General features: G+C 46.8%; 1 protein-coding gene and 1 long non-coding RNA gene across 3 annotated transcripts in view; both read left to right on the top strand.

The window, feature by feature from the left end:
* The first annotated feature begins 14,366 nt into the window (after window positions 1-14,366).
* Window positions 14,367-52,504, top strand: LOC144169747 (putative sodium-dependent multivitamin transporter). 2 transcript variants are annotated; one of them, XM_077699073.1, is made up of 13 exons: window positions 14,367-14,663; window positions 19,366-19,817; window positions 22,110-22,175; window positions 23,573-23,692; window positions 26,218-26,372; window positions 28,807-28,947; window positions 30,148-30,277; window positions 35,784-35,991; window positions 36,495-36,649; window positions 42,227-42,492; window positions 42,945-43,164; window positions 44,898-44,945; window positions 50,273-52,504. In XM_077699073.1, exons 2-13 carry the CDS (start codon window positions 19,464-19,466, stop codon window positions 50,297-50,299), a joined length of 1,890 nt encoding a protein of 629 aa, XP_077555199.1. In that variant the 5' UTR covers window positions 14,367-14,663; window positions 19,366-19,463; the 3' UTR covers window positions 50,300-52,504. The 2 variants fall into 2 exon arrangements, with proteins under 2 accessions (XP_077555199.1, XP_077555200.1); XM_077699074.1 differs by lacking the exon at window positions 44,898-44,945 and having other exon boundaries at window positions 14,369-14,663.
* An 18,000-nt stretch (window positions 52,505-70,504) lies between these two features.
* Window positions 70,505-71,665, top strand: part of LOC144167591 (uncharacterized) — a 7,720-nt gene continuing 6,559 nt past the window's right edge. The window contains exon 1 of the long non-coding RNA XR_013322045.1: window positions 70,505-70,721. This is a non-coding gene — a long non-coding RNA (uncharacterized LOC144167591). The remainder of the gene's footprint in view (window positions 70,722-71,665) is intronic.

Consider the following 71,665-nt stretch of genomic DNA (forward strand, 5'->3'; position numbering starts at 1 on the left):
GAGTCACCGACTCCACAACAGCCTCCCGAAACTTTGCTATGGGTAGAATTTCTTCAGAAGCTCAACGCGCACTTTGCCCATACGAAGGTTCCCACTTACGTCATGTCCAACTTATCTGGACGCCAGCCCATTCGTCTCTGCCGGGAAACGAGCACGCTCATGAGGTTTAGCTGCCGGGACCACCTCGACTCTTCCGAGCATGTGCTTAACACGGGGGGCAGGGACAGGCTAGTCGCATATAAGGAAACAAATCACTACCATTTAGGCCACCTCAAATACCCGGTGCCACATCACTCCCTGACTATAAGGCAATCTGTGGCATGGAGGCTTTTACTGTCTAACAGATTCCCCAACCCCGCCGCCTACAACCGCCTGTATCCCGACTTCTATAAAGACTCCTGTTAGTGGTGCGTCGCAAAAGCTAACCTTCATCATATCATTCGGGCCTTCCCACAGAACCCCATTCGTATAGCACCCACATCACCGAGATTTATCATAAAAAACCTAGAGAAGTGGGAGGAAATGCTGCTCATCTCCGACGCGGAGTCCCCACTACGAGCCGTCCGACTGGCTGAGGATGCCGCTAGGGCTCACGGGCTCTTGGCCGCCATCGGTTGGGAAAGGACCCGCGCGGAACACCCCATTCCGCTCCTTCGCTCCTACCCCCCCCCCCCCTCCCGCCTGCAGTTTTGGACACAATAAAGTTTATTCACTCACTCACTCACTCACTATACCTATTGCATGTGGACGTATGTACATCGGGCAGCTACCTGGCGGTATCCGAATATAATAATGAGCGGACAACAATATAACATGAAAGGAGCCGCTGTTTGCCCACAATTAGCGGTGCACCGCAAGGACTGCGCGGATAGTTCATGTCATCCTCTTTGTCAAAACTATCCTATTTTTAGACAGAAAATTACGTTGCATAGGGAAATATTCGAAGCATATTGCATAAACAAGAACCAAGGCGCGTGCAAGTAGGCCATCAGTAGATTTCCCTCCTCGACGGTTAGATAGCTCTTCTCCACTTTGGGTGAGTGGTAATAATATCGTTTATTTAAGCATATCAGATATTTTCTGCCCGCTTTATTGTTTCGCTATTCAGTGCCTTTTATTTGTGCACGACGTGTTCATTCTGCACAAGGGCAAATTATTGGGCTTTTTAGGATCCAGATGCTTTGTCAATAAAATAAAAATCAGGAGACCAGTACAGCTTTTGTACTCCATGGAGGGATGCTACAATTGAATCTCGCGGGCGGGAAGATGTAGAAACCCAGGGAGAAGAAGCGAAGAAGGGAAGAAGAAGAAAAAAGTCACCACATGTACGTTCCAGTTTTAGATATCGTCATCATGCTTTTCTAGAATAAAAATATATTCGTCGCAACGTCACCACGGCCTCCGAGATTCCTTCGTCCCACATGCATAACAAAAGGGAGAAACTTCAAGCTGCAATAAAACACTATCTCTAAGTGCGTACAGGTCAACCGAGCTTCTCAACTCCGTCTAACTCTCGTATTCTCCGAGTGTGCACAAACAGCTGTAGCCCTTTCGGCCCTGATATTTTTATTTCAAGCAAAGCAGTGTTTTCTGTGTTTTCCTAAATTTTAGGGTCCCATAAGCCCACAAACAAAAAATGTAGCTGGAAGTAAGAGTAATAACCAATTTATTAATAAGGCAATTAATTAAGACATCTAGCAATTAAAAATTTTATGTAGAGAAACGACGTCACTTTTGCACATTTTCCTAAACCTTACGACTACATGAACCAACAAACAAAAAATCAGCTTCGTAGTGCTCGTATTTATAGATTTACAAGCTTGGGAAAAAACTGAGCCCGCCATTTTTTTCAGCCTCAGTTTCGTAATTTCGACTTCACTGGAGTTTTTTCTTTTTTTTTTCTAGCGAGTAGCTCCACTACAATGAAACAACAGTGATATATATCGCAATAGGCATCACTGAAGGACAATTCCCCGAAAAACTAGCAGTTTTGGTTGCGTTCTCTATGCGCTAGAGGAACTTTAAGTGATGGCGTCAATTGACACTTGCACCAGGGCCGAAAGGGCTAGCGACGACAGCCGGGACTCTGTTCTGCCGCAGGACCCGTCTAGTTGCCCGGTACGCAACTGTACCCTTGAATTCCGACAGTGAAGTTGCCATGGTGGCAAAACGTCAGTGAATGATGATGCGTACAACTGTAAAAAGGAAATGGTGAACCCCGACGTCTCCTCTCTCACTATAAGCGGAAAAGGCAGAGAAACAGATGGGAGATTTACAGAGTTCCGACAGGGATGTATCATTAGGAACAGGTCTAAACGGTGACTATTTATTAATGGCATCTTAAAAGCACATTGTAAATTCATGTACATTCGTTAAAGTTCCAGCCTCCAGGCACCATTTCTTGCATTCAACGTACAGGCTCTGCGCCGGGATAGTGCGGGAAGGCCCCGATGGAAGGCGCAGCCCCGAGTGTATCTTCATAGAATCTCCATAGCTTGTTTTCTAGCCGACCCGTACACAACACTACCGTAGTCCAGCCGAGATCCCACGAAGGCGGAATAGATACGCAGGAGGAGTTCTTTGTCCGCACCATAGGACTGGCTTGAGAGGACCTCCAGGATGTTATATGTTTTCAAGCATTTGTGTTTAAGTTGTCTGATGTGTGGAATAAATGTGCGTTTTTCATCGAAGAGTACACCTAAAAACTTGTGCTTCTGTTTTACAGGAATCCAGTCACCATTCAAGAGTTCAGAACTGGGCAGATCCGGCGCCTCTTGAGAATACTACACGGCCACTTTTAAGGGGATCAACTTTAAAACCGTTTTTATCTGTTCAGCGAGCCAGTCTGTTGACCCCAAGCTGTACTTGTGTTTAACATGTGGACGTATGACCTGATTTAAAAGAAACTTGCGCATCCTCCACACACACTGAACAGGAGCTGGTGGCAATGCCTTCCGAAGAGAATTCGCTAACTATAAGCAACGTGCAGTTCGAGACAACACCTTGAGGTACGCCATTCTACCCAACTACGACGCGGAATGTTCTTTCCGACATGTAACTGGCAAGAGTGTTCAGCATGTTGCCAGAAAAACCGAATGACTTCAGGTCTCTGAGGATCTCGTAACTCCAAGCGGTGTCATACGCCTTCTCGGGGTCAAAAAACACTGTGACGCAAAACTTCTTACGGACGAAGGCATCCTTAATGTACGCTTCAAAGGCCACGAGTTGATCGTTCATGGATTGCTTCACCCTGAAGCCTGCCTGGCAACTCTCCAGAAGACCGTTGCACTCAAGAATGTACATAAGTCTCCTGTGAATCATCTTCTCGAGAAGCTTGCACAAACAGCTTGTCAGGGCGATGGGACGATTGCTGCAGGAGAGAAAGAGTTCTTCTCATCCTTCGGGAAAGCCACTACACTGTCCTCCCTCCAAGACCTTCGAATGTGCCCCAAAAGCCACTTATTTTTGTATAGGTAAAGGAGTATTAAAAGGGTGTCTGCCAATAGGTGGCGTAATCGTTGTATATGTGATGTTGTCTTGGCCTGAAGTAGGGCTTACACGTGCTCAGGGCAGCGCTCAGCTCATGTAGTAAAAACAGAGTGTTGTAAGAAGTCTGTGATTTATTTTTGTCGCGTGGGGACTTCTTTTCACAAGATGTTTTATGTTTCAGGAAAGTGTTTGTGTAGTGTGCCGAACTGGACCCGTTTTGAAAGTGTTGTGCAAGTGCGTTAGTCTGGGCTTCGAGTGCGTTCCCTGTTGCGCTGACCAGGGACAGGCTATGTGTACGATGTTCTTTAGATTTACGTATTCTTGTCCATACCTGGTGTGTGTCTGTGTATGAGTTTATGGATGTTATGAAGGAGCACCAACTTTGTTGTTTTGCCTCACGGCGCACACGCCTTCCAAAAGCCTTTGCTGTTTTGGAAGAAATTAGGGTATTCAACGTGGATTACCGGCGAAGGACACCCCACGCCTTGTTCTGGGCCTCTCGCGCCAGCCTAAAGTCCTCGTTCCACCATGGCCTCCTTGGGTTGCGCGGAGCACCGGAGACCTGGGCAACGGGCTTTTCGGCGGCGTCGAGGATGTGCGCCGGGAGTAGTTGGGTAGCTTCTTCAATGTGTAGGTGTTTAATGAATGTGTGGTGTAGTTTGATACTTCATTGAACCTATTATGGGAAGGTGAACCATTAAGGCCTTTGCTTATATATGTTAATGTGGCACGGAAGTTGTCACTACCGAGTGGGTTCGTGTCCACGTCCCACCCAAGAGATATAAAAAGAGCACTGCAGATTCAAAAGACCAGTCAAGGTTTGAGTAAGTGTTTTGTCCTATGTTATGGTGTGTAGGCTTATTTTTGATGAATAGGCATGCTCCCGAATATGTTAAGAATTTTCCATAAGTCGACCTCGGGCATCCGCGCAGGAAGCGCCCCAAAGAGAGTTATGCGCATACAGGTCGCCTATAAGGATGAAGGGTTCGGGTAGCTGATCTATGAGGCCCTCGCCATCGGAGCTCGAAAGATGGAAGTCAGGAGGGACGTACAGGGAGCATACCGTTATTAAAGGAGCCATGAAGAGAAAATGCAAGTTGGTTTTATTCGAAAGATTTCGTGTTTTATAGTGCCCCCAGCACTTGTCCGGATACAAACGGTGCTTTATTCACTGAGAAATTAAACAATTTAGGTTAAAATTTTGATTTTCCCGCTCAATCGTGCGTTTTCGTGGTCCCAAATGACATCACAGGGTACCTTTATTCACGCATCCGCCGTACAGGGTAGAGACACGTATACGCTGGCGCCGCCATTTTCGGTTGCTCGCTCGCCGCCGAAGCAAGTCATTGTGTCAAAACCGCGCTAAAATTATCGCCGAAACGCGGTTTAGTGAAGAATTTTGAATCATATTGTCTGTTTCGCGTTGCTAGGTCTCGTGGGAAACGAAAAGAATAACGCGTTGAGCCCGTTGGCCCAATTGCGGCGGCACGGGACCGTTCAAAGGTTGTCTCCACCCTGTACAGCGGTGTTGGTTTGTTCCCGCGTTTCTTTACGTTCCGTAACCTAGATGGCGCCACCATACCGTGGCAAGCGTTTGGTTTGTTTTTGCCCGCATTTAAACCTGGCTTGTTTTTGTTCTGGGAGAAAATATTCGTTCCCTGAAACAGTGCTCGCTCGACAAATGGGGTCACGTAAGACACCGTTGCTTGCGTCAATCGGCCAGTGTCGTCTGAGACAACCCCAAGCCCCGTAGTGCTGTGCAGCTAAACCAAGCATGCTGTGCGCAGTACGAACAGCAGAACGCATCAGTAGAACGCAAAGCAGAACAGCAGAACGCAAAGCAGAACGCATGCTTTGGCAGGCGGCTCCGTAACAGGTCGGGCTTCCGGCGGCAACCCATCGGGAGGGGGGGACCATGCCAGTCTCGCTGACCTCGGTCGCCGCCGAACCCAGATGTCGTTCCGCCCCCCGGCGAGCTGCGTCGGCGTACCACCCAGGAGGAAAGAGGCGAACCTCTTTCACACCTCTTGGAAGGTAACGTTCTCCTTACCATTGATGACCTGCTTCTCCTGTTTAAACTTTTAGCATGTTCGAGAGTAGGCCGCGAGGGGTCCCTGGTAGTTGGCGCAGGTGACGGTTTCTGATTCATAGTTTTGAAATGGCTGGTTGCGCCGGCCATACTTTGCCTAGACAATTCGACCACGGCAGGAGTTAGTACCATGCCCGAAATACTGGCTTTTGAAGCAGCCCCGTGGGTTTGGGATGTATGGGCTGACATAACAATGTATAAACTGTATGCATCCTGTGAGGGTGGATCGGCAGAAAGTCACGATAATGTGTTTAGTTGCTATTTGTTTGCCAGGCACCGTGGCGTATGGATATGCGCCTAACAGCCGTGACACCCTGATCCCTAAGGCCTTCCTGAAGATCGGCATCTATTTGTTAATCAGATCTGCCTCACAGATCAAACCTTGAGAGCTGTTCAGACTGCGGCGGGGTGTGATGCTGGTGTCGATATCTCCAATGCGCGTTTGTTCCACGAGGGTCATTGCTTGTTGGTGGGAGTTCACTTCAACCAGGACTTCCCCTGTTCTGAGTTTTTTAGCGTCATATTGTTTAATTGCCAAGGACTCCTTCAAGGAATTTAGAAATGAGGAATACTAACTGGGAAGCAACCGGGTTTGATTTGTCGACAGATTCAACTATAAAAAACAGGGATAGTTATCTGGCTTTGGGAAAGAAAGCGACGGCAGGGGCGAAAATAAACCTTCGGTGCGGACCCTTTTCAGGGTCCGATCATGCTTGAGAAGGGGGTGGGGTCTTCTCGTCACAAGATTTTTTTACGTGTATCGCCGATAGGGGACTTCGGCGTACGCAATAACTTCTCCAAGAAGGGGATGGGGACGACCGAGCTATTGCTATTTAGTTATTAGCAAATAAAAAAACCGAAGAAACCGTTTGATTTTAGGCTATTTCGTCACAACATGACCACTCAGTTAAGATAGTTAACGCTTCGACAGGATGATCTAGTGATGCAAGCGGAACACGCACCCTATTAGGTATTAGACGTCTTATCGATGTCCAAGCCATGAAATATTTACAGGGTCGCCGAGCTGAGAGCTCTCGCCTGAGTTCAACCTACCTGATCGCCGAAAAAGGCCTCTAATCTGTAGGTATGATCAGATTAGCGGGTATACGAACTAGTGTTGAGTCGTACGTACCGTACGTAACTCACAAATGGATGCGCGCGATCTTTCCACTACAGCAGCCAACAACAACAACAACGATGTTCCGTTGACGCGCCAAATGCGTCACCGGTTAAGTAAGCGCGCCACGACGAAACAAAGAAGATCCGCACGCATCTCGGCTGTCTTTCTCCGGTTCCGGTGGCACCACATCCGTTCCCCGGGCTACTGAACGGATTGGAACGAGCGGCGGGCAGCCGAGCGTGCCCTGTGTGTTCATCGCCAGCCTACGTTCATTCAAACGCGACATGCACTTCGGGACCTTTAAAGGCTGAATAAAAGGTTTGTCCTTTTCCTCGACCCCACGATTACGCGCCGAGGATTGACGTGGCCGCGCTACAATTAAACGTCATTGTCTCTATCCACCAATCGTGTGTGTCCTTAGTCTGTGACGCAGAGATCGCGCCACTGTTCTTATAATACTATATGGCAATCCTCCCATATAGCTTAACTTCAACATTGCAAATCCCACCAGAGCGCCAGGTTGCCAACTATGCTGGGCTATATGCTTGACTGGGTGGAAGGGCAGATTTTTCGCGGGAAAGGTAACCGGTACGGCTTGTTCTCAGCGTTCACGGGTGAACGGGGAGTGCTTTAGAGCCCCGATGTGGTGAGGCAGTTGTCCAGATTGTCTTGACTCCTGCCGCACATGTCATCCGCATCTTCAGGGCTGCTAGTAGCTTGCCGCTAACAGCAAGACTAAAATATCACGCGTTGTTAGTAATGTCAATGGATCAAGACCTACGGTAAGACGGCGCATATGAAATCACTCCAATGCGAGGGTGATGTTTATATCAATCAATCAATCAATCAATCAATCTATCAATCAATCAATCAATCAATCAATCAATCAATCAATCAATCAATCAATCAATCAATCGGCCTACCAACTACCCCGCCCAAAAACATTTCTGGCACTGTCTGCACGCTGCCTGGAGGGAAGCCGAAACCAAAGCAAAACTTTCGCTCGGAGACGACAATCAGGCCGATGCCAGACGAAATTACCTTGCCGGACGTTTGTCGAAGCTACTGGAAAGTAGACGTAGAGGGTAAAAAAACGCGCCATGGGACAGAAGTTTACTACGGTCAATTAAATCTGCGCATTGACGAAGTCCTCTGGACAGGAAACTGACTTCGCTATGAGCGATACTTTGTTAAAAGCGGGGATGCATTTCTATGCACTGCAGTGGGGACCATGAAGGGAAACCCCTCGAATAAAGTGAATTCTTTGTTGCATCGAGAGTTTTATGTTAGTAACAAGCGATGCCCGGGTGGGCCACTATAGTAATTACACGAATGGGTGGACTGCTAAGTATTATGAGGTCGGTGTAAAGAATGCCCATCAGTTACAGTTTTATGATAAATAACATGGGCTCGTACGGGAGGCATGTGGTTGCAGAAATTCCCCACACATGGCGACCGCTATGCTACGCGGGAAAATTGAACTGAATTTCACTTCGAGAGGAGCGTAATTTTAAAAAAATCCAGCTTGCCTGTTTTTACGATTCATCAGACAAAATCTTCAGATTGGCATGTATAAGCAAGAACAAAATGAATATACCAGCGTGTTTTAAAGTTGATGAGACATCCGTAAAAACAGGTCATTTAAAGAAAATCCCTTATACCAGCGAAAAAAGGATATGAGCGTTATGTACCGCATGCATGCTGCAGCCCCGTTCCTGCTATACTAACACTCCGTTCGCGTCAGCTCCACAGTCGCACCGACGCGGCGACGCCATGTCTCGTGTTACAGCCGCCTACGCCACTGGCACATTCGCATCTTTGTGCGCTTTCGAGACAACCTATTTTGCCTGCTTCGCTCCAACAAACAGTTTTGCCTTGGACTCCTACTCGCAAACACCTCAATGAGATGGGAGTATTTCAGCTCATTTTTCAATAGAGCAACCTTATGTCCACAGTTCCGGATATAAGGAACTTTATGGGCACAATCAAAGGGATTTGTCATTCTTCCGCAGCTCTATAAATCAGAACCACAATATCAGTGAATAGGACTGGACTCTTTTGTCAAGAATCATGGAAGAAGTGACCTGTATCCCTTTGTGAGTCCATGCAGATGGGTGAAGAGGCATAATAGTGTCATGACGATTATCGAGCTGCTGCTGCCGATTGCTGCTGCTCTTCAGCAGTAGATTGAGACTGGAAATTCAGAGACCGCCCCTTGGGCGCCTATTCTTTTGCTCTGAATATCACCTGGTGGTTTTCTGACCAGCCTGCACACAGCGGCAACAGCCCTGGCGCTGACCCTTATTGAAAGCACTGCAGGCTGTTTCACTACATTTGCCATCGGCTCTTTCTTTCGTGAAATGTGTGAACCGAGTGTTAGCGAAAAAGTGGCGGAATGTGGAACATGAGTTAAAAATAAAATTTGGCAAAGCCACGAAAGCAGCGGATATCTTCCATACCGAAGTACGGTTGCCACGGCGCCGGAGGAGCATGAGGGCCGTGAGCGACCCAGCGACATTCTATTGCATTCAGGTATGCGTGTCTTTCTTGGGCTGTTTATGCAACCAGCTGAGAGAGAGATTTGCAAAATGGGAGTCAATCCTGATTTCCTTTGGCTATGTTCTTCCGTCGCAAATAGCGTCCAACCGTCCAGACGATGTCGTTAAAGACACTTCTAGACTTCTACGCGGAAGGCGTTGACAGGAACCAGGCGAAGAGATGCGGCACAAGTGGAAAACTAACAAAAATGTTCGTGCGAGCGCCCTCGAAGCGCTCGACGCCTGCGACCGACTGTTCTACCCAACCAAACGGATGATTTTTCAAATCTTGGTCACGCTTCCAGTAACAACGGCTACCACTGGGCGCTCATTCTTAACCACATCTGAGACGACTGAAGACTTGCCTGCGCGTCACAACGTCTCAAGCAAGGCTTGTGGCTCATGTCCACCTCTACTCACACCCAGAAGTAGCAGTTGAGGTTGAGCAAGGTATTCACGTTTCGCGCTATCTTCACATTGACGCCTTGAATTTCTTGTGTGAGTCAACCTCGAAATATGGAAAAAATCAACTGATGAACCTTATGCCCAACTTCATGCTTTGTTTCGTTTCACATTGGGTTATACTGACATTTGGAACACACATCGCTTTCGTGCTAACTACAAACTATAATATTTTCAGCACAACCTCAGCAAAATTCAGGGCTGTCATCACCAGGTTGAAGAGGAAGGGGCTGACGACGGAGCCCTGAGGGGTGCCCATCTCCACCGGCCGAAGTGCCGACAGGGAGGAACAAAAATTTTAGTCATTTCAAGGAGACGTTAGTCTCCCTGTGGGAGCTCTCAAAATAATCAGGCGCAGCCTGAAAAATTAAGCCCTAGATAGCCCTGCGCCCCCTTCCAAACAACCCCCTCCTTTCTTAGGCCACTGGCCACCCCTTTTCGCAATAAAGATTTATACATACATAAATTTTACGAAACCCAGCGATATTTTATAGATTTGATACTAACTCATAAAACTTGACTTATTTGTGGTTTTTCCCTGCTTCAGTTTTTTTTTCGCAGTGTCTGCGTTTATATCAGTTAGTTTGTAACCTGTTATACTGAATGGTGTTTATGTTATTTTGGAGTCAAATGCCTCAATCTGTTTTGTATTTTCCTCGCTTCCGCTTTTGCTTATACAGCCAGTTATCCATATACTGCATTGTAATTTGCTACGCGCATTTACTTGATCTCTTGTCTTGTGTTTCCAAACAGTATTGTTCGCTATCATGTTATGATTCACTACTTTTGTTGTTATATCTTGTTTTCTTATGTATTCTGAATTGAAATTTTCGGAAACATTGTATTGTTCATGTTCCCAATGTTTTTTACCAGATATGCACCTGCCATGTAAGCCAAGCCTTGTATTGGTTACTGGGCCTTAGTCAAGTGGCCTTTAACGACGTGTAAACCATAAAATCATCTAGATTATCTTCTTGTAAACAATTCGAATTGAATTATATAGCTCATGTGGACAAAATGCTGAAGCATTCATTTTAACGTTGTGACCAATTTTTCTTCAAATAAATGCTTCGTTACTTGTTTTATTCTTCGAATCGTGTCCTCCCTTCTGTTGCGCGACGCGTTATTTTGCATTTTACTATGTGTCGCTAAATTATTACGCCTACTGTCCGCTCCTATTTTGTAACAACTGGTGCTTTATTGGCCTCAAAGTGAGTGGCAGTATTTATTAGTGCAAAACAAATTCGGTCAAATTTCTTATCCTACCATCGTGTCCGATTAAGACTGGTAGTAAATACTCCCAGACGATATGAAGCCTTACAGGCTGTTTATCACCGCTCGCCAAAGGAAGGCGTCAAGACGCAGAGGGCCGCCACCCAAGATTTTGGGGGACTGTAGGAGGGGAGAGGGGTATTGATGATGATATTGACTCTGTGTGTCATCAACTAAAGACTGCCCATCATCAATCTTCCGTCACAAGCGATGCGTTGAAACTACGCGACTTCGACGTCTACTTCTATCCCGACCCTGCCGAAACGCAAAAATAAAGAGAACCACCGGAGGGTCATGCAGAGGGCGGCTACTGTACCCTGGAAATTAATTGCTTTCAATTTTCACATTTCCAAATATTGGTTATTATTGTTTTCATTTTTTTATGTGGGTGCGGATGGTCCGGTACGGACTGTGGGTCCAGTCAGGACGGTCTTTTCGAATTCGGTCTTTCGGCCTCTGCAACGCCTCAGCGACAGTTGAACGATTCATGGACACGATTCTGCGAGGCTTAAAGTGGGAAATGTGTCTTTGTTATCTGGACGACGTCGTGATATTCGGACGAAAATTTGATGAGCGTAATACACGCCTAGCGACCGTTCCCCAATGCCTGCAAAGCGCTGGCCTAGTGCTTAACTCATAGAAATGCCGTTTTGGTGAACGTCAGATTCTGGTTCCTTGTCTACAACGATGACAACAGACCGGACGCAGCTGTCCAAAGCTTTAGCAACCCCAATCAGTGCGAGAGCTTCTTGGGTCTTCCCTCGCACTTCCGTCGCTTTGTTCCTCACCCCGCTGACCTGGCGTCTCCTCTGACTGGCCTGCTGCACAACAACGTCCCCTGTCCATGAACACCCGAATGCGAAGCCGCGGTCACGGCCGCTCGATGTCCATAGAGTGGCCGTGCCGCGGTCCATCAGTTAAAATTTCTTTTGACATCGGGAGTGACCCATCCTTCGCCACTACGATCCCTGCGCTCCAACTGAAATACATGCAGACGCTAGCGGCATTGGACTTGGTGCAGTAATAATACAGAGTCCCGACAATGCAGAGCATGCGATCGCTTACACCAGCCGCTGCCTAAGCAAGGCTGGACGGAACCACACAGTAACCAAGCAAGAATGTTTGACTGTGGTCTTTGCAATAATCAAATTTCGTTCCTACATATAAGGCCACCGTTTTCGAATCGTCACCGATCACCACGCGCTCTGCTGGCTGGTCGGCCTCTTTGACCTGATTAGTCGACTCTCAAGATGGCTCTAAGACTTCAAGAGACAAGAGTACGATTTCGTCGTAACGTACAAAAGTGGCCGTCGGCACGCGGGGGCTGATTGCCTTTCCCGACTTCCTAATGCGTAAAGTGACTGTGAAGAAGACAATTTTGACGGCTGTTTAGCAGCTGTCGACCCGACGTATCCAGACCATACGACTTTCCCAAGCAGCGGAAGGACCCGAGCCTTCAGTCCCTTTTCGCTGCTGCTAGTCACTCTGGGGCGGCTCCTCACGGCTACTTCTTTCATGACGGGCTGCTTTATACAAAAAATTACAAGCCTTGGGGCGCACGATACCTTCTGATCGTACCAACGTCACCATTTACATATCAGTTTTACGCATTAGTTTAACAGAAATGTACAGATGAAATAAAAAAGATGGCCGCGTATCTGCTCGTTTTGTTGCAAATGTCGTCAAAAGACAATAGTCTTTGAAAACATTTGCCAAGGAAATGCCCCCCTTTGCTTTCCCGCTCACCTCTCATGCTGTTCCTGTTCCGTCGCGCTCATCCCAAGGTAAGGTTTGCTCAAGGCGATTTGAATTTACCGCGTTCCACTGCTACAGGCCGGGTTCTTCGATGCCAGCGCTGCAGTACGGCGGAGACGCGCGTGAATCGATGGTGCCGACCACCGTGCTGCTGACTTCAAGATTTATAGAACCGCGTTGCCGGGCTCCACGTGCGTTCCAAGCAGAAAGTGGAACCAAGCTAGTGGAACCTCTCGCCGCAGTTGCCGCGTGATTTCTCATTTGCCGCCAGGAGTTGGCGCGGGCAAAACAGCAGGCGGCGGTTTTCTGCAGTAGATGTAGAATATCATTTGCTATCGAAAAACCAAGCATCCGTAAATTTTTTTATAGAGGAACACTGTAAATATCCCTTGTGTACTAATTTCCTGTCTCATATTTGCGTAATGTCTTGTTCTTGTTCAACAAAGTTGACAAGTATGAACATATAAACCGGGCTTAGACGTTTATGAGTATATAAGACTATTTCGCAGTGTCCATTTTAGCCGAGTGGCTGAATAGAGTCACAGACAGACACACAGACAGACAGACATACATACACAGGCCAAAATTTCTGGGTTTAAGTGGCCCAAGAAAGACTATAGTCTTTAAAATATGCATCTTATGCATGTCTTCCCACAAAGCCTGCACTAAAACAGCTCGGCAAATAACGCTTCGGATACGATAAAAATGACCGAAAACGAGCCAACACCGCAACGCCTTGATTTTCCACAAAAACGCATAATTGGCAGTAGTAACATATAAAACCGTTATACTGGTACAAATAATTGTACAGATAAAATCCCTGAAGATCAAAAATACAAAAAATGAAAAAATCACCAACAAAACTTTTTTCTGCGACCTTGGAGGTCGTCTTCCTGGGGGTGTAAGTTCAAATATAAAGGGGGGGGGGAGGTAGCAGGACAACCGGACCCCCCCTCCGGATCCGCCAATGTATATAATAACACAACTAACAATGCTTGAATTAAGCCATCGACCGTACTAAGCAGTTCAATCACAGCAGCTGCAAATACGTCAACCTTCAATACATCACCCCCGCTCCCGTCCTTCACCTCCAAGAGGAAAAACCGAACATTTCTGGCACGCGCGCTTGCGTCAAGGGCCACTTCCTTTTTCGTCTGTAGCAGACGGCGTCCAGCCAGTGAATGGCTGCTGCGGTGTTTATTTTCGCCGTTTTTTTTTTTTTTCTCGTCACACGTAGAAAGTGCGGCACGAGCACAACGTCTACCGCTAATTGTCGCTCGCGAGGCCACTCGCTTTCACAAAAGGGGAGGCGTAGTAGTGGCAAAATGCTTCGCCAGGATACACGTTGTGCGCAAGCGGAAGAGCCGTGCGCGCAGCGCACCTGCCAGCGCCTTTGACGAGTTGCGATTCACCGATCTGGCCAAAAAGGCCTCTCCAATTGTGCTACGTTAGTCTCCACGTTTCACGGTCACGCCTTAACTCATGTCTCTTTTTAATTGACTTGTACCTTGCTTCAGATCAAGAAGTGTTCGGTCATGCTCGCATCATCGTGCGTCGAATTGAGGCGCCCAGTAGCAGACGACGCCCCGCTCAATCACTAGTGGCGACATCTGTCGTCTTGCGGTTCGGACAGAGCGGAGAACTACCGAAGCAGCGCTAGCAGCGGTTGCGTTATTTCACGGTTATTTTCGTTCTTGCAATCGTGGTGGGGGCAGGTCGGAGGCTCGAAGCCTCGGTTCACGGAGGAGAGGCCCGAACCGCCGCGCGGCGAACTTTCCTCCGGCCACGTGATAATCGCGTCGCAGATTTTATGATCGTGTGCTCCGCTCTTCCGTCCTGCCGTCACATCCCACCACTTAGGCCACCGGGGAGCAGCATCGACTCCGAGGGATTGGCCGTCTGAAAAACCTCACGACTCCGGCAACCCCGGCAACCTCAGGTGAAGCTGTCTTGGATTCGAGCCGCTCGAGCTATGCGGAAGCAACCGACTCATCTCGGTATTTTCGCTTTGTTGCGCCACCGGGCCACCCCGTAGTTCCAAACCCTTGTGGCTTTTGAGCGTGTTTCTCGCTAGCTCGTTAGGCTGTGCCGGCTCTACGACCACCTGAACGCTCAATCTTCCTTCCTTTAAAAAAAAAGTAATTTTTTTTGTTGTAGCATCCGGCTGTTCGCTGAAGTTTGAACGCACCGGCTAAAAATGAATTACATCAGGTTACTGACCCCGATTAATTTCTTTCCCGTAGAAAGCGAAAACGGGAGAGCGCTAGCCGTTCGGCGTATCCGGATACCTTAGCGCTCTGTAGATCAAGGTCTCTCGAGTAACATGAGTTCTTCGCAAGTGATAGGCACTCGATTAAAGCAACTTTTAGGCGGTTTCACACGTGCGTGTGCATATCTAGAACCATAGCTGGCCGCGAAAACGGGCTGCGGATGCCGGCTTAGTTCGCTCAAAGTTTTCGTTTTGCTTTCTCAGCTAGCGCCGGGTGCAGACGCTCGCAAGCCGATGTCGCCCGGCTGTCTATTTGGCGTTCACTTCCCCGGCCGCGAAGTCAGGCCGCCGTTCCGCGTGATCTTTGAAACGGCGCCAATACCGCCTGTTCGGTTTGTCGCGATGCATCATTGCCGTCCGGGGTGCTGCGCCTCTTGTACATTATTATTTTTTTCTCGTTGCTTTCCATTTTTTAACCGGAAAAACAGGGTTCTAGAAAGGTCGACGCTCTCGGGCGACCCTGCGTCGATGCTGATGCCAGTCTGCGCGCTGTGCCTCGGAAGGAATTCAAGAATTCAGATTACTTGGAAGCGGTGGTGCAAATAAAAAAAAAATATTAGAAAAGGTGGTATTGCAATGAAACCGTACTGCGATTATGCGGCTCTTTTCAAATTTGGCCACACAGAATAATTAATAGCAAAGGAGGGGGTTATAGCAATGAAATAACTTAGCAAAGCCGTATGGTTTGACTCTGTGTTCTAGTCGCCAATTTAAAGCACTTAACGAAGGGCTAACTACTAGTGTTATCGAGTTTGGCGACCCGACAGTCTTCGTAGTTCGAAGAAGCTGCTTCCACATGGCTTGAAACTACACGGCAAAGCCTGGTGTTTCTTATGCTGGAAGCGAATTGCACGTATGCGCATTCATGTGCATCAATGAAACCCAGCCCCCTCAGTATGGCAAACCTCGTAGGCCAAGTGCATATAGCCTTATACGGTTACAACACCAAATTTCATTTAGTTTCGTCTTCCTGTTTGATTTAAGAACTGCGAACTCCTTCCAATCAGACCCGTGTGAACAGTGATAAGGCAATATGCTTTCGAATGTTAATGTAAATACAGTCCACTTGAAGGTACAGAGGGATGGGAATATTGGGGGCAGTTTAGGTTTTTCTAAAGCATGCATGCAATTGGGTTTGAAATCACATTAAAGCTAAACATGTTGCAATAGAAAGCTGCAGTAAGGCCCTTTGTGGAAGGTATAGTTTGCCTTTCCTTGACTTGCAGGACGGGAACACACGTTTGGTTTCCTGGCAGACACAGCCTGTTGCGTTCTTGCCATAAGGAGAAGCTTAAGGAGTTGGAGAACAATGTTGTCTATGAGGAACAGCCTTGGAAAAGGCGACATTTTCAGGACTGCTTCCTTGTGTATATGGCTTCCTGCTGGAGAATGTGGTTGTTGATTCCATGCGACTCCTCTTACTCCGAGCTGGGAATTAATTGACGCTGCCCTTATTGGATTCGAAAACTGTGCTTTCCAGGGTATCCTTAACTGGACACGTAGCAGTCTATGTGATACTGCTGAAGTTTATTTATTGGCATTTTGAAAAAGTCAGCCGTTCAGCAACAAAACTGTAGTTGTGACATCCCACAAGATTGCTTCAGCATATGAAGCCTTGTAACCAAGATGAGCTTCAAGATCTTGCTCATACAATTCAGTGAGAAGCCTAGTTCAGTGTCACAGCCAGACAGACGTTTTTGAAAGGTAGAGATAAGATAAAGGCCAGAAGGTGGGGTAATTTACACTCGCCGGTATGCCTACTTTTATCCACCACTAATCTGGTTGCCACACTTCCAATGGCCTAAATCGTGATAATTTTGCTGAGGAAAGTTTCAGTGCCACACAGTAATGAGGGGGTTTATCCCAACGGCAAAGGTCGGAGTTTGCATCAGTTTTAGTGATGTTCATTTCAGGACATGTGGGAGAAGTATGTGGCACCGTTTCAGTAGCCAGTCTGTGGGGTGTGTTTCAGTAGCCAGATGTTTCTGAAATGGATACAAGTTCAGGATTCCAAGCCTGAAGAAAATGTGTGGTCTATTTATTTGAAAGCTCGGGCTATTCACACTGTGCTACATTCTTGTGCGGTGCAGACTTTAAATTACTTGCCTCCTTCACCACAAAATGAAGCCATTGTAGCAAAAGCCGTATCTTATCAGTCAGGTGGTGACTTCTGCTTCACAGGAGACATTGCAACAGAAACTATAATACCCGTGCCACATGTACATGAAAAATGACATTAAGTGCGTAATGCCTCAGGTTTGAATGCCATTATTTCGCTGCTACACGCAAATCTAATGCCATTCACGCTATGTCATTTTTGGTTTAAGGAGTTCCGCACAACTCATTCGCCTTCACGAACGCCTTAAATCTGCCTACTCTTGAACGCGTTGACCACCAAATGAAATCACTGAAACTCTCGGCACTAGCATGTTGATGCGGAAACGTGGCTGAACTTCGAAATAAGACGATTTTTGTGCACTCTTGTTGGCGAAGTTCTGAAGACAAAGTTAACTAAAACAGCGGCAAAAGGCAAGACATCGAGTTACTCGTTGTTTTGAATTTTTCGGATTTGGCTACCGCTGGCAGGCGACGGCAGCTGCTGAAGCCACTTTTAGAAACGGCTCACGCCATTTTTTAGAAAACACTATTTCTCATAAACATTCTTTTCACAAAAAAACACTTGCAAGACGTTTCTCTCTACGTTAAAAACTTCTTCAATATGAGTGCATTTCTTTTTTTGGTCATTACCACGATTATGTCTAGCGTGCATCTATAATGCCATTGCATTTTTGCGTATGGCACGGCCCGCCCAAATAATGTCATTTGGTATCTTAAGGCCTTAAATACTTAATGTCATTTTTCGTGTACGTGTGGCACGGGTATAAGTTTAAGTATTGTTGATTACACCTAGTGAAGGCTAGTATGGTACTTTGCTGGCAAGCCCCCAGGCTTCCGTTATGGCTTTGAACATTGAAGCTCTCACTCAGATCGTTCAGCAAGAATTGCACTTCTAGCCCTGCTGAATGCCCGATGCTTCAGACTGCACAGACAGCCAGGCTTTGGTGGTCTGCAAAACGTCGAGTGAGGTTTTTCTATAGACTGAAGGGAAATAGTCGCATTGTTATGGCAGCGTTCCATTCCCCACTGCCCGGCACTTCCTGCATACAGCGGAATGTTAATTCAGTGTAAGAATTGGTGCGTAGTCGAATGGTTGCTCTTGAAACCTAGTTGCGCAGTAGTGGCAGCTGTTGGCTGTCACATGGCGACCGCAGGTCTCTTGCTTCCGACATGGTGCGCCATTTGCTGCTTTCTTGGCTGATGTCCACGCAGATGTCGTCTTACAACACCTCTTCTACTATGTATCTGCGTCTCAATCCACTTCGGCCTTGTTTGTTTGCCTTCGTTGTCTCCTTGCCGTCTCACAAAAGCTTCCCCCACTTCCGCGAACTATTTTGATTTCCGTGCTGTGCCTATTGCTTCCCGCCCCACAGAGGTACCCCACTTGAGCGAACTATTTTGATTTCCGTGCCCTGTCTGTTTACCGTTTGTAGATGGTCGGTCCCCGCCGTGGTCGAATGCGTGTTAGGTTTCCTTCTGCGAGTCTTCCGAGCCCATTTTAGACCTTGATTTATTGTGAGCGAATTCTTGAGCACAGGGCTGATTTTAAACGCACTCTCTTTGCCCCACCCTGCACACATTTTTTTTTTTGACACTGACAATGATAATTGCTGACTGGGTGGGCTCAGGATTGTGTCAATCCTACTCCTAAGGCGGATCGAAAACACTGGGCTTCTGCTTTTGTAAATGAATTTTGGTAGCAAGTTGCTTTAAAGCCATAGCGTGTTCAGGTTTTTCTCAAGAAGCCTGAATTTGAGGGAATGCTTCTACTGCCAGGGGTGTTCCAGTGCTCAGGAGGGAGAGGCTGACCTTTGTTTTATAGACGCCCTGTCCAGATTTCGTTGTGGCGGTTTATACGTGGCCACTGCCGTGCAGCCGTATGGCAGCCGTACAATCTGTGAGAGTTTAATGTGTAATGCCTGGAAGAAGACCCAGATACTTGCAGCGTGGCAAAGCGTGCAATTTAGAGGGCTGCAGTCATTCCCAGGTTCTCGTATTTTACCTCGCAACTAGTGAGAACTTTGTTAGTCTACATCGATCATTGGTTCAGGCGAGGGAGAGGTGCAGGGGAGAAGGATAGGTTAGCGGTATTCAACTTTGCACGTACGGGAGGGCATTAATAGAGGGGCGTGGATTGCAACAGCTGGGCTGTTTTGAAGGCACTACTCAGTTGTTTTCTAGCATGCTGTCTGAGACTCTACTGCCAGTTAACAATAGGGAGGTTACAATCCTATTCGCTTTTTCTGTCTTACAGTGGGAAGCCCAGCTGCTTCCGTCGGCCGGAGCGGTGGTGGCGGCGATTGGTGTCTCATTGCGCCCTAGCACGGTCCGGCAGGTGCCGGCATCAAGAATATGGGAGATGAGGACGCGAGGCCCGCCACATTCGGTGCGGCCGACTATGCCGTCTTCACGGTCATGCTGCTCGTGTCGTCGCTCATCGGCATCTACTACCGCTTCACGGGCGACCGGCAGCAGACCGCCCGCGAATACCTGGTGGCCAACAAGAACATGTCGGTGGTGCCCGTGGCATTCTCACTCATGGCCAGCTTTATGTCCGCAGTCACCCTCCTGGGCGTGCCGTCCGAGAACTATTACTACGGCACCCAGTTCGTCATCATCAACATTGCCTACATATTTGGCACGCCCATCGCGGCCTACATCTTTCTGCCCGTGTTCTACGACCTCCAGGTCGTCAGCGTGTACGAGGTGGGTGCTGTTTCCTGTCTTGGAATGTGTTTTGAACTTTCAGTGGAAAATGAACTGGGTGCACTCTTGGGCCATTTCAGGACATGCTCTGTTTACCTGACCTAAGCAGACCCCTTTTTTTTTTTCAAATGAGGATTCGAAATAAAGTCAGGGCTGGGATCTCGGTATCTAGCTCTCGTGTGATCATGTGTGTGTAGAGGTGTAATGAAGCATTCAATAGGGCTCTGTTCATTTTTTCTCTTTGTCGTTGATGCCATTGTGGCTTCTCAAACCTCAGTGGGAAGAACTAGAGAGGAAGATAATATAAATTCTGATGGTGGTGGGGTCGTTAAAGAGGAACAGTCCTGATCATAATGCTCTCTCACAGTGCAGTACCCATCACTTTCAATTGAAATTGCTTAAATAATACTGCAGCCAAATGTAACACTTTCAGCAAGTAGCACCACTAGTAAATGAAACTTCCGATAAGTGGAAACAATTTTACTGCTCCGTTCGGATTCCGCGCTACGAGGTAACACTGATGTCTGGGGTTCCTGTAAAGTACAACTAGTTTTTCAGGGTTGTGAGAGAACGGCCAAAGGACATCAGCTTGCGTTTGGGGTGGCCCGTTTTTTAATGAATGAATTAGTTCAATTAGGGACAGCATTCCTACTGCTAGTGGTGGGCCACGACTGCTGCAGATGATGATGATATTTGGGCGTTACCCTTTGAATTGGGTGGGTGTGCCGCACACACACTAGCCAGGGCAAACAGAAAGAGAAATGCATGAGAAACATAACGACAATAACGTGGCACGAATGAGACACAAGCATATGGCACACCAAAAGGAAACACTTGACAACACTAGTCAGCCACATACGAGAAACAAACAAAACAAACGAAAAAAAAAAACAGCATAACATAACGAAGACTCTGAGAATGTACAATTAACGTCCCTGGGCTGCTGTTGCACACCAGCGTTCCAGGCGGCACTTTGTACGCGCAACAGCGCGCACGTCCACCACACCGTCAGCGTCCCCGAAGCCGAGAGCTTCCTGCAGGGTCGGAGCGGACCATTTTCGCGGATATTGTCACAGTGTCCGAAACGTGCACAGCTTAAAATCAAGTGTTCGGCGGACTCGTCACCCTCGCCACAAGCACGGCACACCACACTGGACACCTGGTCATCGAACGTTTTCTAGTTTTAGTAATGCGATGCCACCTGCCCACCAATTCTCCCTCCACACTCTGCCTGCATGTTGGGGAAAGGGACGAGTTGGTGTGAAAGGGAGACACTTCGTGGAACAAAGATGGAGGGAAGAAACTGCACCTGCTCCGCTGTGATCCAACTTCGCTGCTCTGACCAGATTACGAATCATTGCGTACGGTATCTGCTTACAGAGACCAAGCGTTGGACACTACAAAATCGCATTGCCATAGAAATACAGCCAAACCTGCATGTAACTGACCTCGATGTAACGAATTCCTGGATTTAACGAGGTGTCTCAATTCCCCATTTCCAGCCCCATCGAAACCCATGTGTTAGCGACCTCTATGCAATGAAGGCATTGTGACGGTTAACTTTGATGTAACGAATTGGCTATGCTGATGAGCCACTGTTTTTTGCACTTTGTCTGAAATATTGGCTAAAGAAATGCACCAGTGTTGTGATTTTTGCCCGCACCGCAAAAAATATCGTGCGTTTCCACATGTGAGTGCAGTGTCAGTTCGAGTCTTTTGAGGTGCTAGGCCAGCCTGTCGGCATGTAGTCGCGCGTCTCCACTGGTACCTGTGGTTTCGTCCGGCGTGAAAGAAGAACTTCGCTGCCGGTACAGTCACCAACTTCGAGTGCGGGAAAGAACGTCAAGTTTGTGAAAAGGCTCCCTCTCAGCACAAGTTTGGTTCTTGAAATTCGTTAAGACACCAAAAAGTGTCAAAAGGCCAAAGTAATGCTTTAGTTACATTTGTGAATAAGAGGGGCTAGAGACCTTGCCTCTTCAGAGCACTGTGTAGTGCCTAAGTCCGTAGGTGGAAGTCGCTCAGTTTTTTACTGTGAAATAAATCCCTGAATGGTGGGTTTACCTTCACTGATGCCCAGCATTTTGGTTTTGTTTCTGCTTAATTCACGCGAGCCTTAACTCGAAACCTGCATGTAACGAAAAATTGGAAATTTTTGTCAACTTTGTTATATCCACGTTTAACTGTACCATCGCACTGAAAACGCTACCATACACAATAAAACTTTAGCTTTATTGTGTATGGTACCTTGTAAATTCCTGTTACCATGTTGTTTTTCCTTTCACTCTTTGCCAGTATCTGGAGAGGAGATTTGGAAGGGCGACCCGGTTAGCCATGTCAGCGACGTTCATTATACAAATGGTAAGTTGGCCGTCCCACATTGCTCATTGAAAATAGTAGAGTTATACCGTGGACATCAATACTGAGGATCATGCTCTTGTGCTAGATGGTTGTTGCTGGAGGCACTCTCCTCACCTCTTGCAGATGTACGGGACAGGACAAGTCAGTTTTTGTTTGGGGTGAGATGTTGGGCATTGTAAACTCTCATTGATCCAAAGAATGCTACTGAAAATAAAAAATTCGGCTTCCTTTTTCGTTTGTGAAGGGTGCAATTTCCACGATTGGCAGTTACAATGTAGACAACAGTTAAAAAAGCTGCACAAGCCGTAGGATCTCTGTCTGCGCTGCGACGGTTCAAAAAAATATTTTGTGTTGACAGTAAATGAAAATAGCTAAAAGCAGCCAACAAAGCTCAGTGTACATGTGGAGGTTAGCCTAACCAGATGGCAGCTTGTTTCTACAGCAAAAAGAAGGGCTGTGTTTGCAAAAGCTAATTCTTTAGCGCAGTTGTTCTGAACCCTTTCAGGGTCAATGCTGTACATGTACGTCCTTTGCAAACACCTTCAAAATGGTCAATGATGTACATGTGCGTCATCGCTTGTGTGTTTGAAAGGAGCGCTTTTTTCGATCATTTCTCTCACTTGGCATGTGCTGCCACACTGCGGAAATTCGTGAAATTTCTTTCTTGCGAGGAAGGCTCTTTTCTTTCTTTAAGCTTTACTACAGCGGTGCGCCGGCTATCGCTTGCACATCTGGTCACGCGCAGGCGCGCAGTGGCTAGTTTCGTTTTTGTCCTCCTGGTGCTTCCTCCTTCTTGCTCCCGCAAAACTTTTTCAGAATTTTTCTTGTGTTACTCGTGAATAAACCACGTGTATGTAACAACACAAACAATTTTTTGGCACTTTATGGTCACCCTATAAAAATTACAATTTTTTCCTAAAATAGATTCTTCGAAAGAATTTAAATCAGCAATAAAAAAAATCAACCCTGAGGAGTCGCATTTGGCGAAAAAAACTCGACCACGAAAGGGTTTATGGTTAGTGACCAAAGTAGTAGCTAATCTTTCTTCATTTATTGCCGTTGGTGGAGCTACCGTAACCGTTGTTATTCTATAACTTTTTATGGCATCAACACTGAAAAGTCAGTGCCCTGTTCAAATTTAAATGATGCGTTGTAGTGCTAAACCTTGTTCCTAAGGTGTTCAGCTACTGAGCACTAGGAAATGAGTTCAATCCCAGCCGCAGTGGTTGTTTTTCTGATGGAGGGGAGAAACAATAAGCGCCCGTGTGTCGACATTTCGATGTACATGATTCTTACATGGTCCGTATTAATCCATAGCTCTCAGCTACTGCATGACTGATGGCCCAAGTGTAGTTTTAACGTGTAAAACAACCAAAACTTGATTTCTTTATCTACAGGTGCTGTACATGGCAGTTGTGCTGTACGCCCCAGCCGTGGCCCTGAGTGCAGTAACTGGCATATCAAAGTGGCTCTCCATTATCTCCGTGGGCTTAGTCTGCACATTTTATTGCACCATTGTGAGTGCGCCTTCTTTTATCTTGCCTAGATGGAATTATCTGAATGTGGCTTCCGCTTATCACCTACCTATCTGTCGTATTGCCTTTCGTTTTCTGTGAAAGTCCAGTGTGTATGTACCCTATAAAAGGCATCTAATGCAAGACATATTTCCGCTTTTACTGGCGCACGTTCCTAACGTAAGTGCTTGAGGCACGTCCTTATCTATCTGGGGGACCTTTGCATTGTTCCTGTATCTTGCACCCTTGGTCACGCTCACAGTGCATTGAAAAAAACCTGTATTAAAGTGTTTACGAAGTTATAAGCCCACGATATTGACCTAGCCTGTTTCTATGGTTTAAGCAATTTTTAAACAACAAAATACAGTTAATGTTTATTGTTTTACTTTTGTTGAGAATGTTTATTTTAGAAGAAAAGCTTGCTTTTAGCATTTAGGATATGGTATAATTTTTGGAACATGTTGTCCTTCTAGGCCCACGGATGTAGAGGTCTTGGTGGTGCTCAAGTGCAATGCAAAAAATGTTTCGTAAAGAAAAACTGAAATTGCTTTTGAAATTTTTTTGGTGTGGTTATGTATTAACAGTGGTTGCTCGCTGCTATTGAAGGCTGCACATATCTTAAACCATATTTTGCTTCGTGTTGTTTCGCTCAAGTTTAGATTTCAGCCCTGCCATACAAACATGTATGAGGATGTAGGAAGGGTTTGTAAACTAATTTTTGTTGTGAAACGGCCTTGCAGCAATCTGCGTGGACCTATAGTAGCAGTTGATTTCCTCATCTAGGTGCTCTGAGAAAAGCTTCAGCAACCCCTAACTCTCAAGTTACTTTTACGTTCGTCCCCAAAAGTGTTAACGGAGCACATACTTTTTCCGTGCTTAAACTCAGCGGTGAATGGTTAGTATTAGTGCTGATTTATGAACCATATAAACACCCAGCTGTTTCTTTAGGAACAGTTAGAATATCCGCATTTTCTTGTTTGCATCACGTTATTCGGATATAATGTTGATTTTTGTAACACTAATGATAATAGGTCTAATGTTGCCTTTGGATGAAAAGGAGGTCGAATTTGCATTCATGTATGGGGGCAAATTGGGGTGAAAGACATTCTAGCTCAAAATAACAGAAAAGAGTGGAGTGGGGCTGCACATGGGCATGGACAGCCGGTGGGCTATCAGGGTAACAGAATTGCTCCTGAGAGGCGGGACTGGAAGTAGGGGAAGAAGACTGTGAACTCGGTGGAGGGACGAGATAAACAAATATTGTGGCAAAGAATAGACTTGGGCAGCGCAATGCTGGAGAGTTTGGTAGTGCATGACAGAGGCTTTCACCCTGCAATGAACCTAAAGGGACACTGAAGACAACCAGTGAGTTGGTTTCAAACGAGTCTGACTGTCCCATAGCCATTTTAGCGTTGATTTGGTGCCGAAAAATGCCTTAGTTGCTGAGGAATCGCTCATCAAATGCCGATCAAACGTGATGCAAACACCGCGACTGTAGTCGCTGTTTGCATCACGATAAATCGAGAACAAGCGAGGTAGCGGGAATGTATAGTGGTATAGAAGCAACTGAAAACAGCACTGATAGTGTACGTAGTTCGGGGTTTACGGAAGTCCGTCTGGCCAGGTGGTGAGTTCATAACGGAGGTGCGGTCACTGATTAAGTCAATTGAAAAAAGTTGACGCTTTGGATCCCATATGGAAACTGTCCATATGGGATCCGAAATGTCAACATTTTTCAGTTGACTTGGTCAGTGACCGCAACTTTGTTATGAACTGAATACAGCATTACCACGTACTGCACAGTTTCGTCAGTTTCGGTCACAGCAGTCGTGCTTTCCCAAACTCCTACATCCTTTGCTGCTCGTGGCCACTAAGCAAAACGTTCCTTCATGGGACCCGTGATCAGTATTGTAGCTTTATTAAAGAAAAACATGGTGGGAAAAGCGCTACGACGACGAGGACAAGCAGGTACACGGGACAAAGCGCTACTAGCGCTTTGAACATTTACCAACAAGCCCAGCTGGCAGTTCTTCTAAAGAAAAACATATTGTCCTTTTGATGCCTTACGTATGTTGGTGTCAAACCAACTGCTTGTGCGAAGTTTGCGCACTTCCTCGAAAAGCGGTGCCTCCGCCCCAAGCATGGACTAGTAGTGCCATCTATTGGCAGCCAGGAAATACGTTGCACACACAAGGCGTCTTAACCACTTCCAGTGCAAGTTGCGCAGTATAGCCAGCGGCGGTGGCACCTGTCATCACGTTTTCGATATTTTCTACCTTATTTTTTTTAAAAACTACGCCTAAGTGTGGTTTGTTCGTGTTCTTGTTGATGCGAATGTATCGATCTAGAGCAACTTGTATTTGGCTTCAGTGTCCCTTTAAATAGGATGGTGCTGTGGGGCAGTGGGCTGCCAAGCTAAAGCGTTCAGCTGCCTGGTTCCAGATGCTGGCTTTGTGCTTCATTTCGGATGAAGCTGAACAATTGTTCCTCTTTCTTCTCTCAGCCTGATTGTTTACCTTACTTTTCAGGGAGGCATGAAGGCTGTCCTGTGGACAGACTTGTTCCAGTCGATACTCATGTTCCTGGCCATGTTTGCGGTGGTCGGTGTGGGCACGTACCGTATGGGCGGCGTCTACAACGTCTGGAGTGAGGCCCAGGCGGGAGGCCGGATAGAGTTTTTAAAGTGAGCCACCCAATTCATCCTCTTTCTATAACGATGGTTATTGCAGGTTCGGCGTAGTCATGTCTCTTATCTTCTTGTTTACATCATGGCGGCAAGTAGCGAGTCGGCCTTCCATGATTCAGCTCTTGTGTGGACAGTAACTTGCATTTGATAGAGCAAGTTCTGTGCTCCCTCACGTAGTTCTGTCTACCCGAACGAAGTTTTGCGCTCGGGCCGGCAGCCGAAGCTGCGTGTATGTCTTGGGCACGTTCGCTTCGCGATGAAATTCAACCGCGTGCACCTGCGTGCAGACTGTGCTTACTATGTTGGAATTATCACTAGCGACAATTCAACCGTGCACCGGGTATGTAGAGTGTGCACGATTTTTTTAAAAACCTTCTCGGCTTGCGCCAGAGTCAAGTTACTTGTCGTTTGGCCCTGTCAATCACAACAAGTGAGAGCTACCCTTACGACGAACAGGTGGCAATAGATCGCCTGTTAATTTAGCGCTTCGACCTCAAATCTCATGCCGTGATGATGTGTTTGTTCAAAATCATTCCGGAATTGTCCAGAAGTCGAACAAAATTTGTGTGTCAAACCGGGTCTTTTGATTCAGGGCGTCGTGGGCTGTTATGCTTCCACTACGGTGCATACTTGGGTAATATGATACTATTTGTGTCATGTTATGCATGTTTTTTATTGCATACTGGCTCCAAGGCATTTGTTAGTAGTGGTTTAGGCACTCGTCAAAGCTCTAGGCGCACTTCTGGCAGATGGGCTAATAGGCAACCCGCTTTGCAAAACATTCAAGAGATGACGCAGGAGGTTTTACCATATTGCGACGGAAAATGACTAAAACTCATGTCGCGGTGCCGACGTAGCGGGCTGCAAAAATTTAGCACTGCACGCTGTTAAAAATTAAACTAACAGATGGTGCCGTGTTAGGCGAAGTGTATCGAAGTGGCTAAAATCCGACTATCCATAACGAGAATGCAAATCGAAAGGGCGCCCCTGTCGTGGTTCTCGCTGCAGTTGCGCTGTCTGCTTGAGATGTTGTAGGTAAAGTAAAAGGCCATGTGGCACATTCAGGTTTAACCACCATCTCACGTCCCGTGCGGCACCAAGATTGACACACAGAGAGTGGCAGGTAATGGAAGTGTAGGGCAGGCAAGTTGTTTTGTCGTATGCGCCGAATGTGTTACCAGTGGCTCCGGTGGCTGCGATAGTTCACTCGGTAAGTTTTAGTTTTTCCTGCTAGACCATACCGTTGTCTCATATGCTTCCAGTCTCTGTTTTTCATGTGAAACATCATGAAATGGCGCGAGGGATGAAATGCATTTCTCAACTGGTAATGTCTCTGCAATTAAAGAATCTTTCGCCACCAGATAAACGCTGAGAGGGCTTCAGGGCAGTTAAACTTTGGTACGAGCCCAACTTGCTATTTTCATTCAGTGTCCCTTTAATAAGGGGGGACACTAGTCTTGAGGACATTTTTGTTATTTTTTAACCTATGTGCATGAGATTCACACATGGTGTGTATTTTAACATCCTGAGCACGAATATGCAGTCAGCTTTCGTCTATAGGGTACAGGGGTAGAGTTGTGCAACATGTTACGCCACCCCGTTTCAGGCAATTTTTTCGTTATCTACCTATGAAATACTCCAATAGCTTTTATCCCTTCGTGCCCTAGGAGGACCAGGGAGTGCAGCTATACCACAGCAGCAATTTAAGCATTGTTTCTGCAATTGTTGTAAACTTCATAAGTGTCAGGGCATCAAATGCCAGTGTTCTTGTAAAACTAACGGCATAAAACCTTGTGCCAGCACAAAGAAATTTTGTACCTTTGATGTTTTATGGCACTGTTCAGTTCATAAGCTTTCGAATGCAGCAAAAATGATACAGATCAAACCAGCACATTTCAAGATATTGTGCTCGACAGCTGACCTTGTGGGAAAAAAATTGGTTCGGTGAAAACAGCGCCCGAAGTTTGGAAACATAGGCAAAAATGGTCATTTAGGCGACTACAAAGGGAGACAGCTTTGTGAATACTTATGATACAGCTACGGTATTTTGCAGGTACATTCATTGGGACCTGTAGACTGCAAATAAAATTAATACAGAAAATTGATTTTTTGGCAAATTTTTGCTCCTCAAGACCAGTATTCCCCCCCTTAATGAGGGAATTCTCCAAAGACTAGAGTGGTCGTGGGTGCTGAAGGGAACCACAACAATTTTCTGGCATAAATAATCGTGGGCTGATCTAGAAAACAGAGGTGGGCTCCAAGTGGGAACCCCATTTACGTACATGGTTATTTGTCTCAGTACCAACATGGAACACAAAAATCACTTTAATTTCGTTGGAGGCCACCAGCTTTAATTGAGTAGTTCGATATGAGACAGTACTGTTTGAAGTTCACCAGTGTATTCAAGCTGTGTGCGTCGGGCTGGTTCCAGTTTCGATCCAGATCCGACGGTGCGGCACACTGTGTGGACACTGGCCGTCGGGGGCATCTTTGTGTACGTCTCCCTCTACGGGGTCAACCAGGCTCAAGTCCAGAGGCTTATGACGGTCAACACCCTGGAAAAGGCACAGACGTGAGGCAACGTTTGACCTCCCCATTCTTCCGGTTGCAAAGGATAGTTTGCCAGGCCGAGTTGAGCAGGGAACGCGACATTTTCAAAGCTCTACCTTATACCCCTGTCACACAGGCACCTTCAATCCAGGTTGAAGTGAAGCGCAATGGACTTTTCGAGTGTGCTCGGTGTACTGCCGCTGCAACACAGCACGTTTCAATCCCGACCGAGAAGTTGCACCGTTTGCACTTGCGTATGCCAGATGGAACTAAAAATGTACTTCGCGGCCTGCGTTTGGTAACTTTGCGCAGTTGTAGGTATACGTAACTATATAAATGTTACCGCACGCTTATTTGGGTCAAGTTATTTGATACAATTTCTGGTGTTACTTGAAGTTATCAACTTCTGTGTCATTAGTCAGCGGGGACGAGAGTATCGCCGCTTTCGTCCGATCACGCTTGAGAAACCAGGATCACGCTTGAGAAACCAGGATTGCGTTCGAGCGGGATTGGGCTCGATCGCGATTGAAACTGCCGTGTAGCAGCGCCCGATCCGGATTAAGCTCGGTCCGGATAGACTCAATCGCTATTGAAAGTGCCCGTGTGACAGGGGTGTAACTTATTTTGCTGCTCTTTTGTCCTGCTCAACTATGGAAGAAATCGTTTTTTAAACTTAGTTTGCTTACAACAAGTTATGGCCAAACCAATTTGTACAACGCTCTCTGCAACAGTGTTTTCTTCATCTCGGACGAAAGTAGTACTGCAAAAAGGATTGTCGTAATTATTGTTGCAATTGTTGAAGAAATAATTGGTACCATCTTATTTTCGCCCTTAGTACTTTCATTTTGCATTTAGTTTTTTGTTTGTGCATACATTTGTAATTGCATGTGTATTATTTTCACCCAACTATGCGTCAAGTGTGAAGCTTGGGAACTCAAGCTCCACTTGCAACCATGGTTGTAACAGTCGTGCACTGTTATCACATTTTTTTTCTTGCATATACTAATCTTATTTAGAACTTTGAATGGGTCTTAAAATTTCTGTGTAACAAATTTGGACACTGCGTTAAAACGTATATACTAGCATAATCGAACTTTGCAAACGATTCGTGGCATTGGTTGTTGTTAGCACAACATTTTGGCTGTGGCTTTATAGAACTCTTCAACTCTAAAAAAATTATTGTGTTTTTTTTTTTTTTTTCATTTCTGACTTACCGCTGCAGTGCCCTGTTTCTCAACTGGCCCATAGTGTCGGCACTAAGCCTAATCACCAGCTTTGCGGGCATTGTGATGTACGCAAACTTCAGGCACTGTGACCCCTTGGTGACTGGCAAGATTACCAAGACAGACCAGGTATGCTAATAGGCCTGCTCACACCATGTGCTGAGTGCTTGGTGAATAATACTTGTGGTGTTGATTCTGTCTTTTTAATACTTCGCATCATTCAACATTCAAGTGCGCCTAGCCATTTGTGACTAACTGGACCCTTCACTTCTGTCTTATATGCCAAATAATTTCTATTGGTTGCTTTTAGGGATTTGAGGTAGAGCTGTGCTAATATCAAATTAGGGGCTGCGAATCAAATATGAAACGTAAAAACTGATTGCAAATCGATTGAATATTTTCGATTATGAATACCTTTGCTTCAGTGCGTAGCATGTCTAAAGCGTTGCTAGAAAAAAAAAGAGGGATAGCCTAGGCAGTCAGGGTTTAATGCACTGAGTGTTAATGTACTAATGCTTCATAAAAATGGTACGAAAACTAATTAAAATTAAAGTTAAGGCGATGGAAAAAGCTGTGGAACAAGGACTTGGCTTCCTTGCCGTGTAAAAATACGTTTTCCTTGACATGCTGGGAATGCATGATGTAAATGTGGCTGTTTCCTCCAGTCACTGAAAGGAGGCCTTTGCTAGCCATGCTAGTTGCTGGTATGACCAGTACCTTACTCTGAGCATTTCCAACAAGTAATAACTCTTGATTTCTCATTCATGCTGCTTATTGACAAGAAATTTCTTTTAGGCCCAATTGGCCTTAAATTTGACGACTAGTAGTGCTCACGATCGGCTTCATAGATAGTGATCTGCCCATGTGCGCCATTCCGCAGGCCAAATTTGTTATTGCTTGTGTGGCTTATAAGTGCAAAGCACTTGGGCTCGCCTTGTCGCAGCTCGCCCGCTGGACCCAAGTAGAGCCACACGGCGTTCCAGCATTGCGGCATAACCCAGAAGCTTCGAAAGCCTAGCGGTTTATATAGTCGTAAGCGTTCAAAACTCATTAACTGCTGGTGCTTGTCGTTCATCTTCCCATTGTTTAGCGCAAAAAAAACTGTAGGTACATTTGAGGCAAAATATTTGTAATTACCTGCAGCACCCGCGTTCATATAGTTAGGAATGCTCATTGGGTTGGTTTTTACTATAGTAAGCGAAAAAAAGTGGCAGTGCAATGTCGGCATGTGCGGGAGGAAAAGTGAGCACAAAAAGAACGGAACTCCCGCTAGTGCAGTTTCAGGCAGGGAGTGCGCGATCACTGTGAAGGTGAGAAATTTGATTTGCATTGGGTGATAGCAGTGAGTGGATAACGGCGGTACAGCCCATTATAGCGAATCACTGCTCTGCACTTCCGACAGCTTTCACATAGAGTGAAATGGCTTTAACTTTTTTTAGTTCTTACCGGTGCCACTACATCAGCCGGGGCTGCATTTAATCCCCGTTTCCCCACTGCATATGCGTTTCCTCGGCCTGCTGCCATTGCTATTTTGTCTTGCTCTGGGTCTGTTATGCTCACTCTTTGCCGATTCACCGTTGGGTGAAGTGCACACTTTCTGTGGGCTCGGCAGTCTGCCCAAATAAGCGTTGCTAGACGCGAAGTTGTTACTTGTACAGGCTGGCGAAAGTATGCACCCAACCAGCATACACCAAACGCGTACCCACCCGAATCTCGTCCGCAAAAAACTGTTTACAGCTACTGGTCCCTTTGCTACCGCGTTCCATGGCGTTCCACGCGTTGATAGCGCGCGTACATCAGAAAGAATAATCCCCCCCCCCCCCCCCCCCTCCACAAAAAAAAAATGCATATTCCGCGCATTTCAACAGCAAATATTCAACAAAAAAAATTAACAGGAAGAAGCCCTTTGCGTGCACCGTTTCATATAGTGCATCCAAAGCAAAAATAAAAACGAGAAGAAACATTCGGCGTGCGGGCCATTCCCATTGGCTTACAACGCGTAACACGAGCACAACAAAAGCGAGAATGTGCCAGAAATCTCCCATGCAGTCTTGGTTGGCCTTCAGCTTATGTGCAGTCAGTGTGGCGGCAGCGTTGATAGTGATCCTTGAAAAAGTAGCTGCAGTGAGTCTGATGCCGAGCTTGTAGGTTAAAGTTGATTTAGGAGGCTTGGCGACAAACGTAGCCAAAAACAATGCTTTTACAAAAGAATATGCGGAAAAATACTGCAATATTTTTGCATCGTATTTTAAGTGAACGTATTGTATGGAATGGTATTTGTTGCATACAGCTGAGCAAGCCCAGAAGGTGCACAGTAAAGGCAATTTCTTTTCACCAGGTTCCGATCGCTTTGGTGCGGGGGCAGTGGCTCAAAAAAACATCTCGGAAGATAACTGTCATTTTCACCATAAACATGCAGTGAGCGGGGATGGCTGCCCCACCCAATATTGCGATTTTTGATTTTTGTTGGCCTTGCAAGCCACGCCGACGGAGCTCCTACAAGCATGGCGCTCTAATTATGGTGAAGATGCCGCAGCCGCTGAAAAGGTTGCCATCAATTTAGGCTGCCTTCCCCGAAAAACATTGCTTCTCCGCAGGAATTGCGGTGCTTCCACGCACAGAATGGCCCTGTTGGGGTGTTTGTATTATTTCGAACCCTCCCTGTGAACTTTTGTGCGTGAAAAATGAGCTCCACCTCAAAAGAAAGTTCTTACATGTAAAGTGGAAGTCAGCAAAGTTTCCGCACATTTGAATAGATGAAAATGCTCAAAAATAAAAAATGTTAGTCTAGCAGTTGGGTATGCTAGCAATGGGGTTTCCTTGTGTACGTTGACGTTTGCATGGCCAAGAAACTGTTCTAGGCTTAACCGTGAGTTCTTGTTGCTGGCTGGTATTATAGGTAGTGATCGGTACAATCGGCATTTATTGGAACAACCGCTACTTTCTATGGGAGCAGTCGCAGGCCCACTGCAAGCGCAGCGAAGCTGGCGTGTTTGGGGATTAAACTTTACCCCACCTGATGGAGTGCGCCATCCCTACCTGACAATTTTTGGCATGCTGGCTCCCATTGTCGCCGGCTGCTTGGGCAGGTTGCTATCTATGAAGCCGGTCGTGGAAGTGCTCCACTTCATCCAACAGACACTTTTTTCCTGCGAGGCTTGCACACTACCTTTTTTGCACAGCTTCAGCATCGTGCTAAAAAGCCATCCTTAAGGAGTGGGCTCAGCAGTGAAGCTCAGGAGTTTGCAAGCTGTGCAACAGAGCCAACTTTAAGTGCTCTATCTCTACCCATAAAGAGAAGTGCCCGACTGACTGACTGACTGACTCATCAACGCCCAGCCAAAACTGTTAGGTCTAGAGACTTCAACGTTTGAGAGTTTGTTCGCGTCAGTGAGTAGGTGCTCACTAAGGCAGGTTTTCCAGAAATTGCACTCCTAAGCGCGGAAAAGGGCGAAACTGCGGTTTCGCGAATTCGTGATTTTCTCCGTTATCCGTTCACATATCGAAGCGCTTTTTGCTTCTATATGTAGCCCTCAAGAATACCTAAGAAGTAGTTTTTGGATTTCGCCCTAACCTACACTAGCGAGGTGATTTCGCATTCCGGAAATAAAATGGTGTTCCTAAAGATTCTCAAATAAATCTTTCGCCGATTCAATTATCCAATTGTTTTTTGCTAGCATATGTTGCTCATACAAATGCACAGAACCAGTTATAAGGGTTTCGCTCTGCGACGCCGCTTAATGGGCCAAATTGGTTTTTACAAATAACACGGCTGACGAACCAAAAAGGGCTAACAGGTTATGTACACGTCTAGCCAAACTTCTCTGTCAAACAGCTACAGATTTCAAGGGCTCATTCTGATTACGGTGTTGGAGGTCAGTATTGCTGAAAATTTTAAAAATTACACCATGGGGAGAGTGAAAAGTGGTAAAATAGTTTTTCAGATAATAATTTTTTTACCGCCCGCCATTGGAGATATGGAACTGGTTCTGGTTGAGATAGGCAACTTACTTAGGTATCTAAGCATTGTTCTACACCATTTTTCAATGACACCCTCCCAATAGCGGCAAGCGGGATTTCTGGAAAGGAATGTGTTGTTACATATTCGCAAATAACTATGCAGCCAGTTGATATTATGGATCGTTTTTTCTTGAAAATGCTGCCCATTTAATTGCCCAAAAACCAATTTCAGGATTTTGCCCTAACATGCGGACAAGAAGGACAGCGAGATTTTTCAATTTGCATGCCTTTGCACGGAAAATCCACTTGAGTTTTCCCGCGTTCGCATAGCGCTCGCCATCTGTAGGCATCTTCGGCAACTACGCGCCTCCAGTAGGAGCCGGTGTCATAAATCATAAATGTAAAAGAGAACAGGTGTACCGCTAAGAAGCGCTAAGGCTCATTGGTACATTGTCTGCTCCTGTCCCCTTCTGGTTTTAGAGCTTTTCTGGCCTCCTGTACGCAGGTGGCTTTAACGCGCATGTACGCGTTTTTTACACGCTTCCCTTTCTCTTACAAACACGGCGCATACATTTCTCAAGAACCAAATTGGGCGTTCTGCCTTAACAGTCATATTACCAGACCAGCAGTCTTTTTTATATACTACCGTTCCGGAAGTCGCATTCAGTTGAATTTTCGCGCGTTGGAAACCCGCGCGCCATGTCTTAAATATTTCTTCAACCACATGCCTACCGTAGGCACCCATGTTATTTATTGCCGCGCACAATCTCTTTAAGCTTTCAGCAACCACACGCCTCCTTTAGGAATCCACATTATTTTAATCAAACAACGCAGAGCCATGCTTTTCTATCGCACCTACAATTGACACTCATGGCCGCCTCACTACGCTACTGTGCCTTACGCGCACCACGAGCATCGCGGAATACTATCGCAATGTATGGCTATAAAGACATGGGCCCGACTGACTGACTGACTGACTGACTGACTGACTGACTGACTGACTGACTGACTGACTGACTGACTGACGGTCTGGGCACTCCCGGGCATCGCCGGGTACTACCGCTAGTTATTTATAATTTCGAGTATTCGAAAGCTTCAAAGCTTCGAAAGCTGCAAAAGCTTAAAAGTTTGAGTATTCGAAAGCTTCAAATATAGCTCAAGTTATCATCATCATCATTGGCAGCCTAATTAGGTCCACTGCAGGACGGTTTCTCCCATTGTCCTCCAACTGCTCCTGTCCTGTGCGGCTCGAGTCGATTCTTCGAATAGCAAAAATTCTTCACGAAGCATCCAAATGTTTTGTGCACCCTTACTTCGAAGTAATGGTAAATGAGTCTGCAAGCTTATAGCTTGCTACCTGCTCGAGCACCCAGTATTTTGGTTATAAAACATTCTTTTCCCATACTTAATTTTCATATTTGCCTGATTGACTGCCACAATTTCGAAAAGCTTTTGTATGAACTCAAGTATAGAGGTGGGCATGTTTGCATTGCACATTTTTAGGATACTTCTTGCACATGCTAACGGAGTGAGAATGACGTATGCTGATATTGCTTCTCGTTTTGTTAGACCGATAAACATACTTTTCCATAGTATCTCCTTCACTCTGTGCTTCACCGCTCTAAAAAAATTCAAAGAAAGGAACTCAGCGCTTGTCCTTCTGTGTTGCCTCCAGGTGCTCCCTTACTTTGTGATGCTCTACCTGGGTGGCGTCCAAGGCCTTCCCGGGCTGTTTGTGGCCGGTATCTTCAGTGGGGCTCTCAGCACGGTCTCCTCAGCCGTCAACTCCCTGGCTGCCGTGCTGCTGGAGGACTTTGTGCGGCCCTTTTGCATTTCCCAGAAGACGTACGACAAGCACGCGTCGCTCATTCTCAAGATTCTCGGTAGGCATACCTTTAGGCTGACACACTTTTAGCCTCCATTCCTGCCATATCGTAAAAGCTCGGTAATTTGAACCTCAAGGGGAAGCCATCTCGGTTCGAATTAATGAGAGCTCAAACAAATGAACGTGAAGAACAACAGTGCGCTGCAGTTGGTAAGCAGTAGGGCACGTCGACAGACTGATGCACTCTTTGGCCTAAGGTACACTCTTGGGCAAATACAACACATGCACACATACATGCATACACACATACATATTCAATACGTCGCACCCTACCCCCTCCCCTGTTTTTTCCCTCCACGCTTGCCAGTACGAATAGTCTTGACGCTTGCATGGTTGATTGAACAGTTAAAGCAAATTTTAAGTGCCTCATACAGTGCTATCAGTGCCTATACAGTGCTATCATGACAGAGGCTGCAATAGCTGTTCGTGGAAAGCATCATGATCAGTTAGGCTGGCAGTGATGCTGGGAAGATCATTCACCCTGTGACTCTGGCGGTGCAGCCTTCTCCTTTGGCATCCTGTGTGTTCTGCTCACGGGAGCGGTGGAGCAGCTGGGCGGAGTGCTGCAGGCGTCGTTCATGATCTTCGGCGTGGTGGGCGGACCATTGCTGGGAGTCTTCACACTGGGCGTGCTCTGTCGCAAGGCGAACCAGCCGGTGGGTACCGCCCCTTTCAGGCACAGGTGGTTTCCAACTGTGCCTCTTCCCCTCTTCTCTCCCTCGATCCCTGAACTGTGCTTCACCTTGTTGTGCATGTATTTATCCATAGGCAGTTGAAAGAGAACAAATTCAAGCTGGTTCCATCCCGGTTACTGACGATACGGTGCTATTTGCATTCTTTCAATTCCGTGATAGATTTGGTCGGTGGACTGTTCCCCCTCCCTCCACTTCCTCCATCTTGAAGATCAATTTGATGCCTTGCCACAGGAAAGTGACTAGGTTTTAGGTACTGATAAAATTGGGAGGATTATCCCAAGAATGCTGATACAGTGTAGACCGCTCATAATGTACGTCATGGGTGCCGCGAAAATCCGCACTGTACTGCACTATAAACAACACATGCGTGAATCCAACCATATTGCAAGCTACCTTTCAATCATTCTTTGTTGATCATAACTCATATGAACGCCACTTAAAAACAGTGGTACGATCTTTATTTCGTCTTTTTTTTTTTTTTTTTCTGCATCAGACGTCAATGCACGGTTATATAAACCACAAGCACGGCTTTAACTTGTATATCTTGTGCTTATGTTTTGAGAAGTCTGCGTTTCTTAGGGTCTAGAAGAACGGATTCCACAGAGAGGGAAGCAGCCTGGCTTATGCTGGCGAGACAACCTGATGAGAACGCTAGCTGGATATATATATATATATATATATATTTTTTTAATCCACACCTTGTGTTCGCAATGCCAAAGGCGGCTGCACAAGTCGAAGTGACAGCTGGGCTAGTTGGTATCCGTCCATCCTAAACCGTGGTTAACAACACAATGACGAGGAAGAGGGGACAGCGCCGTCTTGTGTCCCCTCTTCCTCGTCGTTGTGTTGTTAAGCGCTGTTTAGGATGGCTGCACAAGGTACAAGTAGTGGAAGCCCCCGGCGTCACAGTTGCACTCGCCATCTCCGGATGTTCGAAACAGAAAAGTGTGGTTGCTTATCTGAACAAGGTTCCAATCGCAACACCTTACTGCACCTGGGGAAGGGGAGGGGGGCTCTCTAACTTCAGAGGTGTGCCGAGAGCAAGGGCAGTTGTAGATAATCAGGCGAGAGCAAATGGAAGACGCAAACTAAAAAGCGCCTATTTTTTTAAAATTTCCTGTGTCTAAGTTTAAGGGCAGAAGGGAGCGCAGGCTGTTTCGGATGGCTGAGTCCATCTTCTTTCTTTTTTGCGGCACTAAAACAATGCCCCAGCTGCACCACTCGATCAGTGGACCTGCCGAAAAAATGCACCATAAAAGGGAATGGTGCTTCGGGCAACCACGTTATGAGCGGTACGCTTGTGCATTGAGTTCTGTGGGAGACTTACTGGTGGCCAGGAAAACCTGTGTCATATATCCAGTCCTGCACCACAAGTAGTTACGTTATAAATGATCGACACTGTAGCTGCACTGTAGTACCATACAAAAATAATGGACTAGACTAGCTACCTCTTAACTTGTGCCTTTTCACTTATGGAGCAAGCATCTGTCTATGTCTGCACTACATGGCGCGACTTCTAGTGCAGGGTTACAAATTTGCTGTTGCTACTCACCTCTAAAACTTCCGCCGTGTTCGGGGCCCGCTCAAATATGCTGCTGTTTTTGCACCCCGTTGTCTCGGCTCCTTCTTTTTTTTTTTTTTTTTTTTTTTTTTTGTGAGCAGCTTGCTACCATACTGATGCGAAGTTGCCAACGGTATTTGAACATGGGGTGCTGGTAGCATAACCTAGGCACAAGCTGTGACAAGGCCCCGTCTCCCCTCTTCCCTTCTTGTCTGCTCCTCTTGGACGCCACTCGTGAATAGGGAGGAGGCAAGCTTATGCAGCCAACTTGCAGACTTGCTTGCGTCTGTCTTATTATCTGACCTGTTCAGCTTCAGACTGTATGGTAAGAAGAAGCACAGGAACCTATCAGAATCAGTTACTCGGCATTCACCAGTTACGAAACTCCCCATAAGCCCCATGTATCAAAAAGCGGTCTGTGGTAGGCCCCCTGTCCGGTAGGAAAACAGGGGCAAGCATGGGGCAGGTGGATTGCCCTGCCATCTGTCGATGGAAAGTTGAAGTACGCAAGTGCTTGTGGCTGCTACTGTATACATAAAGGCAGAAACATGGAAACATTAGTAAACATTACCTAATTTTATGTTTCCTAATTTGATAAGAACACAGCTGTGGGGATTAGAGAACAGACTCCTGTGGAAGACATTTTATCTCAAATTAAGCGAAAAAAATGGGCATGGGCAGGTAACATCATACTCATGAGGGACAACAGGCGGACCATCCACTTAGCAAAGTGGCTGCCAGTGGACCGCAAACTCAATAGAGGTCGGCCAAGGACTCGATGGAGAAATGAAGTACCAAAATTTGGGGTGAAAGGCTGGAATCAGCGAGCATTCGATAGATGTGGCTGGAGATCAGGCCTTCATCCTGCAGCGGACACAGCCAGGCTGCTGCTGCTGGTGGTGACGATGATGATGATGAATTTGAAAAGCAAACTTTATTCAAATTGTGTTACCGTATTCACTCGCGTAATGAACCCACTTTTTTCCTGGAAAATTCAGCATGAATTTGGGGGGAGGGTTCATTATGCGAGAAAAAATTGGAACAGATTTTAAAAGTTGGCATTTTATACAATAAAGTCGCTAAGAGAATCGCTGTCAGAGCCTTACCATTTTCGTAAAAACACCTGGGTGATTACCGTATTTACTCGCGTAATCCTCGCACTCGCGTAATCCTCGCACCCCTAATGTGAGCCACCAAAACCTGGATTTTTTGGTTCCTCGCATAATCCTCGCACCCCCAACTTTGCAGCGGCGAAAGTTGCCTGCTCGTGAAACCCGCATGGTGCACGCGCTCTCCAACGCGCGCCCTCCCCCGCCGCCTCTAGGTTCAGCGGAGAGCGCTGTGTATCCAAGGCCATCCAGGCGCCCTAACAACCTGCATGGCTACTCCCTAACAGGCGCCCTAACACGCTACTCACACACACGGAATAAAAAATTACGCATCGGAAAGAATGTTTTGACACTGTCCTTGAGCCGGTTTCGCGTGCGCGCAACTAGACGATGTTCGCGCAGCCTGCTGTCGTGTCGTCGTGTCGCCGTCGTGGTCCTGTCGTTGAGCGGCAGCAGCCAGTGAGTCACTCGCGTCAGTGGTGGATAGCTCGCTGCCATTTTGAGAACTTTTTGATCTCTGTTTTGTGCTTGGTGCCGCTTCACCGTGGGGAAGAACGCCAGCTACACTGCCGCTTTCAAATTGAAAGCGATAGAGTACGCAATCGAACACGGCAACCGCGCCGCAGGCAGGCACTTCGGCGTCACCGACTTCAACGTGCGTTACTGTCGAGCTTCACAAGTAGGGCACGCACATGACGACAACAAGATAGGGCGCGCGCCAGAAAGCAAATGCGGCAATTTCATGATCGCTGATCGACGGGATACTGTTTACGTTGTAAATTATAAAATAAAAAGAAATAGCTGCTGTAGGCAACACTGAGCTTACGTATACAAAAAACGACCGCTACATTTAGCGGGATTGGCAGAAGGCAAATTGGCAACACTGTGCACCGTATTTTTTTTCCCCGCATAATTCTCGCACCCCTAACTTCGCATTGACTTTTCCGAAAAAAAAGTGCGAGGATTATGCGAGTAAATATGGTATGTAATGTAATTTATTTTTTATTCTGAACATGCCAGTGGCCCCCTACTCGCCATGGAGCTGTCCTCCTCACTGAAGTCGCTTGCGGCGTCACATTTGTTGTCGGTCCACAGCGCACTCTCTTCCATGCCGTCAAGGCACTCCAAATTTCTTTTCCGACACCGGGATACTTCCCGTCTTTGGGCTGACGAAACAAGCGCTGATCCCTGTTCACCGCCCAAAAACCCCTCGTTTTCGCCCGTGGCGTACACGCACTGGGTCAACACTGAAGTGCCGACCAGCTGCGCAGTTTTCATGTGCATCAACGCTTGCTCCACCACTTTCAGTTCAAAATCAGCTCTGTAGCCCATGCAGTGGCCCATCATACGGTGCACATCAAGAGCACAAAAAAAGGTCTGAACACAGCTGAGCAAAACCACAGAGCGTAATGGCGAAGTCGCGGAACAGGAGCCGAGGAGTGCGGAGTACGTTTAGTGCTTTGTTCGTATGCTGCAACGTTTTTATGGCGCAAGGTTTGTTTCGCATTAAACAGGTGGCGCACCACAAGCGCGCAATTTTTAAATTGCATGCCATGGCGTTCGCGCTCACGTCTCCGGCTACTGTTGAGATTTCTTTTTTGTTGGAATGCGTTTTTAGCATTTCTGCGCGTAGTGTAGCACGATATCAAATTACTGTGATCGCCTATGGCATGGGCAACCATGCTGAGATAAAAACATATTCCCGCTGCATTTTTTATTCAAAGTGACAAAAAAGTGAATTCTCAACAATAAAAGTGGGGGGAGGTTTTATTACGCGAGTGGGTTCATCACACGAGTAAATACAGTATTAAGTTCAGTCTGTGACCCCTAGGGGCCGCTCCAATGTGCACTTTCCTCTCAGTTAGTAGGAAGCAGGGGTGCTGCATCACCCAGTTTCCAAAGTGGAGCTTCGCAACTGATGTAATATAGTAGTGAAGAACTCTGACTTCGTAGCGCTTGCAAGAAAGGGGAAAGGAATGCTTCGAAAGCACTGTTTTCGTGAATTTGTTTTATGGGCCTTTTTAAGGGGGCACATGGGTCTGTGAAGGCGAAAAATTGCCCAAAAAAGCATTTTTTTTTAGGTATCACTTTTCTCTAGGTTTGCACAGTTTTTCCTGTGAAAATTCTGTACATCGAACAAAACGAAATACTGATAAAAGCCATAGATGCCCGATTTCAACAAAAAATTTTCCCATAATTCCCCATTTTTTCGCCACGAGTGGTATCGCAGGGATGCGAAAGTCTTGAGAGGTACATCCCAGCATGTAGTGCAGCCAGGAAGATCATTTATTTTGCACTGTGAAGCTGAATTTTTAAACCATGCAATGTGGGAAGCATATTTTGCATTTTGTGTTTCAATAGTTGTTTAATTAGCATTATTTTTAATTGGTTAGCAGTAGTAGTTCAAACCTTGAAGTTAGAATTGATGTAAACGTGTGTGATTGGAAAACAAAAAAAATCTACTTCCCACATTTCATTCTGCACAACTCTCGTATCTATTCATGCCTTGCTGGTAATCTTTTGTTGAATAGTTTTTTTCCTATTGTTCTCAAGAACAATCAAGGAATTTTTTTAATTAACTCGGAAACTAGTTACCTCACATCAAAACTAATTAGATATATGAAATCAGCTAGAAAAACTGAACAAGTCGATGAAGTTTCGTCAAAAGTGGTTGGAATGCGAACAAAAAAAGTTTCTAAGACCAGTGTGCCCTGGGATTGCCAGAGTACATGACTCCATTTTCTTTTCTCAGTGCCAGTTATGTGTGGTAAATGTACATGGATGCATGTTCTCTGCAGGAATTCGAACATGGGCTGCTGTATGCTAAAAGAATTTCACGTTTAATGCACCCTCTTAATTGCTTTGCAGGCTGCTCTGTCGGGACTCATTGCGGGCCTGGTGATGGGATTCTGGATAGGCGTTGGAGCCATCGTGTATGGCCTGAAGGCCCAACTCCTGCCCTTGCTTGACGATGGCTGCCCAGTGTCGTCCACTGCAGCCACAAGTGCCTTGACCACGTCGGCTGTGTCCTATGTCTCCGACAACGTGACTTCAACCATTGCCACTGTCCTCGCCGAAAGCACGTTGGTCGACAATGAGACTACTACTACTACTGCCGTCATCATTGGAGAGAGGTGGGCGGCGGCGAGGGCTCTCTGTTGCTGGGCTATTGTGTGATGCACTTTGCCTTGACAAGTGACAAGTGCTTTAAAAGGACCATGAAGACATGTGCTTTTAAAGGGGAAGCTTTCTTAGTGGGACCACTGGCATCCTGTGAAGAAACAAATTGGGCCAATTGGATCAATCGTGCTTCCAAATGGGAGGTCCAATCGGACTGCTCAATTCCATTCGGCCCAGTTGAGCTTCCAATTGGTCCTATTGTGCTTTCAAATGGGAGGTCCTATAGGACTACTGAATTCCAATTTGACAAGTTGTGCTTCCAATTTTCCAATTGCAAATCCAATCAGAACAGTTGCATCTCCAATTTTCCCATTTGGACTTCCAATGAATTTTTTTTTTCTTCTGGGGAGTGTTGTCTGGATACAAATAGGACGATCCTTTTATTCCCTGTGTTTTGGCAATGCAGCTATGTGCTGCCCCTGTACCGGCTGTCGTACCAGTGGTACTGTGGGTTTGGATGGCTGGTGACGGTCGTGGTTGGTTTTGTGGTCGCCCTGCTCACGGGCGGCGCAAAGGCCGTCGACCCCCGCTGCCTCAGCTCCCTCGTGCGCAAGGGCTCTGTCGATGGCCGGAGGCAGTCCTGGCCCCTGGAGAGGACACGGAACCCTTCAGACACAAGTTCCCAGGTACACTGTGCAATGATAACAGTAATATCAATTATAATCCTTTATTTCAGAAGAAAAGTATAAATTGAGTAATGGGTCAGCCCAAGTCTTGAAGGCTTGTCTCGTTGCATTTGGCAAGCAGTAAAAGACACAAAAATTTCAGTTCGTACATCTACTGAAAAGAGAAAAAAAGTGCATAAAAAATATTAGGAAGGGGGAAGAAAGAATAAAAGAAGAGGGAAAAAGGAAGACGAAAATTAAAGGGAGAAAAAGGAAAAGCCGCGCGTATGAAAACAAAACGGTAAGGGAAAAAAAGTAAGACAAGAGCGAATAAACATCAGTACCTACAGGGGTGGATAATCATGTCAGAGAACTTATTTCGTGAACACAACTTCAAGGAATACATAGAGAAGACAAAAAATATGTCATTCAGCAGAGAGTACATGAAAAATGATATTACGTGTTCAAGGCCTTGAGATACCGAATGACCCGCCGCGGTGGCTCAGTGGCTAAGGCGTTGCGCTGCTGAGCACGAGGCCGTGGGTTCGATTCCCGGCCGCAGCGGCCGCTTTTCTGATGGAGGCGAAAAGCAAAAACGCCCATGTGTACGAGATTTCGGCACACGTTAAAGATCCCCAGGTGGTCGAAATTAATCCGGAGCCCTCCACTACGGCGCGCCTCATCGCCTGCGTTGCGTCAGCGCGTTAAAACCCTACAATCAATCAATCAGATACCGAATGACATCATTTGGATGGGCCGTGCTACACACGAAAACGCAAAGGCATTAAGTGTGTTTGGCATGATGGTGATAATGACATAAAAGAGAAATGCACTCATATTTTAGAAGTTTTTAACGTAGCAAAAAACGTCTTACATGGGTTAAAGATGTTTTTTGTGGAAGAAAACATTATGAGAAATAGTGTTTTCTAAAAAATGGTGTGAGCCGTTTCTAGTTCAGCAGCTGCTATCGCCTGCCAGGGGTAGCCAAATCCGAAAAATTCAAAACAATGAGCAACTTTACATTCTGCCTTTTGCCACTGTTTTAGTGAACTTTGTCTCATTCAAAACTTTGCCGCCCAGAGTGCTAAAAAAATCCTCTTATGTTGAAGTTCAGCTATGTTTCTGCGTCAACACTCCGGTGCTGAGAGTTTCATTGGTTTCATTTGGTGCTCATTGCGTTCAAGAGTAGGCAGATTTAAGGTGTTTGTGAAGGTCAATGAGTTGTGCGGAACTCCTTAAACCAAAAATGACATTAGAGCGAATGGCATTAGATTTTTGTGTGTAGCAGCAAAATAATTGCATTAAAACGTCAGGCATTAAGCTCTTAATGCCATTTTTCGTGTACGTGTGGCACGGGTATTAAATGTATTAGGTACACATTAGCTTCTGGCAAAATGGCCAGAACAGGTGTAGCATCTCAGTATGGTGTAAGCAGGATGATGTCTTTTAGGTTGTACAAAGAGGATCAAGAAGTCTCACTGCACCAAAAATATCGTGATAAAGTAGTTTGTAGAAATAATTCCTCAAAACATGGCAAATGTGATATCCATGTTGTAATCCACATTTCGAAGTAGTGATTGTAAATTGGAATGCATTGTCTTGTTTCATATCTTAATGGGCTATAAGTGTTCATACAAGGTACAGCATAGGGAACTCGGATGACTGTTCCGAGTCTTGTCAGAGTTGAAAATAACCCCTAATTAACCCTGCTCCACTCCTTCCTTTCTTCTCATTTTCATTTTCTCTTTCTTTAGGTTGTCAATCACCACAATTGCAGTACTGCGAACAATCCTGCTGTTTCGGTAATGCCCTCTTGATTTTCCAAGGAACCGTTACCAGAGATTGCTTGCTAGTACTGCTTCCCTGCTTCCCCCCCCCCCCCTCCCCCTTACCTGCTTTCTTTGCTTGTGGGCTTTTCTTTTCACTTAGAAGGGCTGTGAAATATAATGTGCCACTTTGCTGCTCTGGCTTTTGTATGTTTCATTTTACTGATTGTCCAAAATTTTTTTTTTTACACACCTGTAGTATTGATCTGTCCTGTGGAGCCCAAATTGGCATGAAGGCACAAAAATTTATTGGAAGCAGTCGTTGATTCATCTACTTTGTTCAGTGCATGGTGCGTTGATTGTGTGTGGGATTATTGGGTAATTGGACAACCAGATGTGTCGGTCCACCTTATTCAGAAAAACTCCCACCTCCCCTCGCGGGAACCCCTGTGTAGATGCGAGGCATAGGCGGAGCGGCGAAGGGACCGCGTTTTATAGCGTGCATAACGTTGAGGGGACTGCGTAAGCCGGTCCCAGTCGATGACGACGTTGGCGTACTGGTAAAGCGGCGTGGACTCTAGGTGTTTGAGCCAAGCGTGGATGTTGCTTCGCCGGAGAACGGCACACCGGTTATATGCGCAGCGCGCCCGAAGGAGAGGAAACCGCGGAAGAGAGAGTACTGCTAATGCGCCGGCCCCAGCGCGTCTGCCGCGGCTATGACGCAACGTGCCGCGGCTATGACGCAACACAATCCAACACAATCCACTTTAATCCAATCCAATCCAAGCCAATCCAATCCAATCTAATCCAATCAAATCGAATCCAATCCAATGCCCCTCGCGAGAGAGTGTTCGCTAATGGAGAGGAGAGGGGGTGGGCGGCGGAGAGTGCAGCTGGCGCGGCGAGGAGAATGGGGGAGGGGTGGACAACGCCGACGACAACGACGACGCCGGAGGGACAAGGCGAGTGAATCAGATGCTCTGCATCTAATAATTGCGAGGGGCACCCTCCAAGCATGAGGTCTGTCAAATACCTAATCGGAGTTCTACTTTGCCAGAGTGGTGGCTTCGTAACAGGGCCAGAAACATTGCATGTATTTTAGCAGTGGCACCCGCCGCGGTGGCTCAGTGGCTAAGGCGTTGCGCTGCTGAGCACGAGGTCGCCTGTTCGATTCCCGGCCGCGGCGGCCGCTTTTCTGATGGAGGCGAAAAGCAAAAACGCCCGTGTGTACGAGATTTCGGCGCACGATAAAGATCCCCAGGTGGTCAAAATTAATCCGGAGCCCTCCACTACGGCGCGCCTCATCGCCTGCGTTGCGTCGGCGCGTTAAACCCCACAATCAATCAATCAAATTTTAGCAGTGGTAATTGATTTCAAAGAACCACGGGGCTCCCTACATGCTGCATTGTGTTGTTTCTTCATGCTTCGCAATAAGTTGCTGGTTGTTTTTAGGCGTCTTTTCGTACTAGGCCGTCAGAAGCTGCTGATTTTTCAGTTTTTCGTTTTTGTATTTACTGGACATTATGTATTTCCATGTGCCTTTACTTAGGAGTCAGTTCGTTGGGCGCACCAATAATGTTCCGTGCAGGGAATTTCCGGCTGTAATTTTGTCCAGAAGGCAAAAAGGGAATTCTTAATAGATGCAGGGAATTTTAAGAGTCATGGAGAAAATGTCAGTAACCGGACCTTGCATCATATTATAACTTTGTTTTCTTGTAAGAATTTTCCTGGCACTTCGTTGGATTTATGTTCAAATATCCACAGTCATCTTCCTGCAAGCCACAAGCATCCAAGACCGCTTCCAATACAGTTTATAAAAATACAGGAGTGAGCTTAGAGGGAGAAGCGGCGGTGGCTAAAGGGCTACAGCCTGTTCGCATGTATTCCTGCGCAATATACAAAAAAGCATTTTGGGTGTGCCTTAGTGTGCGTGGTTGCAGTCAACAAGAGATGGCGCCAGAGTACCTGCGCTGAGCTGAAATTACCTAGATTACCCAACAATCTTCTTTTTTTCTCTCTCTCTCATATGGGCAGTTTTTACTTAAATATTTAGCATGAAAACTAAGCATGCTGTTTGGTATAAAACGTGAAATGCGTAGTCAAAGGCTTGTGAGCGGCAGGTGTAGTGGAATATAGTTCACGCTGAAACTCTCATTCTCTGAACGGCGTTTGCATCCGCACGGCTACGTAAAGTAGACATAGGTGGTGCTGGCTAATGCCGAAAAGCGAACAGAAATCCACATAAAGATCTGTCTTCTAAAGGCTGAGAACGCAGGGAATTTTGTTGGGAATTCTTGAGAAACATGCGGGGAAAATATGCTAAAAATAGGAAATTTCCCAACCGAGAAATGGGAATTTTTTTGCCCCAGTACGGAACATCACTGGTGTGTGTACCATTGTGGGGAAAGATTTAGGACTGGTCAGTAATGTTGAGCTGTCTGAAGTTTTCGTATAGCCAAGAAGGGTTAAAAATCCACTTATGGCTAATGAACGACTGCAAAAACTGAACAAATATTTTTATAATAACACACACACACCAACATCCAAGAATCCCTGTGTAAATTCCTGTTGGCGGCTGATTCGCCCCACTATTCCGTGGCTAATAATGTTTCTATCTATCTATCCATCAAGAAAGCATGGAATGAGAACGAGTGAAGCTGGGGTACAGTATAATCAGATGATGCATGCCTAATCGGCACAGATCCAGAAGTGCTAATTTATTTCGGCCTATTAAGATTTTCAGTACAGTGGTGCACAGTTTGTTGTTGCTTTGGGCAGGCGAGAGTAGGAGCCCAGTAGAATATATTTGCACAATACTGCAGGCCACGGGCGCCCCAAGCAGTAGTAGTTTAATACATGAATGTAGTGAACACTTTGAAAACAAAGAAAAGAAAAAAAAATAGTGAAAGGGGGTAATAATCGAGCAATGAACAATCAAACGGATGAAAAGAGAGCAGGAATATAATACCCCTCTCTCACGGGCACTTTCAGTCGCGATTGAAGGGAATCGCGATCAAGTTTTCGAGCGCGCTCGACACACTGCCGCTGCTACATGGCACGTTTCAATTGCGATCGAGAAGTTGCACCGGTTGCACTCGTGTACGCCAGATGGCGCTAGCAATGTACTTGCAGCCGACATCTGGTAACTTCGCGCGGTCGTAGGTATACTTAACAATGTAAATGTTACCGCACGCTTATTTGGTTCAAGTTATTTGACAAAATTTGTGGCGTTTGTTGAAGTTGTCACATTCTGTGCCATTACTAAGCGGGGACGCGAGTATCACCGTTTTCGTTCGATCGCAATTGAAACTGCCGTGTAGCAGTGCCCGATCCGGATCGACTCAGTCGCGATTGAAAGTACCCGTGTGACAGGAGTATAAGTCCATATCTCAAATGCAATACTAATAAGATAGGAAACAGAAGCAAAAGAGCAACTCGAGCAAGCACAGATCTCTAACATACTAACAGAGAAGCTGTCCTTACCGAGGCCAAGTGCGGGATATTAACAGCTTTGCATTTTATTTGATAAGATGAATGATCAACCGAGGCACATTGCTTTTGAAGAATGCTTTGGCCAGCAAGGCATTCCAATCACTTATCGTTCGGGGGAACAAAGAAAATTTAAAGTCATTTGTGCGTGCAAAAATCGGGGTAAATTTAAGAGGGTGATAGTTCCTTTTAGGTCTTGCAGCAAATGTTGCAGGTAAGGTACAGGGTCAAGGCCATGACCCCTCACTACTATTGCCCCTCTTTCTTTTTCTTTTTTTTTCACTGGAAGAAAAAATCAGGTTTGGGAAATTGCTTAGGTCCTGCTCTTAAAAAGATTTCCCCCCCAAATTGTTCCGCATACTCCTTCAATGGGCTATTATTCCTGCTACACCGTTAGTGAGCTCTGCAAATTTGTCTCTAAGGCATCTAATATTTTACGAGGGCAGCTTTAATGTTTTGTGTTGCTTCATTTGTGTTGTGTGAAGTTTTGCCCAACATTGCAGTGTATGCAGGGGTGGAACAGCTGCGCCATTTAGCACCAAACTCGTTTATCAGCACCATCTTGTGCCGCAGACCTGAATTGCGCCGCGACATACAACCGTCATGAAGCTGCATGCCTGAAAACTTGGCTGAAACATTGTGCTTTCGGTTTCAATTCAGTTATGGCTTCGGTATCAAAACTATGGGTGGCTATGGAAGTTGGCTTTTGCTTAGCTGTAATGCCGCAGGCACTACACACAAACTCTGCCTTCGCTTTGGATTTATTTGTGTCGCATTGCATGGCTTTGTTTGTTGGTGCTGGCTGCCACGCCACAATCAATGTAAAATGGCCAAAACTGAGTGAAATGTTTTTGTGTTTAGTTGCAGATACAAAACACAATGATATTCACATGAAAGGTTGTAGTTTATTGGAGGTGAACTTTAATTTAGTCAACCATTCTCAACATGCGTAGCTGCATGTACTGAACAAACAGGGCCTTGGGCGCTTTGCCCTCGCTTGTTAATTTGGTTTGCCTTTGTTGTGAGGTAATTGCTCATTTTCGCCTGTGAACTTTGGGGGGTTAACTTGGCTTATGTGGAGGGTAATCCAGCATTAGTTCGCTTTGTAACACGCTCTCGTTACATAGCCTATGGCGTACGTTCGTCGACCCTCGCAACCCCGTGACAGGCGAAGACAAAGCTATGTTTTCGTTCGCACGCACTGAAACCGCTGTTTGATAGAAAAAAGTGCAAGCCAATACCTTGTTTTACGGAATGCCACCGTACGTTTGCTTAGCACTGCCATCTATCGGACATGAAGCGGAGCCGGTTATGTGATCCCTTTTGACTCTGTGTGTAAGGTTTACCCTTTGAATGGTGATAACGCGGCGCACTTGCTTGGTCCGAAGGCAGATAACTCTGCATATTGTAAATTTCCAGATATAGTGCAAAAACTGCGTTCCTCGTTTGGAGTGGGTTCTAGTGCATGGTAGAATGCCAATTATAGTACATAAATAGATTAAACTTAATTGGCACGAAGCTGGCGTTTCTGGCTGCTCCAAACCTGCTCCAAAAGGCCTTTCTGGCTGCTCCCATAACTGCTCCTAAACCCACGTGCCCTGTTCCACCCCTGGTATGGCCGACTTGGGCGTGCCCCATTGTACACACACGTGGAAAAACTCACCAGCTTACAGTCAATCACTGAAACAACCAATAATTTTGGCCAACAATAAATTCGGGACATGAAATGTTTGCAACACTTCTTTGGCATCATCCCCGAATTTTGTCTACTTGAGAGACTGATAATGCTACTGTCCAGACATCATTTCCACAACTCTTGCAGAGTTTATTTTGTGGTTGACCCTCTGACAGTAGTGCCGGTATTGTTTTTCCAGATTCCCATGGCTCTGATCAAAGAATAGCAGCGATGCACAGAACTGCAAAGAACACTTCACTCATGCTATGGAGGAAAAAGTTCTGGTGTCATCCTCTCGTCCGTATTATTCTGTGCACCTTGACGTGGGAAGAGTTTGGAGAGGACACTTGGGAACTGCCGCATTACTCTGTGCTGCTGGAAAACTTCTTAATTTTATATGCATAAGTTATCTCCTGTTATTTGTGCGAGACCCGGCACTTGTACTATTTATGGACCATCATCTTGCGTCGAACTCTGCTGTACGTTCTAGTTTTTATGTTCACGGGACAAAATGTTTTTTTTATATATATTCTTCTTTTAGTATTTAGTGAGATCACTCATTCGTTGTATTCAACAAATGCGTCTGTGTGTTTGCTGAGGTTTTTTACACTGCGCTTCGCATTATTGATGCGAATCGCACCCTGATTCATCAAATATATACAGCGTAGGAGGCGCATTGCATTTTTCTGAATGTAGCTGGCACTGGAGATCTCTCGTTATAAACAGACATCTAGCAGTGGTGTGCTCAGATGTGCAGGACGCACTTGGCGGCGCAGTGCGCAAAGCATTTACTTGTCTTCCATACAGAGCCTAGCCAAGACACTGCCGTAGTGGCTAGGCAGGAGCACCACGAAAGCAGTGCCATATTTTTTTTTTCTTTGCTCCCGCAAACTGCTGTCGTGAAGAGTTGTGTGAAATGTGTGTCTGTGCTAGAAACCGTCCTCTGACTGGATGATCTTGTTGAAGACGTAAAGAAGTACTGTTGTGCCGTGTTACGAACCTGTTGGCATTGCGGTGTGTTTTGGCGGACAGGTCGCATGCTTATTGTGCTTAAATGTACTATTGAAGGAATGAGGCCTGCGAATGTTTATAGGATCTCAGATGTCACTCTGCCATTGTGAGGTAAAGATGAGTGGTAAGTAGTGTGGGTTACGAAGGCTCCACTGGCCCTCTGTTGTTGGCTGTGCAACTCTGTTTTAATCGCTGGTGTTGGAAACGCTAGTATGAGCATGCATTTGTGCTTGCGCAGCTGAAGGTTTTGCGCCTTTACCAAGGGTAAAGTTGTGCATCATACGGGCTGTTGCAAAACTGTGGACAATTTTTTTTTCGACACCCGATTGTGAGGCTGTATGAAAGCTGAAAGCTTTTTACTTTCTGTGCTTTCAGTGAAGGAGGAACATCCAGGTGACTACTACTTGCATCCTTTCAATCCTGGTTGCACATTTTTCTTAAAGAATGGCTACGTGATGTAGGTAGGTTCTGTGAACCTGGTGGTTACGCAAGTTGTTGATTAAGTTTGCAAGAGATGTGCTAGTTGGGCGTGTGACCCAAGTCTTGACAGTAGCGGATGTATACAAGTGATGGGACTGCCAAGTTCAAATAGCCATGTGCTTTCTTTTGTTTATTTTACCAAGAAGCTTGCACAGACTACAGGCCATGTGGGGGACAGTGCCAACATTTTTGGCCACATCGCACTGTGCCAAAAGTTAAATGCCTGCTCTTAAATTTTGTTTTTTTTTTACACATTCTATCGGTCGTGTGCATGCTAGGTATAGAACATTTGTTTTCCTTCCCATCTTTTTTTCTTTTTAGAATTATTCAAGTGTTGAGCTGCATGTTTTGTAAATAAACAACACATCACTATCATAACAAGCTCACCTTCTTGCCATTTCGTTTGTCGGTTCTAGGCATTGGTTTTAAGGATTTCGGTTTTTGTCCTGATTGCACCGTGTTGCGTTGTTGCGTTCTATAGAAATTTGAATCTTAGTGTGCTATTACAGCAACATTTGTCTGCTTTCTCATGACTGTGCTGTGCTGTTTTGAAAGGCTAATTTAATTCTGCCACATCGTTTGGCCGTCTCAAATGTGTCCACAAACCTCATTGTTTCCTGTGCGACCCTGTAACCACTTGCATTGCAGTTTTATTTGTTTTTTGTGGTTGTCCTATGGCAGCTGTGACATTGAGGCGATGTTGACTTCGATGTGTTGCCCAGCCTTGATGTTTACGAGTGCTCGTTTGAGCTTCAGCAATAGAATCTGATCTGATGTAATCGAGACTTATTCAAGGCACGAATATCCCAAGTGGTTGCACCTTTGATCTCGTTTTGCGTGTATTTGGCAAGAGGTTGTGAAAAAGTTCAATTATGTTGTCCATCTTTCTTTGTGATAGTGGTGCGAACAAGAGAATTAAATTATTCTTGGGCATAAAAGAGCGCTTGTGTGCATGTGTGTTTGAGCTGTTGTTGCTGTCTTTAACATTATCAGCATGTTTTGATGTGGAGAAGGTGTGGGAGGAAACATTAACACAATTGGGCTACTTTAGTTATTGCATATGATTGCTCTAAGGTGAGTGATGGTGGTTTTTCTTTCTGCAAAACTTGCATTGGCTGTACCTCTTACAAACTGCACTAGGCCGTCTCTGACGACGATGATTGTGACGATGATGTCTTCTATGAAGTTCGACGTACCTACAAAACAGAGGTTGGCCAGAGGTAAACAGTCATTGGAACTGACTGATCAAAATTCACTTTTTAATAAAGGGTAGGAGATCGCGAAAAATAGAGGGAAGAAAAATAACGCTACGGTGGGGATAATAAGCTAAATTTTCCAACAACCATATTACCATCGCCACTCCAATTGGCTCAATGCAAAAATCTAAGCTCGAAGTAATTGGCATCGACCCACTTAGCCTGGGCCCAAAAGAAAGGGTGACAGATGTAGAAAGGGTCAGCCCCATAAGCTTGAAAGGAACCCCCAAGCAATCATTGGTCTCCAGGGATGTACGAGCCCAGCAGTTCTGGTTCAGTGTAGACCACTAAACAAATGGTGTTGATATGCTGCACGCTACCCTTAATCTAGAGGAAATCCAGATGAAAGCTCTATCTTAGCCCTGACGGATTTTATGAATGGGTGCTGGATTTCTGGTACGCTCACAATCTCGTGGAAGGAGGCCGAGGTGGCAAGATGCTAAACCTTCGCCTTATTTCCCTTTCTTCATGCATCGGAAAAGCGTTGGAACAGATTGTACTCGTTTGGCTACAAACATATCTAGAAACAACTGGAAAATTGCCTCACACGATGTATGGTTTCTGCTCACACCTCTCTCATCCTGCGACTAAATGATGACATATTCAAGACTGCCAGCAAGACCACACCTAAAGCAATACTTGCCATAGACATCAAGGGGGCTTTTGACAATGTGGCCCCTGCCTCCATTCTCAAAAACTTTGGCGATCTTGGGATCAAAAAATGAATGATTATATCAAGACTTCCTCACAGACAGAAAAGCCGTAATTAAAGGTCGGAGATCTCTTGTCCGAAATTATTGTGTGCAGAAGCAGGGGAACTGTTCAACACAGCCCTGGTTAATCTTTCATGAAGCTGGCCATGGAATCCTGGGTATTCGTCACGGGCTAGTATACGCCGATGACGTCGTGATGCGGATGCACAAAGGATTGGCAGGAACCATTCAAGACTGCCTTCAACAGGCTGCCAACGTAGTCCAGGCCCAATTAAAGACCTGTGTACTAACCTGCATCCTCCCCTCCCCCCCAAAAAATCCGAGCTCATACTCGTGCGAGAGTGAGGCGGCATGACACATCCAGGGACGTAAAGATAACACTGGACGGACATAGTGTTCTCCCTTGCTCAACTATTAAGATACTGGGGATGACTTATGAAGAAAATTGCAAAAACGATCAGCTCATCTATAAACCAGAAGCACCAGGATTTTTTTTCGAGGGGGGGGCTAAAGTTCTCAAGCCACCCCCCCCTCCACCACGAGAGAATAAAAAGCGCGGTAGTTTGCAACCGCCCTTAAAGGCTATGAAGACAGAATACATGTTTGGTTCATTAAAGAGAATGCATTGTCCCGATAACAGTGATACCAGTTTTATTGCAAACTTCAAAGGAATAGTCGAGATATTAGATAAAACACATGGAGCAGTGGTGCCTGCCCAGCTACTTTCCGGCGATTTCTCTAACACCACAGGACCTTGTTTGTATGATTGGCGCGTAACGACCTAAGCTACCGCCCGAAAAAATATGATCGCTCGATTGTTGAAGGGCCTTTAGTTCCATTGACCCTATCGGGAATTCTAACATGCAGTTAACACACTCAGAACTTTGTTTTAGTTCTGGTCTGTAGTACATCACTCCTGCCAATATTACGTTTTTTGATACTTGTTGCATTGCTTCGGTTGAAAATCGTCTTCTGTGACTGGAATCGAGCTGAGTGAGTTACCAAAGGCGAGTTCTTCCCAATTCAACAAGGTTGTATGTTGTCTTCAGATGGGCCCTTTAAGGTCTCTCTCATGATATTGCTATGGTGTTGATTACGGGGATAATTAGTGCCAGGTGAAGTTGTAAACTGAGAAAACATCCGCAGACTGCGTAGTGCAAATCTGCGCCTGTGGTACGGGACGTATACTGCATGCACAGGGACCTTGTGCAGGTATTACCAGTATTACATTAAATGGTCACAGTTTCATGTGGCTACTTGCTTTATTTCCACGTGTGCAGTATGGTGTGTGTGACATCCGCAATAAAATGACGTAGGCCGTAAGAGTGAGTTTTTTTTATTTAGTTGATGTTTAAAATGCAGAAGAAAATTTTCTGCTTATAAGCATTCTACGCCTGTACAGCAGCTTCCAGTGTAAGGCCAATGGAGCTCATTTTGTGCAGTCTACATCGAATCTATGGACTTACGTTATAGGTAGCGCAGGTCTTACCTAAAAAAAAAAAAAAGACAGGCTATGAATTATGCATACAAGAAGCGTTAATTGACAGCCATAATTTCAGCAGATACCAACCCTGAGCACACAGACATCACGTACAAGAACTGCGCTGTTAACGGCAAAAACATTGTAAGATTAGCCCTCGCGCAAAGCGGAATAATTCAGCCATCGGTATTGTCAAGCCATGTCAGTTGAAATTTGTGCTGATGTTTTGATTCTGTGACGCAGTCCAACTCATAGCTTCTAAGGACACCGGGTGGACATGAAAAGCTGGTGCTTTGTAACATCGCCAATCTGGTTAACAATTCCGCACAGCCCAAATTTCGACTCTGCTGTAAACAGCTCCCCCTTAGTGTTCTGTCATACTTGCATTATTCTCTGTCAAGTTTTCAGTGATTCGTGCATAAATGCCCTACTGAAGGCGTGTACTATTCAGTAACTTTAGTGGGGCGGCCATCCCGTTGAGGTGCAGGTACCACTCCTGGATAAGGTAGAGCAAGTCACTGCAAAGTTCACCATTCAATGCCATACCGAACTTCAAAATTAGCAAGAACAAATAATAACACAAAGACGGCGTTGTCTGACCATACTTTTGTGGTTAGGCATGTTCAATGCAACTTGAGCAAAATTTTGCTGCGTTTGAAATTTTCTCGTGAGATCTCAGGAAAAAATTAGTGAGGTCCTACCGTTCTGGTTTCAAACATTAATGAAAGGACATACTTTTTAGTGGATGCATGTGCTGCCATTGTTCAGCCGAGTACACACTGGCGGTTTTAAAGCTGAAACAATAAAACGGCATGGGCGGGAATGTATAGGACACAGAAATTTTGCAGTTTTCGTTAGCGACTCAGAAAATGGAAATTATGTTGGGACGCTCCTTGGTCCACCAGAAAACAGGGTGCACTGGGAAGTTGTACAGGGACGTTGGACATGACCTTCAGGCTTGGGGCGGTGCTCGAAACGAGTCAGCATTTTTGTTGCCCGCGGTGCACCAAAAAAACATGCGTAATGGCATGGCCCCGCTAACATAAATCGACAGGCTACCATGTATCAGCATGAAACAGACAGTAAGGGTACAGTTAAGGCACTCGCTTGGTTGACAGCGGCTTTGATATTTCAGACTACGACAAAATAGATTGGCAAAAAATTGCGAAATGGTTTACCGTCATGATTCCTCGGTCATTTTGGTTACTTAAGTAATGCTTTCTATTGCTCAAACTTTCCTTCATGCGATATTTTAAGACGTATAACAGTAGTGGATCTTGGCAGAATCACATCAGCACGCATCCGAATGTGGGGGGGGGGGGGGGGGGGAGGAGGGAGTGCGGAAGCGTGTTGGTGTTCTTGAGAGGGCCTGTGGTCTGTAGCCTGTTTTCTTAATTGTGACATTCGTTCATCATGCCAAATCAATTGAGCAGTGAAAGAATGATACTCTTGAGCCCATGGATCTTCTAAAAAAGTCCAGAAAGAGGTAAAGGAAAATTCTACTAGAAAGGCACGTTCGTTTCTTCACCACCAGTACAGAGGTCCTTCACTTGCACACACTGCTATTATGATTTTAAAATTTGGTGTAGCAGTGGATGCACATATCGGTATGAAACGTGGCAACAAAAGTTCCGGTTTAGCAAACTACTAAAGCTGCAGCGAACACAAATATATTTTTAACTCTTCATGTACAGTGGAACCTCGGTAATACGACTTTCAAGGGACCGCGCGAAGGCGTCGTATGACCGGGGGGTCGTATGACCGGGGTGCGGATAAAAAATTCCAGCAGAATAGACGGTCTTACGTGACAGGTGGTTAAATAACTTATTAAAACTACGATATTTAGCGTGTTCTCGCGTCCTTTGCGAACCTTCAGCCAAAAATACGGTTTCAAAAAAGAAACGCCTATTTTATGCCCCCCCCCCCCTCCCTCCACGGCATCCAAGCTAGACCGCCAGCCAAGCACGTCTCGCAACGCGACCCCCCGCGTTGTCCGGCGCTATTAGCCCCAGCCCCGCGCCTCGCGTGCGCAAGATAAGGCCGACGTGGTCCAGCAAACTGAGAGGGGAAAAGGCGAGTGGGAAACTGCCAAGGAGTGGGAAACTGCCAAGGCCAAGGCCAAGCGAAACGAACGACAGTACCAGACGGTCAGACAGACAGACAGACAGACAGACAGACAATGAACTTTATTGAAGGTCCTGAGGAGCACCGCCGCCGTTCAGGGCGGCAGCGCTGCGGGCCGCTCCCACGTGGGGACGGGGAGGCCGAGCCTCTCCGCCGCGTCGTGGGCCCTCTGGAGCTGGTGTAGTAGATCGGGGCTCTCCAAGTCGGAGCGCCACTCTTCCTCGGTTATGCGTTGAGGGCCCCGAAGTGAGGGACACCGCCAGAGCATATGATCTAAATTGCTACGTTCGCCACAATCCTGGCAGTCCGGTTGAAAAGTGTCCGTGTAGAAGCTGAGATGGATAGACTAGGACAAGACCTGGTCTGCAACATTCTCAGCGTGGCTGCCTGCGGCCTCGAGAGTTTCTCGTGCGGAAGAGGAAACTTTCGCCTGCCCAGCTCATAGTGCTGAATAATCTCTTTGAACGTGAATAAAGTGTCTCTGAAGACCTCCCAACCAATCCCCGAAGAACCGCCTCCGTCCGACCCGGCGCGGTGGGTTATCTCGCGCGCGCGGGTGTGGGCGACCTCGTTGAGGTTAGTTAAACCAGAGCCTTATAGAAGGCTCTGAGTTAAACAGGGCAAGTGCGACCCTAGGTGAGCGGGAAACCAGGTGATGGTGTGTGAGGATATGACCTGATTTCCTATGATGCGAGCTACCTCGGCCGAAACGGAACCTGATTCAAAGGCCCTAACTGCCGCGCGGGAATCGGCGTAAATTAGATGCCGGCTGTCGTCAAGAAAAGCAAGAGCCACCGCGGCCTGCTCGGCTCTAGCTTGGGTGGTGTTCCTGAAAGACGCAGAATTGAGAACTGTGCCACTGTGATCCACCATAACTGCCGAGAAGTTTGCCGATCGGCCGTACTGCGCGGCGTCCACAAAGCACCGCGGAGTGCGGGTCGTCGCGAACTTGAGCCCCGGATACATGAGGAGGGTCGAGTCGACTGGCGGGTTCAGCTAACTCGACCCCTCACGCGTATATAGCCCCGGATACATGAGCCCCGTTTACATTGACCCGACGAGGGCGCGTTGAGTCGAAATAAACAGGTTTTTTGGACTCGACACCCCCATGTATAAGCGGACCGGGGGGGGGGGGGGTCAGAGAGCCGTCGCGGCGAGTCCAGTCAACTCGGAGGCAGGGGGTGGGTTAGCTCGCTCGTCGGGCTGAGTCGGCGGGCCGCGGTGAGCAGAATACCGTATCTGCCCGGTTCTAACGCGCCCCCAATCGTAACGCGCGGGTAACTTCGCGCAGGAAAATTCTAAAAAAAAAAAAAAAAAATGTGACACTGACAGTACTGCGCAGATGGAAAAGACATGACACCACGTACCGGGAAGAGGGAGATTTTATTTGGCGTATGCAGCTCTGGAAGCCAAAAATGAATTGTGCTTCACAATGTTGCTTATCCAGCTGCTGCTGGAAATAAAGTTATAGCAGGGTACACTGAAGCTGCTTGCGATTTCAAGTGCCTTGATCTTCATAATTCTAAACGTTAGGGGCTAAGCAGAAGCACACAAAAAATGTGCAACAGCTGACCAGGGTATGCGGCATGCCATTGAGGAATCAGTGCGCCGAAATTCACTCGCATGGTGTTGACGGATTGTTTTTATTGGATTGAGTTGGATTTTGCGGGTACTTCGTGTCCGTTGCGCATGGCAATGCTGCTGGCCGCTTTAAAGCCTATTTTGGTTTTGAGCCCGATTGTAACGCGCACACAAATATTAAGCTACCTTTTAGCAAAAGTGGGTGCGCATTATAATCGTGAAAATACGGTAGCCCCTTTTCCGTGAACCCCGCCGCTCCCCTCACCTCGATTTTTTGGACGGGGTTCATATAAACTCGGACGCGTCGAGGTAAGCTGAACCCGCCACACAACTCACCCCGCCCCCGTCGCGTCCATGTACACGGGGCTATGGACTCGACGAGAAAGGGTCGAGTCGACTTGCGGGTTCAGCCAACGTTACTAGATTATTTTCAGTTGTAAAACTGGGCGGCGCTGCCCGGAACCACCACCGATCCTTCTCTCTGTGGCGCTGCAGTCGCAACCGGCTCGGTAGACGCATCCTCGATAGGTAGACGGCATAGAGTTAATACTACTACTCGCAGGCGGTTTCGCTTATGCTTCTCCATTCGCGTTCCTAGTTCGGCGCTCGGCGCATACTTTTCTCGTGCGTGCGCGGGCGCGTGGGTGGGCGCACACATCTGGTAATTATTTACATTCTCGGAAGCAAATAGCTACAATAAACAGCAGACACAATGACATTTTTTTCGTCCCTTGTGTGGTTCTTCCGGGTCCTTTATTTGCCGAAGAGCAGTACTCGCAGTAGCCGGCGCATTCAGTGCCCCGGTCTCCGGCGTTTCTTGTTCGCGCGGTCGTTCTCCGTAGTGTTGAATGCGCGATGCCGTTCGAGTGGCACGTTTAGTGATTTGCCAGCTACTGTATTCCATTGATGCACTGGGCCTCTGCATGTGAGGCTGAGGCAGACAATGCCGACCTGCTTCGTTCCCGGGTGTACCAGCAGCAACAATTAAGAGCAACACGGACAGGCACTTCTTCTCGGCTCCCAAAGATGCGACGCTTCGCTCGCTACGGCATAAGGCCATCCTGCGTGCGGATAAGGAGCTTTCGACAAAGTCCAAAGTGTGCGACTGCCATTTTCACGTACAGGACATCGACAAATGGAACGTACACAAAATGACGTTCACTCTGAGGAATTCTCTGCGCGCGTCATCAAATCGTATTTGGGGACGCGCATGCATTTCTATTCCAGATTCCTTCCGTGAGAACGTCCCTTGAATGTGCAGGTTAAGTCGGCGCGCAAACGCGCTAAGCTACTGTAAGCACGCTGGCAAAGTTGGAGTTTGTTGTAAATGAAAAAAAAAACTTGCATACATGTATCTATTCATTACTTTTTTCTGTTAACATGCTTTGGTATTTTGTAGCCATATTCACCGTAAGCAAAAAAGATGTGGAGTTGATTTATAAATAAAAATGCTTGCATGTTTCCATTCATTACTTCGTTGCGTGCTTTGGTGTATTGTAGTTTAAGCAAAAAATATGTGGAGTTGATTGTAAATAAAAAAAACGTTGGATATATTTTTCTACTTTGTGTCTGCCGTAAAGTGTGTACTGTGAAAACCAATGAATTGCTGAAAAGAACTTTATGATTATTGACATGTAAGCTGGTTTAACTTCGTCAGTTAACTGACTAAATAATTCTTTCAGTTAGAGATATTTCGCCTTTTGCACAAATGTCGCTTCTTAGTGACGTTTGGTAAAGCTAACTGTTGTCAGGGCAAAACATGGAAAAGACTATTCTAAAAAGGACGTCGAGAAAATTAGGAAGTTTCATCTTCGAGTGGCCTGAATTACTAGAGCCACTAAGTGACGTAGCTCCAATGCTGACCTTGCTTCTTTGGCTGGAAACAAAATGAGCGGTTTCATGATTTTGTATAAAATTCGGAAGAGTCAATCAAACTAAGCTTTAACGGAGGCTTATTCTATGCTACCAGCTCGCTGCAGACCGTTCACGCTCGTGGTTGACTGCCAGCGAGCAGCCGACGCAAGCGCGCGCAAACTACGATGCGCTTCGGCTGACCTGTTGAAGAAAGCAAAGCAATGAGCTATAACGAACGGCTTTTACGCCCCACATTAGCGATCCTGAGCAGCTACTGGAAAGTACTCCGGCCTAGATGTAGTCTGGACGCGGACAACTTGGCGGGTAGCGGGTAGTCTTTAATATTATCGCGCGCTAACGTCATGAGAAGGCTGAAGAGGCGTTGGGAGAGGCGCCGTTGCATGCGACGAGCAGCGGCCGGGTAGAGCAAAATGCGGTGGTCCCGCCCTCTCGCGGCACGCCGAGAAACGGAGACGCCGGCGATGCACGGCGCATGGGGAGAGTTTTACAACTGAACCTATCTAGTAACGTTGGGTTCAGCTACCTCGACCCCTCCCGCGTTTATATGCACCCCGTCCAAAGAATCGAGGTGAGGGGAGCGGCGGCAGCGGCGGGGTTTCCGGAAAAGGGGCTACCGTATTTTCACGATTGTAATGCGCACCCTCTTTTGCTAAAAGGTGCCTTAATATTTCTGTGCGCGTTGCAATCCGGCTCAAAACCGAAATAGGCTTTAAAGCGGCCAGCAGCATTGCCATGTGCAACGGACACAAAATCCCTACTAAATCCCACTCAATCCAATAAAAACAATCGGTCAACACCACGTGAGTGAATTTCGGCGCACTGATTCCTCAATGGCATGCCACATACCTTGGTCAGCTGTTGCACATTTTTTTGTGCTTCTGAAATTAGCCCGCAACGCTTAGAATTATGAAATCACTTGAAATCGCAAGCAGCTTCAGTGTTTCCCATTATGACTTTTTGCCAGCAGGAGCTGGATAAGCAATCTTATGAAGCGCAATCCTTTTTGGCTTCCACAGCTGCATACGCCAAATAAAATCTCCCCCTTCCAGGAACGTGGTGTCATGTCTTTTCCATCTGCGCAGTACCGTCAGTGTCAATTTTTTTTCGAATTTTCCTGTGCAAACTTACCCGCGCTTTACGATTAGGGGCTCTTTAGAACCGCAAAAATACGGTATTCTGCTACCCGCGGCCCGCCGACTCAGCCCGACGAGCGAGCCAACTCACCCCCTGCCTCCGAGTTGACTGGACTCACCGCGACGGCTCTCTGGGCGGGTTGAGTCCAAAAAACCTGTTTATTACGACTCAACTCGGGTCAATGTAAACGGGGCTTATGAGCTCCATTCAAAGAGTCGAGGGGAAGGGGCCGGGGGATTGCCGGAGAAGGAGCTACCGTATTTTTACGATTCTAGCGCGCACCTTCTTTTGCTAAAAGCACGACCGGCTTTGCTAAATGCTAGCCTTAAAATTTGTGTGCGCGTTACAATCGGGCTCAAAACCGAAGCAGGTTTTAAATCGGCCAGTAACATTGCCATAGGCACGATGTCCTCCTAAACTCCAACTCAGTCCAATAAAACAATCCGTGAATATCACGTGAGTGAATTTCGGCGCACTCATTCCTGAATGACATACCTCGGTCAGCTGTTACACATTTTTCTACCGTTGCAATTAGCCCGTTACACGTAGAATTATGAAGGTTAAGACACTTGAAATCGCAAACAGCTTCAATGTTTCCCACTATAGTTTTATTCCCTGCAGGAGCTGGATAACCAAGTTACGAAGCACAATTTATTTTTGGCTGTCACAGTTGCACGCGCAAAATAAAATTTCCTTCTTCTAGGTAAGTAGTGTCATGTATTTTACATCTGCGCGGTAAAGCCGACGTCCAATTATTTTTTCGGATTTTCCTGCGCGAACCTACCCGCGTGGTACAATCGTTGGCGCGTTATGATCGTGAAAATACGGTATTCAGCTCCCCACGGCCCGCCGACTCAGCCCGAAGAGCGCGTCAACCCACCCCCTGCCTGCGAGTCGAACGGACTCGCCCCGACGGCTTTTCGACTCACCGCGTCCTCTTATACATGAGTGCGTCGAGTCCGAAAAACCTGTTTATTTCAACTCAACGCGCCCTCGTCGGGTCAATGTAAACGGGGCTCAAAGCCCCGTTTACATTTAGGGCCTCGCCTCTGGCCCTTCGCCTGCCTGCATTGTGCTGCGGGTGCACGTTGCGGAGAAACGGGGAGATAGTTATAGCAGCTCTCTGCTCCTTGGTAAGGCCAACCTTGCGCTCTTCCTCTAGGGATGGATTACAGCCCAGAACCGCCAGGATCTCCCTGCCAGCGGGTGAAGACGACAACCTGGCAGTCTGAGCCGTGTGCTGCGCTTCGATTATTTCCTCTAAAGTGTTGTGCACCCCGAGCTGCATGAGCCTCTCTGTGCTGGCATTCATCGGGATACCCAGCACGCGCTTGATGCTTTTACGATTTAGTAAATTGAGCTTAGCCTTTTCGTGGCCGCCAGCATTCTTGATGAGCCACGTACTACGTGATGTGGTCATCAAGAATGCATGGAAGAGCCTCAAGAGATTGTCCTCCGTGATACCTCCTCGACTGTTCGAGACCCGTATCATACTATCAGCCTTAGCGGTGATTTTGGCAATGGTGTGCCTGTTACAACCGTTCGACTCGATGAGCATAGCGAGAACCCGGATAACCTCAACTCTGGGAATGGGGTGTCCCTCGCTCGTGCGGAGCGCAAGGTTCACCTCTGACAGTGGGACCCAGCCCTTGGGCTTAACCCCTCTCCTACTAGGTCTGTACAATAGGAGCTCCGGCTTGCTCAAGGAGAGGCGAAGCCCCGTCCCAGCGAGGAAAGCCTCAGTGCGATCTAGCGCTTCCTGAAGTGTTTGTGATAGAAAAAAAAGGGCAAAGAAAGGAGCGGAGTGACAATGCCGCTTTGAAAGACACTGATAAGCAGAGAGCAGAGAAGGGGGAGAGAGAGCGTGGTGAAAGGAAGAAACCTGTGTCGAGCTGGCTTTGAAAGCGGGTGTTCTGTTATCGCCGTAGTGTTGCGTCGTGTGTGTTTTCACGTTCGTCGGTGGCTCGATGGGATCTTCCGATTCACGGTCCGGCCAGCCACAGGAACTTTGACTTCTCGTTGTTGGCGCGTTAGGGTGCTGCTGCCGCGTGGGGCCGTCGAAGGTTAACTCGATCCCGCTCGCGAGTACCCGCCTGCATGCTTTCATCTGTTCATCAAGTCGTCTGACCCGCCTGTCGACCTTTGAACATCAAGGCTTCAAGCAGCGTCCAACGGGGATTATGAATCAAGAAAGGTCGAGACGAGTTTAATCGTGCCAGAGTCCGTCGAATGAAGCGGACCATGTGCACCCAAACGTCATATCACCGGGGTTTTTAATGCATTGTTTCTAACGGGAGTTTACAGGGACCACGGTGATCCGTCGTAAAAAGCGGGTCGTCGTAAGTCCGGGGGACGTATCAGCGGGGTTCCACTGTACTTCATGGACAGCGGCAGCTCTTCACAAACTTAACGCTGTCCCGAGACGCTCTTAGTAACCCTCGCCAACTTTGTGCATCATAGGATATTTAGGCGTTTATATGAGTTGAATTTACGTTTTCCCTCTTTCAAAGTTACCTATCCGCTTCATCGTGGGCGCTCCTTTCAACAACCAATCCAAACGCAAATATTGCATTAGAAATACAGCGAAATACAATTTTTTTGGCTCGCAGGCATAAAGGCACTGTGACATCGTGTAAACATTATGAAGCGATTATTTAAAATATCAAAAGACATCAGTGATCACGCAAGGATAAATCAGTAGCCAGGGGAAGAAAATGACTTACAATTGAGGCTTCTTTCGTGTGTTGGCACATCGATTGTGAGCTTCCCAAAGCCAGGGCGCTTCAGTCCTTGCGCCGTTCTGTCATGTCACCATTGTTGTGACTCAGGCCCCCGAATTTACTGTCTGGGCAGCCGCCGCCCAGGGAAAGAGCAGCCGTGGACGCAATGAAGGGCTTTATTTGTGACCGAGGTCGACGATGGCCATCGGGTACTTTGTTACTGTCGCGACCGCCGTCTGCCTATGGCAGCGCTGGTGACCGTCGTGCCTTCACGTTTAGTCTGGAACTCGCTCATCGAGCCGCAGCGTGCCCTTATTGTCTACTCGCTGTTCCCCAGTTTCCTGTGTTAGCGAAAAATACCGCCGAACGAATCTGGATAATCGCGGAGGAGAAAATGATTGATTGATTTGATTGATTTGATTGATTGTATACGGTTTAACGCGCCGACGCAACGCAGGCGATGAGGCGCGCCGTAGTGGAGGGCTCCGGATTAATTTTGACCACCTGGGGATCTTTATCGTGCGCCGAAATCTCATACACACGGGCGTTTTTGGGAGGAGAAAATGACCGTCTGCAACACAGCTTTCAGAAGGGGACACGCAGTGCGCGCATGCTGAGCCCATTGTTGTTAGAGAGAAAGCAATGCTTCCGTTACAGAGGAATTTTTTTTACGTTCTTCGCCGAGCTGGCGGAGACAGTCTGCGGAGAGCAGCCGGGGTTTTGAAAAGTGCAAAATTACCGTCTTTTTAAAAATACCCGTTTAAAGATGTTTAAAATTTTCGGCCTTTCTAGATGTATCGTATGATGCATGAAATCACTTTCAGTAAAAAGGGGGCATAGACGAAGAGGGCAGTGAATATGTTGACTGGATGTGACAGATAACACTCCGCTGTAACTAAAACTCAACAGTCGCCGCTTATAGACAGTGTCACCTTTGTAAAGACATCGCCACGACTTCCATAGGTAACCCGCACAATCAACCTTGGGTTAGGCCGGTATTTGGCTAGAACAGGAAACCTGCAGCTTAGCGACCCAAGCTCCAACTTCCAAGAACCCACTTTCATAATATCACGTACATCATCAGCTTCTGGGGTTCTTGCTGTCACAAGTCTTATCACCGTAGATATATCTGTAAATCGACTTATCACCATAAAATAGCACCTCCCATCTTGCGCTTACGAATTTAGAGCTAGAAATGTAAGTTTTCATGAACTTTCGAAGGGCGTGAGAAAGCAAGTTTTTTCGACGCTTTTATTTATCAGAAAAATGTGACAAATAGAAAGACGATGATTCCGCACAGGTCTATAAAACTTCAAAACCCTTCTTAAAGAGCTAGCCTGACATGTCTTATTAAGCGCGAAAAGGGACCGCAGTTGCTGGCGACTACTCTGATGAGACCAAATTACGGCCGCTGTAAAAAGAAAATAAGTAAATAAAATATGCATGGAAACTTATTTGGGTTCGAATGGGGTTTGAACCCGGGTCACCAAAAGCCGCTGCCAAGTGTGGTAACATACAGCACTACCGCGGTACCGTTCCGGGGTGGAACAAGAATTATCCGGATGCGTGCCGCATCATGACAGGTTAACGTGACGGCACCGCAAACACGATGTAGCAATGAAGAAGTCTTCGATAATATCTGACTTTCGCCTCCAAATCACTTCAGAGACTTGAGTTCCGGATGAATTTTCCTGTCAACAGTGAAAATAATATAATTGTTGCATGCTGCATCACAAATGTCCCAGCAGCCAGAGCTTCCGCTCTCGAAATCTGCGCACGATTTCGCGTCAAATGATTGATTTCCGAACGCGTTTCCCTGGATGCAGATTGGTCGTATCACAATGAATTTCCCCGGAAACGCTTTGTTTTTTTAATAAATACGAATGCCCAGTGCATTTCATTATAATATGGCAAACTTTTCATTTAAGAAAGGCTTTTTTTTTATCTGCAGCAGAATGCGGGAGTTGGGCTAGTTGGTAAAATTGCATTTTGAAACTTTCAGAAAGCGCAACACTGAAAAAACGCGAGAAGAAGAAAGGGAACACAGGACGAGCGCTACTCACAACTTAAGTTTAATCAGAAAAGTGAAGTACATATACCCTCCCAGTGATCAGCCCACGCATGCGTCTCCTATATAACCAGATGGGAACAACCCAAAAACCTCAAACAACAATAAAACCTACAAGAACCAAACACCTACATCATCAACTGCCACAGGGTGTACAACTCAATGAACCCCAAGATACGCAATCTCTTTCTAGTGTAAAGCAGCAGATGTCTAACTGACACAATCATACCCTGTCTTGGTTATCTCGAACGCTTCAGCTACTTCTCTGGTGAACTGCCGCACATGCCTGAACACAATCTTTGTATCACCGAAAAGCGGCCTACAACGACCACGATGCCCGCATTTTCTGCAATTTTCCGCAAGATGCGATGATATGGCCCCTTTCAGTGACAGTTCATGCTCTCTGAGGCGCACGTGTACGCATCTGCACGTTTGACCTACGTATTCCTTACCGCAAGACAGTGGAAGTACGTCAACACAGCCAACATTGCACTTGACATACCGCGGCTCATGTTGCACACTGCATTCATTGCTGCCTGCGCGATGGTCACCGGACAATCTTTTTTTCACCAAAGAACAAACCCTGCCAACTTTGTTTCGTGCTGTAAACAGAACCTTCACATTGTACCTGGAACCAACTTTTTTCAACGCATGCGACATCTTGTGCAGATAGGGAATTACTGCCGGCCTCTTATTCCTACCGTCCAAAACTGCAACCGTACCAACGTCATCCTTCTTTCTTTTTAGTTCTGGAATCATTTTTTCATACACTGATTGCAAAACATGCTTGGAAAACCGGCATCTCGGAGGCGACGCACTTGACCATCAAAAACCTGTTCTGAATATTGCACGCATGACCTATCCAAAGCAGCACCCAACACAGACTTTGCAATTCCTCGTTTTACCAAATTGGAATGCCCCGGTGCATGAGTTCGTCGGAGCATTCCAAGTAACATGAACGCGCTAAGCTTGACGAATACGAAAGATTAGAGAATACTAAACCCATAAGAAATACACGAGCGCACTCGGAGTTAGCGTGCTCCGCAATGTTGCTCTACCAAATAGATTTTTTGTGTGCGTACTGTGCTTGGTATTACTATTATCAGTTCATCTACTAATTTATTCCCCAAATTACAATATTTTCACAACATTAGAGTCACCTCCTTTGTCACTAAGATAAAAGCGACGACTAAGAAATTATTTGATTGGAGGCATGCATTCTGCAATAGCGAAAACGTGACAGCTGCTATAGTTGCCAGCTAAGGGGAGGTAATATGTGACGAAGGAAATTAATACGAAACCTCTGCCAAATAGCCGTTGTTTAACTATAGTTGTTTAATTGCGGAGTAAGGCGGCACTGTTTTGGCAGACCTGGGTCTAAATGATGTAACGACTCAACTGTGTGACCACGAGTTTCGGTGCGTGGTCTTGAGAAGCCCACAGCTCGACAGCGGCCCGATATACTTTCCCACTTAGCACTGTTGCTGGGAAGAGGGTGAAACCCGCAGAGATCATGTTACTTCGAAAATACAGCGCGGCCAGAACCCTCTCGAACGGCCGTTGACAGCGGTGGCGGCTGACACACCGCCGCCTGCTCTGCAAGAGTGCTTTTGTTTGTGTATGTTGGACTCTAGCGTCCGTGGGACCCCTCCTTTCCCTTCCACTCTCAGGCAAAGCATACACCGGCTTCCGCGAACGCATCACGAGACCGGTGGAAGGGGTGTGTGTGCATATTTTTTCGTGAGGTGAGCAAAGTGCTGAAAGGTTGTGGACCGTTGGCACTTTTGGGTATAAGTTGTCCTTGGCAAGCCAAGTCAGGACGCCGTCGACATCAGAGGGAGATGTGGCTCTGCCCGAGTCATGCTCTAAGCACGCCAGAGTGCTGTTCCTGTATCATCGCTGCTCCCACATGGTCATGCATTAAACAAGGGAAGTTTTGCTCTCGGCACTTAGTCGTTCGAAATGGAGGCAGCTCTTCTGCTCGCCGGTCGTTCAGCACGCTACTACGGTATTAAAGCAAACCTTTCTTCCTCTACCTGCCAACGGTTCTTTCGTGGCGTGCGGGACAAGAAACTCCCAACGCGGCTGGGGACGGGAAGGGCACTTTTCCCTCACGAAGCACAGTGTAGATGGCGCAGTGATAGGGCACTATTACCCAGCGTTCCCCGCACGCAGGTGACTGCTCGCACCGGCGGGCGGGTCCGCGGCACGGCTTTGTAGTCTGCTTTATCGACAGTTGTTTTGGGCTTGTTTTGGCGCTGCTTCACGTCCATTGCGCGCTTTCTTCGCACGGCGTGATTAACTTTTTCGACAGCACCTGCTGGGTAACCCGGACCCGACTGAATTAGCTGAGCGTACGGCAAGGATACCTTAAGGATTGGTTTGCAGGGCGGGAAAACAAAATGTAGAGACCACATACAGACATCTGACCGCTACAGAAACGCTACCTTTCGCGCACTGCTTGCCACGAATGGGACTGCGTTTTCTAAACTGGTGGATACAAATTCGGTTGGGTTTTAAGAGATATTACAAAATGCGAAAGGAGCAACTGGATCTGATAAATAGCGATTGTAAAGGTTCCCCCAGCTTTCTCGCAATTCTCATACTTACTAAACTAGCTAGTTTAACTCGCTATAAATGGGAATCACTAAGCTTCAGTGTCTGCGCTTGTGTCGCGCGGTGGTGTAGCCCCGAGCTAGCACATCAGGATGGCTAGGTTCCACTGTCTCACCCTTCGAAAGACGGTCCTCCCCGTTTTCTTTCCTCCGACGCGCGGCCGGGCTACAGCGGTGGTGTCCGCCGCTCTAGCCCGGCCGTGGCCCACGCTCCTTCGTTCGGAACACCTCCCTGGCGAATTCGAGGGAACGGCTGGAAAAAAGCTCTAGTTTCTTTCGAGAGCAACGTGTGTGCATTCAAGTAACGTCGCTTGGACAATTGTTGTGGGTGTCGTTTAAAGGTTTGCTTTCCAACCACCTTCACAGCGTGGGTTGGAGCCAATTTTTGACAGAAGTCGGCTCTGGGACGCCCTCGCCAATGTAGCAATTCGCAAAACCAGACCATAAGGATTCTATCCGTTCCTGTCAGCTTTTCTGTAACCCGAAATACTATCCTGAAATGCCAGCTTCGGCGGGCGTTTCAGACCTCTGTAGCACCGCTACTTAGATGAATATGAACGTGCGAGGTTTATTTTGTAGCTTCTTGTGCTCTGGTGTTGATATTACTATCTTCTCTTTGCCACCTCCTTGTCGTTTCGTTGCGTTATTTTGTCGCTGATAAAGATTTTCTACATATAATTACTAGAACAAATTTGGAGCTATGTAACCACGATCGGTTTTAAGTGCGAATGCACTTCTTAAGCGAGCCTGAAGCGTCCGCCGCCGTCCGCATAGCAACAGCTGCGGGTGCGCGCGCTCCTCGTCTTCCTTGGCAACGGGGGGAGATGGGCGCGCGCTGCCTGGCCGCTGACATGGCACATACCCACGTGGGGGATTGGCCAGGAATCTCCTCGTCTTCCTTGGCAACGGGGGGAGATGGGCGCGCGCTGCCTGGCCGCTGACATGACACATACCCACGTGGGGGATTGGCCAAGAATCGGGCGTGAGAAGGGCTAATGCACCCGCTTAAAGGAGTACTGACACGAAATTTCAAAGCTGAGATCCGCTCTAGCAATCAAGTACAACGACAACACAAATAGGTGTCTGTGAATAAATGCATCTTTCTTTCTTTGTAGTTGTGTTTGTGTGTGTGATCTCTCTTTCGCGAACATTACCGAACCGCGCAAATTCAACTCGTGCATTCGCACTTTCACATTCTTCCCCTCGGGGAAATGCGGGGAATTTTTTTCCCTGTAAGGTACTAGCAACATCGTGCGGTATCTGAATAGACGCTAATTTGCATGGTCCACAGGCAGTCCCTATGTTTTGAGCATTTTACCTAGATGTGAATAGCGCAAGCGTTTTTTTTTTCTATCTCTATTGGGAATGCAGCTATGTCTTGCCGCTGCATCGGCTGTCGTATATGTGGTACCACGGGTTTGGATGGATGGTGACGGTCGTGGTTGGCTTCGTGGTCACCCTGCTCACGGGTGGCGCAAAGGACGTCGACTCACGCTGCCTCAGCTCCTTCGTGCGCAACCGCTCTGTCGACGGCCGGGGGCAGTCCTGGTCTCTGGGAAGGACATGGAATCCTTTAGCCACAAGTTACCAGGTATTCCATATTTTCAATCTCAATCATGTTTTTAAAGCAAAGCTTTCTAGCTCTACCAACCACGGTTCTTTCGTGGCGTGCGAGACAACAAACTCCCAACGCGGTGGAGGCGGCGGCAGGGGAAGGGGGGGGGGGGGGGGGGGGGTTCACTCACGGAGGCCACTGTATATGTGCCGGCGAATTTACCCAGCCTTCCCCGCGCAGAAGTGCCTGCTCGCCGGTGGCGCCGGCGGCGGTACGGCTTTGTCGTCTGCTTTAGCGACGGTTGTTTTGGGCCTGTTTTGGTGCAGCTTCGCGTCCTTTGCGCGGTGCCTGCGGACGGCTTGATTAACTTGTTCGACAGCACCTCCAGGGTAACCCGGACACGACGAAATTAAGTGGTGGTACGGTAAAGATACGTTAAGGATTGCTCTACCTTTTGCGCACTGCTTGCCACGAATGTGACTCCCTTTTCTAAATTGGTGAAGACCCATTCGATTGTGTTTTAAGAGTTATTACAAAATGCGAAAGGAGTAACCGGTTCTGATAAATAGCGATTATAAAAGTTCCCTCAGCTTTTTCGCAATTCTCAAACTTACTAAACTAACTAGTTTAAATCGGTATAAATGGATATCACTAAGCTAACATGCCGAATTGTTTTGGTGTCTGCGCTTGTGTCGCTCGGTGGTGTAGCCCCAAGCTAGCACATCAGGATGGCTAGGTTCCGCTCTCTCACCCTTCGAAAGACGCTTCTCTCCGTTTTCTTTCTTCCGACTCCCGGCTGGGCTACAGCGGCGGCGTCCCCCGTGCTAGCCCGGCCGTGGCAGACGCTGCTGCTGCGTTCGAGACGCCGCCCCCGCGAATTCCAGGTTACGGCTGGCAGAATGTCTGGTTTCACTCTTTGTAAAGCCACGTGTGGGAATTCAAGTGATGTCGCATGGGCAATTGTTGTGGGTGTCTTTTAA

The sequence above is a fragment of the Haemaphysalis longicornis genome, unplaced genomic scaffold (assembly GCF_048455015.1).
Source record: "Haemaphysalis longicornis isolate Haplotype H1 unplaced genomic scaffold, Haemaphysalis longicornis Haplotype H1 scaffold_2, whole genome shotgun sequence".
Taxonomy (NCBI): Eukaryota; Metazoa; Arthropoda; class Arachnida; order Ixodida; family Ixodidae; genus Haemaphysalis; species Haemaphysalis longicornis.

Excerpts from the sequence above, each read along its gene's own strand:
- LOC144169747 (XM_077699073.1), top strand. The coding sequence starts at position 19,464 with ATGGGAGATGAGGACGCGAGGCCCGCCACATTCGGTGCGGCCGACTAT. Across the intron at positions 23,693-26,217 it reads GCACATTTTATTGCACCATT|GGAGGCATGAAGGCTGTCCT; the intron begins GTGAGTGCGCCT and ends CTTACTTTTCAG. Across the intron at positions 35,992-36,494 it reads GCTCATTCTCAAGATTCTCG|CCTTCTCCTTTGGCATCCTG; the intron begins GTAGGCATACCT and ends CTGGCGGTGCAG.